Raw genomic sequence first — 61,743 nt, 5'->3', positions numbered from 1 at the left:
GTGTAGAGTACCAAAGTGTGATGTCATAACCATTCATTGCCAAGGAAACTGGTTCTAAACAACCTCACCTTGCCCTTTTTGTGAACATCATTTTTGCAAAACATGCTTGCACCTGGTTCCAACACATGTTGTAACAAGACTGTGACATCATTACTTCGGTACTCTCTATCTCCCTCTCTCTCTCTCTCTCTCTCTCTCTCTCTCTCTCTCTCTCTCTCTCTCTCTCTCTATATATATATATATATATATATATATATATATATATATATAATATATTAACACAAACACATGCACATATTATATATATATATATATATAATGTATATATATTTAGTGTAAGCAAATGAAACATTCAGGGAAATACAATTTGGGCAATGCGTATTTTCATTCATTTAATACAAAACACTGTACAAAATATATACAGTGAGGCATTCAAACATATACAAAGCCAGATCATCTCACAACAGAAGGGAAGGAATTGTAAGATGATAGCTCATGCATGAACAGTAACCACAGGATGGGTAGGGCAGCTGGGAGGCTGGGTCTCTAAATCTCCCTTCCACAATCCACGCACCTTTGGCTATTAAAAGGTGAAGGAAAAAAAACAAACAAACAGCTGGCAAATTCAGGCAGCATTGCCCCTTCATATCACCATGAGCCCTAACCCCTCCCTCCTTTCCCCCACCAAGGTAAAGGAATCCAAATAAGTCACATCAGATATTCATGATTACAACATGGGTTCATGTTCTCTCATTCCCATTCTCATATGCATACCAATGTAACAAATACAGTAAAAGAATTTCACAGGCCTTGGAATGTTATACAAGTCCCAGATATCAGGCATATTCTGTCTTACGCTTACTTCATTTGAAAGTCATATTTGGCCGACATTCTCATACATGAAAAAAGAACATGAACATGCATTTGAAAACATCTCTCATGAGGATCTGCTGGTGAATTTTGTTTGTTTGTTTTACCTTGATTTTTCCGTAACAACACCCATCACCTCCCTGTTTCCTGTCTTTGTAAAGAAAATGTGCCATAAAAGTGAGGACAACCAAAGAAAATATGGAAGAGACAGGTGGAGAAGAGCTTGGATAGGTTGGCTTGAGAAAGGAGGAAGCCTCAAATCGGGAGAGATTGAGAGATGGTGTGAGACTGGTTGCTAACAGACATGAGGTAAATCCGGCCATCCCGCATTATGAGGGACAGACCTGAATCAAAAATTGATAACCATGACGCACATTACATTTTGAGTTAAAAAAACAAACTAACAAAAAAACAAAAATCCAATGTACTTTATCATCACATTTAGTCACAATTTCCAATACACATGAAGTGCCCTCAGTGAATTACACAAAACAGCTCATAAGAAGGCAGAGATCATAGTCGTCCTATACTATGGATGTGGCCACTCATCTTCAGAAAAGTCACAAAACATACAACATGACTGCCAGACTCGATCTGACTGCCGGCAGCCATTCTACAGAGAATCCAACCCTAAGCATCTCTTAACCCGTTATGAGGACGAGTCCCGAGTATACTCGGGCAGGGGTTTATGAGAAATGTGTGTTGTAGCAAAATCAGCCCATCCTCAATGGATTTAACATAAGAGCTAGCAAAAAGGAGATTCTGATCATGTGCACATTCCTCATGTGCACAAAGCATGACTTCCCTTGAGGCCGGGGTCTGGAAGGCCCGGATAGCTCTGGGGTTATAGATACTCTATTTTGCTATCTGAGCCTTATATTTGAACATATATGACATAACTTATTGGTGGGAGAAAGATAAATTTTATGCGGGAGACACACAGTTTGAGTAGGAGAATTCAAACTCAAGCAGAAGAGCGGGAAATTTTGAGAAGATGGTCGCAGAGTAGGAGACCTCCCGCCAAAGTCTAGGGATTTGGAGTCTTTAATTCCATTTCTAGCTGGTCTTACAGAACGTTGAACATGTTGGCAGGACCGCAACCACAGTCAAACTTCCACACATTTATGCCCCATATTCATCAGATCACAGTCTGACTGCTTCAAATCAGAATACTTCCTGTAGGGCAATTTTTTTTTTCTCTCTCTCTCTTTACAGAAAGAGATTCAATATAAAAATATTACCACAAAGTTTGACTTCTGTCTTCACACAAAACAAAGGCAGAAAAGCTGCCATATTATAGCCACTGTAACTTGATGACAGTTGTTGCTCAATCAACTGGCAGCTCAGTCAAGAAGTTCTTTCCTCTTCTGTTAAATCTCTAGTAACAGCCAAATAGACAGGAGAATTATTCAAAATGGGGTCAGCAGAAATTCAGCGAGAATGCCCGGTAGCCAAAGTTTGTGTAGACATCAATGGCTGACCCAGCCCCTGATGCACACAGCACCTGCAGGTAATGAAAGAGAGAGAGAGAGAGAGAGAGAGAAAGAAGAAATTCCCTCAATGTACAGGCTGAATTTTTACATCGGGAAAGATTATTGAGTTTGTAAGCAAGAGATGTTTAGCACACTTGTATCAAGCAATTAACATGACATTACATATAAATGTGTTAGTCTGTGAGAATTTCCCTGCAGTTTGTCATGTACATACGATGATGCAAGCATGCCTAGTGTTTTGTTGTTATTGTTTTCATGTTACATCACTGATTTTCTCAGGAAATCATTATTGACACACCCAGAGTGTTTGTTTTTTTTTAAACCAAGAAAGAAAACAATACTTAAATTACAAACACATAATATAATTTTGAATGCAACATACAAAGTATAATAGTACCATACTTTACATGCAGTACCAGGTATTTGTCAGAGATTTAATTTTCCGAGGTTTTAGCAAGTCAACTGATATTTGCGAAATTATGAACTTCCGCAAATATTGCCTCCCATAACACAAATGTGTTGTACATCACCTCCTATGTGTGGGGATTGCCAGTGCTTCTCCTGACAGGGACGATTTAAACATTAAAAAAAAAGAAAGTGAAAAGAATTTGCCAAACAGGAGGTGAATACAGTGTATCCTATGTTCGATCTTCACCCTTATCAATTATCTGCTAGCTCACCTTATTTGACTCTGACTCTGTATTGATCACAACACTGTACACATCTACAGTAGTCGAGGGTGTGATCAGCTTGGGGTCGCCATTCACGTGCCAGTGGTAGATGCTGGGTGACGTACCTGCAGATATAACCTGCAAAAGAATTTAAAGCACATCAAATGTGAAGGTATGGAAGACAATATGTTTCACTATTACAGGGAGATCTCTTTATAACAAGGTTGCCAGGACTGCACATTTTACCTCGTTATGACTATCACCTCGCTACAAATATTCCAAAAGGATACCTTGGGGTCAAAAAAGATCATACTCTAATGGTCATATGCATGAAAAGATAGCCTTGAAAGTATGCATATCTAATAAAAGGGCCTTATAATTGGTAACTATGGCAAGTTTACTTTTAATCAAGAGCAATGTGAAGCTCTCAAGGTCAGGGAAACTTTCCTCTCTGCGTTGCACAATGACTTTGGCTCATGTCATTTCACCAGCATGATGAGGAAAGAAATCATAAAGGCAGTCTGATGAAAAGACTAGCCCACTCACCGCATCGTCATGGTAGCAGACGACATGGGGCTGGCACTGTGGGGCATCGAAGACTGCCGTCGGGCACAGGGACCTCATGTGCCACAGACTCAGTGATGGGCCTCCACCACAGATCTGGAGAACAGTGTAAGAGACAGAGGTGTGAACACACCCTACATGTATATCTTCTCACAGTGAAGTTTGTGACATCATCATCATTACAACTACTGCTGTTAGTTGTTGTATACTGCTTCAGTTTTTACTGAGGTTGCTGTTACTACTACAGGGTTTTATTTTGCTTTTATTTAGAAAAAAGTTTTATTCAAATAAGAACATTCAGGTACAAATGAAATTCAATACACATAATACATAATATGAAATACACATGTGAGTAACAACTAGAAACAACCTAAATAATACAAATTTGATTCCAGTTGTAATGAGACACAAAATCTGTGGTTTTTGCAGACAAGAATTCATTTATCTTGTGTGCTTACTTATAATACAATTGCCCTATTGCTCTAAAATTGGTTTATTAATGTTGATACTGCAGTTGTTTTAACTCTTCATGCTGTGGGTGGCACTCTTACACTGTAGACATCTTTCTGTGACCACCCTCTCCATCATCACTGAGATTAGTATCTAGATTACATCTGCCAACTGAAGGAGCACTGGTCTAATTCTTTCATAAAACTGCATCTCCAAACTGTGTAAGGATGGTTCAAAACACTCTACAGCATCACTTTCTTTCAAGGCTATCATAACATTTGGCATCTTCTTTTCACCTTGGCAAAACGCGTTGCATTTTCTCACACAAATTATGTTATTTGTTTTATAGGCTGCTGTCCACTTATGACAATAACCCCCATTTTTGTCTGCAATTCAGGAAATTTCTGATTATGACCACCCGCAATGCTTTCATAGATGAGGACCACAATGCATGTCCTATTATGAGGTCATCTACAATATATTTGTTGGTGCATCTGAATTCACGTGCCTGAAATCTGGTAAAAATCTACAGGAGAACTTGCTGCATCAGTAGCTACACATAATATACAAGGAGTAGTACATGTAGGACGTTTCCTGACGGTGTAAGCGTGACTTACCAACCAGTCATCTGCTGGATCCACAGCCACACAGCTGATCCACTTGTCCCGGGGATTAGTCACACATTCCTTGTTCGACAGATGTAAACAAACATCAAGATTAGGACACATACAGTGAATCATTCTAAAGCATTACAAATAAATCCTAAGGACATCACAAAGATGATACTATGAATTCAAGTCGAACAATCATAATAAAGTGAAAAACCATGCCAAGGTACGGATGAAATAAAATGAGGACATAAGAAAAACTTTACAAGAGGAACGATTTTGACATGATTCATTGACCAAGAGACCAAAAAGATAACGACTGACCGTTACTCACCTCATGTTTGTTGGGTTCCAGGATGGCAACAGGTTCTCCCGCTAGTCTCGTATCTTTAATAGAAAATAAATTTTGGGATACTAAAAGCAACTAAGAGAAACAAAGCACAGGACATTATACAAAATACTACAGAAACTCTTGAAAATGCATTGAACTTACATTTCCTTCTGCAGCTACAAACACATTTGATAGTCTTATTAAGCATGTGACACAATTGCATACATAATGAAAGGAAAATGATATGATGATCTGATTATACATATCTCAGATTAAAGGAGAAATGTTGGTTTGCGATTTGCAAAGTCCTACATGTCCCTCTCCTCAAGAGGCAAAACATAAGGATGTGATTTCTTGCTACAACATGTACTTGTTGGCAGCTGTGGCTAACATTCTACCTACAACCAAGGAGGTTCAAGAGATGGATTACAACTGACTATAATTATTCAATCAGCTGTCAGTTTTCTATGGATGGACAAAAGAATTCCACAGGTGCATTTGTGCCTTTGATGTTCGATGCTTGAAGCCGCTATCTTTCTGAGCAATCTGAAGATTCATTTTTGACGCTAACATAATATCGGGTATATGCTGTTCGTTTATACATCAAATGCAATGAAATTTCACCTAATGATAAAGCATATAAAACAAAAGTCAATTCCATTCGAAAATATGTGCAAAAGTGTAAATCTGAGCTGTATTTTGTGAAAGTGTTTGAAATTTTACCCTCATGGAAAGCCGGTTTTATCACTTTTCTCCTTATTTCCGCCAAATGAAACTAATATGGTATCATCTTCAAGTATAGTTCTTTATAAATTTATATGTCAGATTAGTGTACAGACACGTACAGTCGAGTAATTTTGATATCTATTTCAGCAATATTTGAGCAATTTCTATTTGCGCACCCCCGTGCCTTTACCATTGTCTACCGCCCATCGTTTGTAAGTAGGAATAGCAAAAAGTAATTACCATCACAAAGATATATCTTCCTTGGAAACTGGCTGGTGATTAAGTAATGAGACACGAGTCAATTGTCTTCGCATCTGAGCGGCAGATCCAGTTTGACACATACTTCAAATATTTTTGAATAGCGGCTTCGAGCATGGGATCAAAGCGAATAAGACTGTTGTGACTCCATTTCTCGAACCTCCTTGCTACAACGGAGGAACATGTAATTTAAAAACCAAGTAAATTTTCAAGGCTGGGAAGAGGATCTGATATGACCTTTTAAAACCAGCTGGGATAAGCAATAAATATACTGCTAAAAATTAAGTTTAAAACACACACACACACACACACATACACACACTCACACACACACACACACACCAGGCACAGTTTGATGCCGTATGTTGCTACTCACCCCAAATTCTCACTGTACCATCTTCTGAGCCTGTGGCTACCTGCGCCGAGGTGTTGAAGAGAGCCACTGCATGGATGTAGTCTGTGTGTTCTCTGTAGGAATGCTGCCACATAGGGAGAAAACAAAAAATGTCATTGAAAAAAAGAAACAAAACAAATCAGGGACCCTCTGCAGGACTGTATAATTGCATTCTAAGCTCGACTGACCCAGGAAGTGAAAAAGTAACCAGTGGCATAGTATCTACATCTGATGATCAGGTACAGTTATTCTCTCACGTTTATGTAGCTCAGCAATTCCCCATAACCTATTTATGTACCATCGTACTACACAATATCACTGAAATTCATATGGGCGCCAGGTATTATGCAACTATCAAGTGCTAAAACCAAAGTAGTCAGTGATCCTTTTGGAATGTCAGAGTGCTATCTGTGTAAACTTTCAGTCACACCATCACACGAACACACGACTCAGGAGAACCTATAGTCTTGAATAACATGCAGACTTGTGCTGAAGCTTTTAGAATGAGCATCTTCCATTGCACTCTAGCTTCTGCAATAGTTTCTTACAGGACATCATACAATCTGTAAAAGTGATCAGTGAACATAGCACACAACATCTTGACTGATATTGGACATCATTGTCCTTACTGATGATCCACAAAAACAAGACAAAAGACAGAGGTGATTTTGCAAATGGCTGCTGTGGTTAGGTTGCTTTTTGTTACCTCGGAGTACTTAGCACCATGGCACTTTCGACCCACGCTTACATAATATCAAAATGATGATGCAAGCTTTATACAGTACATGTATGTCCAAAAAAAAAATTACAACCAGATTTCCAAATTGATAACTTTCAATATGATTAAACTGTCTGAATGCTATTGCAGGGTCCAAAAATATAACATCTTACCTACACTTTGCAGAAAACCCCATTCACTTTGGTTAAGTGGTCACGGAGAAATGTGGATTGTTGTAAAGCATGTCATGGGACTGTTTCTTCCAAGTTTAGCACTCAGATGCTCTTGGAACTGCATATCAATGTGTGAACACAATGGACAGAACTTGGAGGGAAGGGATTCCTGATGACATGCTCTACAAAGATCCTCATTTCTCTTTGACCACTGAAGCGAATTTGATGACATTTTCAGTAAGATGTGGGTAATACGTTATTGTTTCATACCCTAAAATTGTATTTGGAGTGATTCACTATTCTTAAAGGGGATGGCTAATAACTGATCAGTGGGAATCAGTGGGAATGCTGGAGGACGATTGTTCCAATCCTTGTGGGATTCATTTAGGAGTACATTATATTTCTATTGTTGTGTGAAAATTATTTGCTTCAGAATGGTCTCATATTCAAGTAATGTGCAGTTTAATGTTTCCAGGCTAGCGTGCCTGATCAGTGACGGGGCAATAATTTGCACATTACTTGAATATGAGACCGTTCTGAAGCAAATAAATTTCACACAATAGTAGATATATGATGTACTCTTAAATGAATCCCACAAAGATTAGAACAATCATCCCTCAGCATTCCTACTGATTCCCACTGATTCCCACTGATCGGTTACTAGCCATCCCCTTTAAAGTTATCGTTGCGGAGGGTACCGTTTTTTTTTTTGTTTTTTTTTGTTTTTTTTTTGTTTTGTTTTGTTTTTTGTTTTTTTTGGGGGGGGACATACGGTATAAACTCACCTTACAAGTTCCAGACTCCAGGTCCCACACATGGAGTTCACTGTCCCCTCCTCCAGAAAACAGAGTGTTGTCCTGTATGAGAAACATTGACAGATGATTGCATTCTAATTCAGTTTCTATATATCTATACCTCCAAGGAGATGATGTTTTTATCAGTGTTGCTTTGTTTGTTTGTCTGTGTGCAAAATAACTCAAAAAGTTGTGAATGGAATTGGATGAGACTTGCAGGAAAAGTTGATAATGATACAAGGAACAGATGATTTAATTTTGGTAGTGATCCGGGAAATTGTATGAAATTTTGAAGGAGTTTTGATCTTTCAGCAACTACGGTCAATGAACTTGGGAGTTCAAGCTGCACGTATTTGAGGTTTGCATACGTGCACTATTCAAAAGCCATGTTCTGCTCAGGCAAGGTGCCACACAGCTGGAAGCTGATGATGTGAATAAAAGGTTTCTATATTGGGAAACTGGGTTATTTTCAGCGTGCGTGTATGGGTGGGAATAAGCTGCTTGTTGGAGGTCTGCGCTCTCTGAGGGCTTTTCTAGTCATTCATACTTTTTTTTTGTTCAGCATTGTTTATCATGTCAATTAAGAATATAACATGCAATGCCTTGGCTGTTTGCTGAAATAAGCAGGAGAAACAAGGCACAGACAAAATTCATGTGTTTTTATGTGTATATGCAAATATATATCCATATCATCATTCCTCATTAAGTACCTAGTATTTCTCAACTACAATCTCCATATAGTTTACAACAGAAACCTGCATACACAAACATATTTTATACTTGATACAATAGTTACATCTCATACAACTGAGACACTTAAAAGTTTATATTATTGAACAGGTACAGCATGAAGGGCAGTCAAGAAAGCCATCAACCATGTGGCTAGTGGAAATGACCTACACGTACAGAGAATGGTCCACCTTTGGACATCATTCACAGACACCAACACACACACACAAAGACAAAAAGACCAATCTCTCACCCGTTTATGATATGCCAGGCCATTGGTTTCCACTGCCCCAAAGTCTGCTGAGTGGGGGACAGACAAAGACCATGCCACCCGAGGTGCCTGAAATAGAAAATAATTAGAATATATACTGTTATAATGATGTCACTTTGAAAGTCAATTACTGTATCAAGTCACTGTAACTTCCTCAATTCTAACACAATACACAATCTTCAATACAAACTGTATCTGCAATGCACCCTTTATCTAGGCAGTTGTTACATATTACCAGATGTTAAATATTCTAGAACAAGGAAAAGTAGAAATTACGCGGTGCGTAAAATATGTCCCCGCCGGAAGTAGCATTTAGTAGCAAAATGTACAATATCGGTAAAAAATCAAGGTCAAAGGTCAAGAAGTCAAAGGTCAAAATTCTGTGTAGAAGTTTTGAAGCCCTCACCTAGTGCCATCACAAAAAGCAAACGGAATCGAAATCGGGTTAGAAATGGCAAAGGAGTAGCATTTTGTAGCCAATGTACAATGTAGGTCAAAAATCAAGGTCAAAGGTCAAAGAAGTCAAAGGTCAAAATTCTGTGTAGAAGTTTTGAAGCCCTCACCTAGTGCCATCACAAAAAGCAAACGGAATCGAAATCGGGTTAGAAATGGCGAAGGAGTAGCATTTTGTAGCCAATGTACAATATAGGTCAAAAATCAAGGTCAAAGGTCAAAGAAGTCAAAGGTCAAAATTCTGTGTAGAAGTTTTGAAGCCCTCACCTAGTGCCATCACATAAAGAAAATGGAATCGAAATCGGGTTAGAAATGGCAAAGGAGTAGCATTTTGTAGCCAATGTACAATATAGGTAAAAAATCAAGGTCAAAGGTCAAAGAAGTCAAGGGTCAAAATTCTGTGTAGAAGTTTTGAAGCCCTCACCTACAGACTGTAGTGCCATCACATAAAGCAAACGGAAATGAAATTGGGTTAGAAATGGCAAAGGAGTAGCATTTTGTAGCAAAATGTACAATGCAGGTCAAAAATCAAGGTCAAAGGTCAAAGAAGTCAAAGGTCAAAATTCTGTGTAGAAGTTTTGAAGCCCTCACCTAGTGCCATCACATAAAGCAAACGGAATCGAAATCAGGTAACAAATGGCGAAGGAGTAGCATTTTGTAGCCAATGTACAATATAGGTCAAAAATCAAGGTCAAAGGTCAAAGAAGTCAAAGGTCAAAATTCTGTGTAGAAGTTTTGAAGCCCTCACCTAGTGCCATCACATAAAGCAAACGGAATCGAAATCGGGTTAGAAATGGCGAAGGAGTAGCATTTTGAAGCAAAATGTACAATATAGGTCAAAGGTCAAGGTCAAAGGTCACAACTGAAATTCTGTGTAGAAGTTTCAAAGCTCCCATGTAGTGCTATCATATAAAGCAAACAGAATCAAAATTGGCTCATAAATGACAGAGAAGTAGCAAATTGAACATTTTGATCACACACGGACGCACAGACAGACGGACGGACAGACAGACAGACGGACGGACACACGGACACACACACGTACGGAGCCCGTTTCATAGTCCCCTGCTCGAACTCGTTCGGCGGGGACAATAAATAATTGGCTGAGCACCAGAAGAATAACACACACCAATGATTCTTTGTGAGTCATGTTTAAAGATTTTCAACTTTGCAGCATCAGTGTTCATCTGATGCTAAACATTTCAACAATCTGAAAGCAAAAGAAATACTCTACTTATTTTAGCACAAAACGCCCAATCATTTAAGATGTCTTCTCCCTCAGAACAGGTCATGCTAGCAGCCATCTTATAAACTTTGAAAGTGATTGAGTATGAAAACTGTCTGCATTGACTTTCATTTCCAACCTTCAGAAAGTGTTACACAGAATAAATGTCTCAATGCGCTTCAGAACAGGGTTTTTGGACTCTTTTCTATTACAACATCAACCCAGTAATCCACCTTCAAAAAAGTGTATTTACGCTCTTTTAATACTCACGTAATTAAACTATCAAAGAAATCTGAATTCTCACCTTTTGTTGGATGTCTTTCCACTTCCAAGCCTTAATGTCACCACTACCTCCACTATAAACAAAGGAAGAGCAAAAATAATCATAAACAAAGAAATTTATACTCTTGTAGAAGGGTGTTACTGAAAAATGTCTAACCCTAAAACTGCTCATATCCCATGCTCACAGCTTATTCTATAAATGTTCCGGCATTTACAATATTAGTTTGGATGACTGTGATAGAACCCAAAGAGCTTAGAAAGGATTTTAAGTACTAGGCTCATGAAACCAAGAACTGTTGGACTGACAATAAATGTATTACTATCTACTGTACAACTCTGCCACACATCAATAGATTTCAAAAATATTTCTTGACTTTGGAAGTTCACATAACTTCAGCACGATGAATTCTTCAAGTGCTACTAGTGACAGAATTTTTTGATATCATTACCTTACATCTTTACAGTCTTGAAATGATCAACTGTAATTTGTAAATAGCAACAATACAAACATTGGTATTTGTGCGTTGGATAATGACTACTGTTTTGTTACCAGTATATTTCTACCTTCAAACTATGCTGTATACAAAGTCAAATTGAGTTAAACAAAATAAAAATTACAAAGTACTAAACACATCAAGGAAATCATGGTGTCTTCATTTGCATCTATCTTCTGAAATAACAGTCCATTTTCTTTGATGTACTGAAAAGAGTGAATCACATTAAGCTTGATATTAGAAGAAAAAAGAAATCAAAATAAATTGCATGGGTCTTAGTAAAAACAAACAAAGAACAACAAACAAACAAACAAACAAACAAACAAAATAACAAATACTGGCCAATAGTAACATAAGGTACTCTGTCAAACATGATTCTTACCATATCAGGAAGTTCTCTGTTGCTAACAATGCAAAGATGGCACCATCATAGGCTGCAAGATACAACAAAAGTCAATGAGTTTGTACTTCTGTGAAACTACAATGTAGTGATACAAACATGGCTAACACGATTATGCATGACATGGTGAAATTCATGATCTCATACAAACATACTCCATGCATAAATTTACTCACAGATGCTCAGGTAAGTTCGCATGAGAAAATTCAGACAAAGACATTGTTCTGATGATGCTGACCACAAATTAAAGAAATTAGTAAGATTTCATACTCATCATGACTGACTTTACCTTTGAATGTGAAAATCGGTTTCCTGCAGTCCTCTGTAGCATCTGATGCAAGAGCTGCATTCAAGCTGTGAGTAATGACACCAATTAAAATAAGTATGGGACATAGTTATAAAAATAACAATAATATATCAAATATGTAGAGTGCAAAAGCTCAGTGCATACATTTTTCCCAGCTGCAAAAGCTCCTGATGAGCTTAACAATAATGAACAGTTAAATTTTGACATAGTGCACTGGGAAAGTAAATTGGATAGAATCTACATTCAGAAAGAGGTGGCATTTTTATCACCATCACGAGTGTACTTTTACCTCACCTAAATATTACTGTGAAAATAACTTTTTCAGACAGGAGTTTTCATGCATTTTGTGCTCTGCGAAACTGGGGCAAAATAAGAACACATACAAGTATTTTGGGGAAATACCAAAATACAATAACAAAAAGGTTGGAATTTTTGTCTTTCTTAGACTAAACATGCATAACAAAAAAATATACTGCATTATACAGTTAGTTTCACATTCTGTTTCTACTACTTACACAATACAGTTCTTATCTAAGTGAATTTACAGATGATTGGAAAAGTACAAGTACAGCAACTGGTGAGCAGTTTCAATTCTGGGTTTTAGACAATTACACAGCATTGCATTTGGTGCTCAGCTGAGAAAACATAGATACACTTGAAACTATTAAAGTCTGTATACAAGCATGAGTACATGTTATCATATAAAATTGTGATGATTTATATAAGGATATGTCATAGAGAGTGTGTGTTTACATTGTATGTATGTACTCTCTGCTCAATTCTGGTATGTGCAATTCCATCTGTCAATCAGTAAAGTGTTCCTGTCTTATCAGGACCTTCATCTATGAAAGCTTGCATCCAGATGGGATTCAACCCTCGCATCAGATCAATATAAATGCACTCCGCGCCTTTATCTGCCTTCTCTTTGAATACCTGAAGACTGCAATGGTTCCATAGTTATTGCCAGCCAGGAGATATTTCCCATCAGGAGAGATGCACTGTGCAAAGACAGACATGTGAAGCTGCTTCCTCTGCTCAATGATTTGCTCCTAAAAAATAGTTCAGAGAAGAAAAAATGACAAAAAGCAGACAAAGTGTTAAAATTCTATTGAAAACATAAAGATACACAGATGATCTAGCCCCGCACCTCTCAACCAGTGGGCAGCGAAGCACTTGAAGGTGGGCTTACGACGTTGGCCAAAAATTAAATAAAAAAGATTGATATTTAGGTGATCTATCTCGGCCTCAATAAAATTTTAGGAGCCAAAGTGAGCCTTGGGTTAAAAAGAAAAGAATATTGAGAAGCGCGGATCTAAAGAGTTGAGGATCGGTATTTCAAAACCCCGAGGTTGGAAAATTTGGCTCATCCTGGTTATTTTTTTATGCCAATGCCTGATCTTTATTTAATCACATTTCTGCACACTTTGCAAACCATTTGGGGTGTCCTCATTTTCAAGCAGTGCATAGGAATCAAATAGGGTCTAGTCTTGTGTAGTTCATTTCATCAACTGTACTACACAGGGATATTTAGACATATCATACCATTTGGCCTTACCGGTACTTTGGGACATTTCTATTTCAGAGACATTTTTTTCTGCTATGAACACAAAACAATAACTATAATGTTCTCTCTTCAAGTTAAAGGCTTAGATTATCAAATTAGATCCAGATACCAGGGGCCAAGCAAAGGGAAAGATAGCATTTAACAAACTTTTCCGGGTGGCGGTGCAATGATCATTGTAACACTGCCTGCCCACAGGCACAGACAATACAAGAGTTTAATATAAATGTTCCATTTACACTTCTGTGGCATTTATGTCACACTATCATGTTTATTGAAGCACTGACAATGAGTTATCTCTACTTGGTAAATAAAAGCGTATAATACCATATGGGTACTGTAAAAAGTGGATATTTGCAACTAAATTTTTCGCGCTCAGCCGGGTAAGAAGGGTTTTGCGTGCTTTTAATTCCATGGAATGAAGACATCAACTACTGGAACATATGGCAAGCAAAAATATTTGTGTGCTTTTAATTTCGCGCTAGTTTCTGGTTGCGTGAAATGTGCAAAAATTTCAACACCACAAAAATTTCCACTTTTTCAGAAAAATCTGTCTATCCGGAGGAGTCTTTCCTAATTTTTTTTACTTTTACAGCTCTCCTCCACATAGGAGGGGATTCTGTGAAGCCAGATGTAGTCTCCGTGGAACATAATCCCCGACGACAAGATATAGAGTCTAGACAGATCTTTCGGTCAAGCCCCAGCATGCAGCAATGCGTGATCGTGGTGTGGCCGGCTAATCATGATGGACATGATTCCTCAGAGTCAGATGGGTTCTAGAGGTTGCTGGTGGAACCTTTCTGGCTCTGTGCACGAGCTCCCTCTCTCTCTCTCTCTCTCTCTAGTAGTATAAATGTTAGAATGACAGAGACTCCAACTCTCCTGCTTTCGATGGAAGATCTCCCACCGAAAGCCCATTTTTGCAAAATCTCCCATTCTCCCGCCCGGCCCCTGGCTCTGTGTCTCCCCTTGAAATGATTTCTTTACTTAGTGTCATAGTATGTTGAAAAATAAACCTTAGATAACACGAGAGAGCATCTAGAACCCTAGAGCTTCCAGGGCCCTTACGTAGGCTTAAGGTTAAAGCAGGTCCTGCTGGACCCCGGCCGCAAGGAACATGTTCTAATTAATTTTAGCACTTCGTGCACACAATTTGCTCAAGTTGGAGCTGGAGAGTCTCCCGTTTGCACTTGCAAGGGGTTTCAGCTCAGGCGGGAGAATCTCCAGATCTCAGAAGGTGCTTGGGGTTGGAGTCTCTGGAATGATTAGCTATTGCCTATTAGAAGGCATATGGCGCATATAGCAGCATGCAGCATGTGTGAATGGCCATAGCCTATGCTATGGCTATGCTATGGGCATGGCCATAGACGACATTGTGACTACGCGGCTTGAAAGAATAACACAACATAACAGGTATGGGACTATGATTAGTAACAAGTATGAACCAACTGTTGGCTGCACTGTGGCCATGTGATATTTACCTTATCCTGCTTCATCTACCTTCTAATGTACAACAAACTTAAAAACGGTAATCCCTGCTATCTTAACGATATACAATTCGTACCTCATACGATGAATTTGCCATTTTCGTCTGATAATTACTTTGCTCACGTGTAGACGCGCCGCGCTGAACTTGAATGTGATCGATTATCAAGCGCCAATCCATCTCATCGATTACACGAGAGAAGGGGTGTGTGTTGGCCGCAGCAAGCCGGGCGTTGATTTTTACGTCAGAAATCTGAAAAAAGGGGTATGTACAAAGAAAGAAAACGTTAAATACTGCGTAATATTCATTGTGTCCTAGCTCAGTTTTGTGTGCGTGTGTGTAGTGCAAATAATAAAAGAGAATGTGCCTTCTATAATTCTATTCCACTGGTGGGTGAGCCGATATTGTGGTCCCATGTATTATTAAATTTGTCATTGTTTGTCAAGTGTCGATATTCGTACTGCATGCTGCTTGCGCTAGACAGAAAGATCCGTCTGTCCGGAGGACTCTTTTATATTTTGCCATTAACGCTGTCCTGAGGGGATCCGTGAAGCCAGACGCAGTCTCCGCGGAACATTCCCCGACGGACAGATACAGACCGATCTTTCGGTCAATGCTTGCGCTTGCTTGCTAGGCTGAATTATTAAACTGCGAGCAGCCCAGAACGCGAAGCTTTTGGGCTAAATATACCCGCAGTTCCACTGGCACTGCTCACAACAAACAACACAACACAACACTGGTAACAACGGGCTGACCCTATGTCAGAGAGAGGAGCTCAGCACCCTCCACCCCCCTAGCTGTCTGTTTTCTTTGTTCTGTCCTCACCCTTTTCGCTATTCTTCTATCATCCCTTCTCTTCCACGATGTCTCTGCCTACTAGGCTTAACCTCATAACTGAACACCTAGGGCAAGGCCGATAAGACAACTAGAGGCGCCTGCCCCCGGGAAAGGCCAAGACATCACCGGCGTCGGCGGGCGGGTCCTCTAGTCTACCTGCTTTGCCGACGGGAACGGCGTATCCCTGCATTTCTCGGTGCAGGAGTAGGCAAGTGACATCATTTCCAAAACCCTGTCCCCTTTCCTTCCTATGTAAATATATCACTTGTAAATATCAAAAATAAATGTGATTAATTTTTTGTAAATAATTAGAAGTAGTGTAGGTTTTTATGGTTGAATTTAAGGGTATATTTGAATAATTATATTTTTTTGAGCAAATTGCCCACCCGGCAGAGAGCTCCAGAAATCTAAAAGAACAGCAACAACACTGCTCACAGTTCCACATCCACAGCCAGCCTGAACGAAAAGCATTCGGGCTGAGCTGTGTAGGAAGGATCCTGGTGGAGTAAACTTGCAAATCTATCATAGTGAGAATGTTGTGTGTCGGTGTTTTGATTAAAATTAAGCTGTCAAAATTGAATTATTGGCATAGAACCAATCAATGATCTACTCGTGAAATAGACCCCAGCTGCCTGAGTTTATTATTTATACGGCTGCTTTCTTGCTATATTTACTCTTGTACGGATTCAGCCCCACTCAGCATGCAGTCATAGCTAGTCCACAACACTGTGTAGTGTGTGGCGTTCAACTTTACATAATGTCGCTGGGGCGACAAGACCTCGTATCTACAAAATGTCAAATGTTCAGGAGAGCCAAAAAACATGGCGGCCAAAGCACTGTAGCGAATGGGATAGCCTTTCCTTGGACATCCCGTGGTGGCTTCATTTTTTGGGTAAGACGCTTAGGATTTGAACAGGACATCACTTAACCGATTATTTGACCATTGATCAAAAAAAGACATTTTCACCAAAATTGCAGATACAAGGTCTTGTCACCCCAGCGACGATAAGGTAAGCACAGCATTGGGGCTTTCTTTCACAGTAGTATACTACTTGTGAATGCGGCCCCACTAAAAGGTGTTTAGGCCTACATTACCCTTGATACAGCAGTGGGGCTGATTTCTGCAGAATAGCATCTTTTGTTGTACTCCTTTCTTTCCTTTTTTTTTTGTTCTCTTCTTTCTTCCTTTTTTAGTATTCTTAGAAAGACTTCCCAATTTCCCTTCAGCTTGACTAATTTAACTGTAGGTTTATACAACCCTTACCTAACCCTACTTCTACTTCTACTTCTACGTGGATACTCAGCAACGTCCAAAACTGGATATATTATGCTGAGGTGAAACCCTAACCCGAAAACTTACCTAACCAAATGCATGGATGCACGCGCACTGCAGTGGGGCCTATTGTGCAATTTAATTTGTACAGTCTACAGATGATGAGTGAAATTTTGTTCAGGGCTTCAAGCCCAATGCGATGAGTCTAGCAGTCTCTAACTGTCCAAATTTATGTACACCGCCATGAAATTTCTCCACTTCAACTGCGTGAAATAAGTGATTTGGACCCTTTGTGCATATGCTAGCCATCATTGCCTATATAAGCATCAAAGACATAACCTTTGGGTGCACTATACACTCAGGGCATTCCCATAGTGGAGACGGTGGATAGCCCTGGGTTTAGAGTGGTTGTTGCTTTCACTATCTTGATATTCTAGCGAAGGTCCTTGATATGTCCATAAGTAGAACCACCACATTAACATCACCAATGGTAAACTTAAAAGTGTAAAATGTCTGAAAGGTATGAAAAAATTCATCAATAAACATTTACTGACTTCATTTAGAAGTTGATATTTCATTTTCAATTACTTAAGATGCTTTTTGACTCACAGACATAGTCTGGAATGGTTCTTATTTATTTGAGGCAACAGGAAATGATCAGAGAGACTGTCCCCAAATTTTGTTTCATACCAGTCTCTTTGCTTTCCTGTAAGTGTAATTAAAATCTCTCACTCGCTCTATATTTCTTTCTTCACCACTTTTTGCACAGGAGGCCAGCAACCAGCATGGCGTCCCTGTTTGACCAATATGAGCAGGCCACGGCCCGGGAGTCATCCAGCGTACGACAGCCTGTGCTGAGAGAGACTTCAGCTGCTCCGGTAAGACTAAAAAAAAAGTCAAAGAACTGAAAACATGGCAATATGAATGGGAGAAGTTGTAAAACAATGTTTGTGGTATCATTCTCAATAGTCACCACCAGCTGGTATACTTGTATATGAAATTTTCTGCTCCATTTGTATATCTGTGGTGTATGCAATAATTGGATACTTTAAGTGATTGCTTTAAGATACATGTATGTTCAAGACTTACAAAACAGATCTTTTTTCATCAAAAGACAGTGATGCATTCTCCCTCTCCTCTTCTCCTTCCTCCTTTGTGTAATCTTCCCCCCCCCCCCTTCTCCTTTGATTTTTGTGCGATCCTTAAATCTGTGCAATCTATCGGCACTAAGTGTATTCACTATTAAATTTGAGTGTTTGCTTCTGTGCTACTTTCTTCAGGTATCCTCTGGATATGTGACAGCTACGATGGAGGAAGATGTGAGGATATTTACCAAAAATAGAATAAATTTCACGTAAGTATCGAAATAATGTGTAGAGTTGGTTTTTGTTAGAGCTCATCTTGCCTTCACCTGATTAATAATGAACCTTTAAAAAAAGGTTATTCTTGGTTTGGTGCAATGAAAGTGCCATGGTTAGTTGTAAAGACATTTACAGGATGTGAAAAGTAGGGCAACTGTACTTTATTCAATGTTTTCTGCACAGTAACATTTTAGAAAGCATTAAATGATGACATCTTTCTACAATATTTGTGTAAAGCATGAGTATGCAATAATCATTACAATAACCATTGCTTTACTGTATGATCTTTGATACATTGTGTTTACTCTCAGCATATTAGAATGCACGCATGTAAGATACAAAATGAAGCCTTAATTCCTATCTAGTATTAAGTCATAACATGTGTAAGTGAATGTTAAAGACAGTATTGTGGCTGGTGTGTTTGATGAGGTCACTGTGAACACTGCAAACTTGCCATATAAAAGTTGCCTGTCTTTTCTCCTGCTTGCATCACAGGCCACCCAAGCCAATCACTCACATGGCAGTGAACAACAACATCCTCATCATAGCCATGAGAGACAACCAGCTTCTCAGGATCGACAGAGAACATCCAGACCAGCCCGATGGTGAGTGATGTTGTCCCCAAATTGATGTAACACTGTTACACATGAAATAAGCTCATATTCATGAAGGCTGTTTGAATTTTACACTGTGATTTTAGTCTACAAAGATGGCAAAATATTGAGTCATTAGGGTAGATTGACACCATTGTTGCCAGTTTACAGGATTACAGATAAGAATACACATTTGGGAGTAAGATGTGATGGTCATATAAGAATGAAGCAGGAGGGGGCTATTTCACTTTGCAAGCATTATTTGCACTGATATGCTTACATTGGTCACACAATGAATCATGACTTTAATACTCGAAAAATTGTGAGAGTAATATTTTATATGTGACCCTGCACCTCAAAACAAACAAAAAGTCGCCAGACATAAATTTTTAGTTAAGACCATATTCTGAAAGAGCAGACTTTAAGCTTGAAAATGATGTATTAATCAAATCAAATGGACTCTCCTAACCTATCTAAATATTGGAAAGAAAGCACAAACTCAGGAAAAGTGTGAACGGAGAAAAGAGGCTCTGAAGTACAGTGTCTATTCAAGCGCTTAATCTTTACCAAACCATGCTGGCTGTGCGATGAATGGAACAAAAAACTGGAAGTAAACCACCAGAGTAACAACAATGAAGGGATTATCAGATTAAACTGAAATTAAGCATGCCTCATTAACACATTCTGTCCATAATTAATGCCAACTTTCAAAGCAATAGCACTATCCTTTCAAAAGTTATTAGAGTTGAAAGTGAAGAGTGTGGACAAGATTTTTCAGAAATGAAAAAGGGATTGTAAAGACACACCTAATCACACTATTCTACCAAAAATGTTCGTGATAAACTGCTAAAGAAACACACTTTCCTGCCCGTTTTATGATACCAAATTTTAGCATAATGTAAAAGAAGACCCGCTCTTTCAGAAAATATGAAAAAGTCAAGTTCGGCTAGGTCGACCCATTTCACTTATTTTTAGTCCTCATGCAAAATCAGTGTGTGCGACTTTATGTTCGTTTTGAGGTGCACGGTCACAACCTGTTGACGTATGTAAAAAAAAAAAATCAAAGAAACATAATAACTACCTTTGAAATAAACTCATATAATTACCATTTTTGGTCCTTTTCAAGGGTTAAATCCAGGTTTTGTCATTTTGTTAACCTACGTGTTTATAGAGTAGGAAATTTTTGTGTGGATGTCCCTTGATTTTTGCAATTGAACTTTCCAGAGAGAGGATACAGAGTAAAATGCTGAGTGACATTATAGCCTACACATGAATTTCCCTGATAAAATTGCAATTTCTTTGAGCATATGACCATATCTATGATAGAAGATGTGTGGTTTTTCTAAGTAGATCACCACATATATAATAGCATTCAACTCATGTCTTATATCTCATTTTTTTTTAATATCCACCTTTTCAACGGAGTTGAAGCAAATGTAAGAAACTCATCATCTATGCTTAAATTGATTATTTTAATTTGTCTGTAGTAGTGTGAAACCATAGCACATGGAGCAGGAGACAGAAACATATGCTTCACTTTGTCAAAGAAGATAGAATAAGAAGTAGAAACCTTTCTGGTTTGCCATTTGGTGCCCACAGAGGTGAAAGTAGGAGAGGACCGGATCCATCGCCTCTTCCTGGACCCCACGGGGCGTCACCTCCTGATCAGCACTGAGGGCCAGGAGGTCCTCTCCCTCTCCAGGAACAGTAGGAAGTGCAGGAATCTCACAAAGTGCAAGGTAAAGCTTGCCATTTACCATGGTGGAACAGGTAGCTGCCTCATGTAGAAATGACCTGTAAATCGTAATGTTCTTGTATGTAGTTTAAAAGTGTTTTGCTGCAGTAATGTAAGTGAGTATAATTCATGGAAATATGAGAACACCTGCCAGAAGCACACATTCCTTGTTCATGCCTGTTAAGTGGTACAAATCATTTTACTTATTCAAATGATAAATGATTCTTCAAGGTTGGCATTGTTACTTACAAAGAGCACAAACTTTTCAAGAATCATCGATCCAAATTCCAAATTTGACCAACATTGGGAGAGTAGTACCTTGACCATGCTCTAGATGCTTAATGGTTCGGAAAGGACAAAATAAAGTGCTTGGTTTTTACTTATCTTTATTACCTCCACCAAGGAGATTATGTTTTTATCAGTGTTGGTTTGTTTGTCTATGTGCAAAATAACTCAAAATTGTTGTGAACAGATTTGGATGAAACTTGCAGAAAAACTTGATAATGGCACAAGGAACATATTAAATTATTGTAGTGATTTGAGAATCTTTATAAATTTTGGAAAGATTTTTCTATCTTTTGGCAAATAGGGTCAATGAACTTGGGAGTTCAAGCTGCGCGCACTTGAGGTATGCATACGCGCACTAAAGCATGTGCTCTGCTCGAGGCGCCTCACAGCATGCAGGAAGCTGATGAGGTAAACAAAGGCTTCTTTATCACTGGAAAATTGGGCGATTTTCAGCATGCGTGTTTGGGTGGAAATGAACTGCTTGGCGGAGGTCTGCACTCTCCGAGTGCTTTTCTTGTTCAATATTTTATTCAGTTTTTTCTGCGTTTTTTTTTTTTTTTTCATTTTTTATAACTGTATAATGTAACAAACTATAAAGATCTGTTGAAGCATTAGTGAATGTGTCTCATTTTCTTTAAATTCTGTTCCTTCAATTTGCGAGTTTCTGTTTCTGAGATGCTTTCTCTAACTGAATAATGTGCTTGATTGCTGGTTCTTTTTTAAATAGTCCAAATCTGATACCTGATACAAGTTCTAATTTGACCTACACTCTGTACCATGCAGATAGCATTGGGATTATTTTATGTCATGCATTTATTGTACAGGAGGGATGCACAAGAAGGTTTTTATTTCTTACCAAATTTAAAAGGAGACGAAAAAACGGTTAGTCTTTTTTGGTGTGTTTCTCTGTAAAGGGTCACCTCATTGATTCTGTGGGATGGAATAAGTCCAATACCAATGAGTCATCAACGTCAGAGATTCTACTGGGAACAAGTCAAGGTAAGGAGCCCTTCTGGGCAGATGACATCAACAGCAGGATTATTCTGACTGTGTTTCACAAAAGGACCCTGATTATATTGGAATTAAGAACAAACAAAAACAAATGAAGGGTTTCATTGATATGGAAAATTTGATACTGCAGATAGTCATGAAGGACAGAAAAGTGTTGTGTCTGTGTGTGCCTTTTTCTTACAATGGACTGTTCTTTCAAGGGTAAGCACAAGATAGTATGGGTGCAATATGGTAATTGAAAAGTTAAAACACTGCACCTGGGCCCTGTTTTATGAAGAGTTAAAATTGATTGTATAGTTGATTTCAACTGTAAGTCTATGTCGGCCTGTGTGGTAAGGAAATTTAAAATCAATTTTATCTTTTGATAAAACAGGGCCCTGGACAGTTGGAGCCGACAGCCTTTTTCTCAGCATGAAAATTTCACAAATTGGCACTGGCATTCAATAAATATATAGTGTTGACATGGACTTTTGTGTGCATTTTAACTTCACAAATCTTGGCTCCGAAATTTGTTAAAATTTCAAGCACGCAAAAATTTTGTGGTTTTACAGTATTTCTGACTCTCCTCTGTGTTCATGTCCAACAGGTCTCATCTATGAAGCAGAGATTCAGGCTGGGGAAGATAGTCGATTCTTCCACCAGAGTTTGGATCAATACTTCAAACAAGTGAGTGGAAAAAAAAAAGTGGATGTCACTTAAGGGATGGTGTAGTTTTGTTTGAGAAGTGGATTCAGGTTTTAACTTTTTACAAGATAATTAAAAACAATTTATATGAAACATGAAAGAGCATACAATTCTAAGAGGAATTTAAAGTTTGTTTGATGAAAATTGGTTTTGAAATGGCTGAGATATCAAGAAACAAAGTATAAAACAAAGCTGTCCCAAAGAAAGGTGGAAACCACCTTTTATTAGGACCTCTTAGTTTGTGTGTATCTAAGACATTTCAAAACTGATTTTTCATCAAGTAAACTTCAATTCCTCTTAGAACAGTATGCTCTTTACAAGTTCATATGAGAAGTTTCCAATTATCTCAGAAAAAGTCAAAACCTGAATTTCCATCTCAACCAAAACTATAGCATCCATTTAGACTGTTGTCTTTAAAGGACAACTTCACCTTCATATACATGTGGATTGAGTGAAGGCAACAATGTTAGTAGAACACATCAGTGAAAGTTTGGTGAAAATCCGATAATCCGTTCAAAAGTTATGAATTTTAAGATATCTGTGCAATCACTGCTGGAGGAGAAGACTACTACAGTGTATGATGCCACATGCATACAACGATATAAGGAAAATAAAAAGAGAATTTCACAAAAGTTAGACTTTTTTTCTTCGACTTGTTACTGACTTATGTTAGGGGTAATATTATTTCCCCTGACTTCTGAAAGAGAGAAGTCGAGTGTTAGTTTATTATGTGAGAAAAGTGAGAATATCTTGAATTTTCTTTATACTTTCTTTGTATAGTTGTATTCATATGACATCACAAGCTATAGTAGTCTTCTCATCCAGCCGTGACTGAGCAGATACTTCAAAAATTCATAACTTTTGAATTGATTGTCCGATTTTCCTCAAACTCTCATTGATGTGTTCTACTAATATTGCTGCATTCACTCAACCCACATGTCTATGAAGGAGAACTTGTCCTTTAATTTCTGAAAGATTTACTACAGTGTATGTGGCATACCTGTTTTCCATCAGCATTAAGTTCCATTTTGTTACGATGATTTTCTTTTTTTTTATGATATTGATTTCTGTCAGTGTACAAAGCTTGACATGACAACAGTCTGTAGAGGAGAAGATTGCTTATCATTTGGTATTTGGATAGTCATTACAAACAAACAAGAAACAGCTACATGATAATGTTATCGGCACTTAATTATATGCACGTCTGGGGATACCACTGGAAGTACAATAACCTTTACAAGGTGGCGCCATCTTTCGTCGGCCAAATGGCAGGATCTTTGATGGTGTCATATTACACCTGTATGGAACCAATTCTTATCGTGTGAATGTCCTATATTCTGGGTTAACTGCCCAATGGTATATCATCCTTGAAGGTCTTCAACCTAGGGAAGGAGGGCACCGTGCCTGTGACCGCCATCGAGGTGGAGCGGATCCCTGCATCCAAACAGAACGAGGGGGCTAGAATCTTTGTCATGGCAACCACTCCTGGGTAGGTTGGGTGATGTTGCATGCTTCTTACTGATGTTGCATGCTTCTTGCTTAATTGTTCAATGTACTTCTAAATTGCCATTGATGTGATGTGAGTCTTCATTGCTCATTTCATCTGCCAGAGTGATCCTTTTCAATCTGTACATGCACTAAATATCCTAGCATGGCATAACTTTGATTTCTGCGTGAGTATCTGTCCCTTCTGTACATCAAATGTGCTTCTCATGGGTGAAATATCCCTGGGAATATTGTGTAGGAACAGGTTTACTATATTGTAGCATAAGATGAGAGCTCATATGTAGAGCTGCAAAGTCTGCCTGATTCTGCAGGAGGCTTCCTGAAAACTTGTATATCTTCTCATGTCCTGAGATGAGGATATAAAAATCTCTGTGATTTGGAAAATACTTTTTCCCACTGAGGTGCTTGTAGAAACACACAAGTATCTTTCTGATTGCTCAGTGAAATCTCATCATAGTTTGATGTGTGAATGTTGGCAGCCATTGGGTGTGCATGATAATGATAACATCAAATCCTGGTGTCCACGTAGCAGTTACTCCATCAGTCCTACCCCTATCTGAGACAAATTTAAAGATGAATTCGTTTGCTGTGTGCTGTCATACCTGATACTCTCAGTTTCAGCTCTAATTGTCAGACAAATTGGTTGGAAAATTCTGAGAATTTGCTACAGCTAGCTAAGGTTAGCACAGGGGAACTTCCTCATACATATATTTCAACCCTAATGAATGAATAAGTGGTTGAATAAATATATACTGTAAGTACTCTGTGCATTCTTGTGGGATCTAAAAAGGAAGCATCCACTGAGTTGCAAGAAGTCACATGACTGTTTCCATTTTATGTTTGATTCCCTTCAGTCGCCTCTATCAGTTTATTGGCACAGTGCCAGCTCAGGCGGAAAGTCCCATCTTTCTGAATGTGTTCCAGAAGTATGAAGAGATCACACGTGAGTATAACTCCTGAACCCCATGTATTTTAATGTAGGTGTTTAATTCCATACATCAGATATACATGTGTGTAAATGCTGGTTAGATAGAGAATGTTGTGTCTCGGGTGACATATATCATTGCATGAAACCTGCAGAACAAAAGTCAAAACATTACCATTTTCATCTTGTGGAACAAGGTTGTAAGCTATGGCAATAGTGAGGAACATAAACTGAACACCATTTATTAGCTGTCAGTATCAGCTATCATCAGCTGTGGTATTGTGACCGTGTAATAGTCAGAAGACTCCTGATTCTTATCACAGTTATATCGCAAGTACACAAGTCAGAGAATTATTTTGATCTACTCCCAAAAATGTATATCTTAAACTGAATGGTCCGAATTCATAAAGGTGGTTTAAATCTAAACCATGGTTTATGCAAATGTCTTCTGCGTAAATACAATTGACAGATTGCATAAGCCAACAGACGTCCAGTAAGAAACGTGTGTTGATACTTGCATATCAAAGGTGCACTTTTTTCATGCTTAGTTTAGCCCTTTGTCTAAATTTGTACCATGGTCTAAGTTTTAACTACCTTTGTGAATTCGAGCCAATGATTGCTATTAACCCCGAATCAGGTACATAAAGAAATATCATTTCTATCTTCCATATGATATTTCTTGTTGAACATTGAAATTTCTGGTAGGTATCAATGAAGTGCTGCATGTGATATTTATGTGTCCTTTTCTTACAGCGAGCTTCTTGGAACTCCCTGGCAACTTTGGCTACAGCAAACTGGAGCAGTACTGCCAGAAATCTCGAGGATTGCCAGCAACATTTGCTTGGATGACAGGTTAACCCTTTTTCTTCTCACTTTCTGCATGTTATCATGTTGCACAGTCATGTCAGACTCACGTTATGTCCCCACCTCACTACGAGACTATTCTACTACAACCATTCCCCCCCCCCCCAAAAAAAAAAAGGAATGGTAGTTTGTTGCTTGATCTTATTGTGAGCCCTTCTGAAGCATCTAGGATCGCCGCCATCTCCCTTGTGTCCACAAATTCTGCAACGATGGGCAGAATTATCGCAGATCCCCATGGTTGGCTCTTAGTAAGTTAGAGGTATTACTTATATGTAACTGTATTTATTTTTTTAAGGGATTGTGTAAGAATGATGTTCATTCTTCAGCGTGCATGGCAGATGGCATGTAGGAAGTTGTTGGGGTGTTTTTTCTATGCTGCCTCAAACAGATTATATACCATGCCAATCTGCAGTTCTCAATTGCATCAAGTCATTTGTTTGTTTGTCAATTTGTTGATTGGTTGGTTAGTTAGTTGGTTGTCAAATGCTAAATGCATGTGCATGAATACCTGACGGGTTCTTTACAACTGCTTTTTTAGTCTAGTTAACTTTCTTACTTTGTTTATGTAATTTTTTAAAGCCCCTTTCAAAATCTTTTTGTATTTCATAATGTAGGGGAATATTTCTCCATTTACAAGTGGCAAATATTTTCAAATTATCCTGTTGATGGCTCCTTGCTCCGTCTGCCCACAATATCATTTCTAAAATTGCCGCACTCTGTCAAATCTCTCCTGCTCTCTCGTTGCGTCCACAGGACCAGGCGTGTACTTTGGTGGCTTCGACTTCAGCGGGCAGTCTCGGGACAATCTGACCAAGGACAGTCGGCTACTGCCATACCCGGTCAGGGACCAGGAACCCTTCATGAGGCCAATCGCCATCATTCTCACCGAGTTCCACGTCTTGCTCCTCTTCCAAGACAGGTCAGAGTTCATCTCTCAGACTGTTAAAAAATTTCAGTTCTTCTCAAGGCCTGTGATGATGTTCATGAACACACCTCATGATCTTATAAAGAGAAACAGAACAGGTTTTTGTACTGAATGAAGGTGTTTGTGGCGTGATGGCTGCAATTAATGCTTCTGTCGTGTTTCGATATTCAACCGAATAGCAATGTTCATGCTATGTTTTAACACAACCGTCTATTACTAATTTGAGATGTCAACGGAGCTCACAATCTCTGGTAACTGAAAGTATGTGATGCATTGTGCAGTTTTATAGCTCATTTATGCCTTCTACTTGAAATATGAATCAACTTTTCCAAATAAACAATGCTGTCTTGTCATCTCAATTCCAAAGGGTGAAGATTCTATGTGTCTTGAACGAACAACTCATTGACGAAGATGTCTTTCAACCGGTAAGTTGGTTTTGTGTTTGTGCTCTTCTGTAATTTGAAGTCTTCTAACTGCATTTTTGTTGTGTTTTTTTATATTTTTTTTTTACTCAGAATAGTCTTGCATGATCCACAAGGATTATTACCTACTTTTTTCGTTTTACATGCCAAGGTTTTAGAATGTGTGTAAGATAATGTATGTCAGAAGTAGTTATGATGGTAAGCTTAGGTTGAAAGTTATTACATAGTACTTTTTTCGTTCACATACCAAGTTGATAATACAAGAATGTGTGTAAGATATGTCAAAAGTGGTTATGATGGTAATAAAGCTAAGGTTGAAAGTTAAATATTTCATTTCACATATCACTGTGAGTATATCGTATATGTTTAAGTGATGCCCTCAGAGTTAGATGGTGGAATTACTGTGTCAGTGAGTTTGAGGAATATTATTCCCACAACTGTAAAGGTATGACTGAGAACATATTGTTATGTGTGTAACAGAAATTCAGCATTGTGATACACTGTATGCCACTTTAGTAGTCATTACTGATCTCCTAAGTCTTTTACTTTGGTATATTTGGGGCTTGTTTTATCATCTCTTTTACATGTTTGTCTTTGCAGAGGTTTGGTCGGCTGATTGGCATGTGTCGAGACAGAATGAAGGGTACAATATGGACCTACACTGACCAGTCTGTCTTCATGTACAAAGTGGTGAAAGAAGCAAGGTGTGTATCAAAAATCTTTTTCATCCGTAGCAGGCAAAACTGAGTGTTGTCGTAACGATTTACATACCGTTATGTATTGGAATAACATTCTCTTTCCATGCCATCAAATATTCATGGAAAGATGCTTCTAGAAATGGTACTCCATGTCTAAGATGATTTTATACTGTGATACCTTTTACTGTGATACCTTTCCATCAAATGTAACCGAGCTATTGACTGCGTGGGGAAGGAGACCCCTTGGTCAGAGTGATTCACATGTAGCTAATTTTCTCCATAACCAGGCAGCCCATCCAGGCATGCCTTAGCCTGAGACTATTTGCATTATATACGATACAATTAATTATTATGAAATGTAATGAAGGTAATGTGTCTCCTTCAATTGTATTTCTCCAGATGTTGCCAAATATCAATGAATGTAGTGATGATGATAACAATAGTAATGAAAGTGATGATGTTGATGATGTTGAGAATAAATGATAGTATAATAACGATTATTGTGGTAATTTTTCAACTATAAGGCTGTGTGCTACCTGAGAAAATAATACTGATAAACATTTTCATCTTAACCATTAATCTTATGGATGCTGATAACAGTAATAGTGTTTATTATGACAGTGATTGTCACAGTTATAAAAAGGATGATAATAGGGACATTTAGATGTGCTGAAAGCTGTGAAGTACCACAATGCTACAACTAGCTTAGCTATGTTTACAGAAGTAGTAATACTATTGCAGTACTATCTTTGTTAATTGTACAAGTCTCTACTACTACCACCACTTACGTCATTAAAAGTTAATGTCTGTGTGAAACTCCCCTTCATTGTTTTGTTCACTGGAAGCTGCTGCCTTCAGAAACAAACCAAAAAGCAAACAATGGTTAATACCAAAAAACGATTTCAACAAACACAGCCATCAAGTCAACCAGCTCTAATCTTGTTCATTGTTCCCCTGTAGAGATGTGTGGAGGATCTATCTGGACAAAGGAGACTTTGATCGAGCCAAAGAGTTTGTACAGGACAACCCCGCCCACCTGGACCAAGTCATGAGCAGACAGGCTGAGCACTTCTTTGACAACAGAAAGTGAGCTCCTCTTTCTCCTTCATTGAGATCTGATTGAGGATTAATTTTGCCCATCAAATATTATCATTGCTCATCCAAGCAATCAGAATCTCTGCCAGTGCATTGTGAAGGGCCACGCGATGCATTTGCAATGGTCTCTGCAAAAATTTTTTCTGTTCACATTACTCATGTGCTATTTGAAGTGAGTTCACTTGAAAAATGTTTTGACTTGCATTGAGTATTCAGAGATTCAATTGGCAAATGATTATTGGTTGAGGATATGATCACAATTTATTGTATTTCCATTTTTGTACAATTTTTCTTCTTTTTTAAAAAACTTTTTAGGGTAATTTATGTCTGTGCCAACTTCAAACTCCTTTGGAGAGACTCCGACTTTGACTCAATAAGCTGCAGTATTGATACCTAATAATACTTAAGTTTACGAATATGCTTCAAAATCTTTGCCATATATTGAATGAAAATGGCGCTCTGAATCGTACCTGTATATGGAAGAGTTTGGAAGGGTTTTGCTCTGCACAGTGTATCCATTTTTCTCAAAGGTATGAGAAGAGCGCCATCTACTATGCCATGACGGAGAAGTCCTTTGAGGAGATCTCGCTCAAGTTCATCGAGGCAAAACAGACAGATGCCCTCAAGGTCTTCCTCATGAAAAAGTTGGGTGCGCTGAAGACTGAGGTGTGTGTTCAAGTTGGTCGTTCCTTGCATCATTTCTGAACAGTATTTGTTCCCCCAAGTCGCTTTTGTATGTAACTGGTGCAAATTAAAGAAGAAACCTGTGCAACACACCTTTTTACACAATTTTTTTTTCACAGAATGTTTGTGAAGGGACAGATGTTATGTTAACATTTAAGTCCATCCCTTAGTGGGCAGGACCATGTAAATATGTGCTGAAGTAATATTATATTATTCATTTTGATATAAAATATTGCTCCTCTTGTAGAAAATTACAAATATTGTAGAAACTTTCACTTCTCTAGAACTTGATTGAATCTTAGTCAGAAAAAGAAAGCAGGATTGTGCCCCTTTTTGTAAATATGTATGAAAATTAAAGAGGTTGAGCTGCATGTTTCATCCATACTTGTGATGTCTTATAGACAGATGCTGAGTTTTAATATAAATCATATCTCTGCACGGTAGGAAACGCTCATTCCCTTGATTTCTGTGCTCCGTTTCTTCATTTCTAGGACAAGACACAGCTGACGATGCTGGTGATGTGGCTGATAGAACTGAACCTGAACCAGTTGGGGGCACTAAGGGGTAAAGGGGAGAATCAGGAGAGATTCCGAGAACAGCAGGACGAGTTCCAGAGATTCTTGGCAACCACCAGAGTTATGGTAAGCTGGGCTTAAAGGTGAAGGCTAGTAACTGATCAGTGGGAATCAGTGGAAATGCTGGGAGATGATTGTTCCAATCCTTATGGGATTCATTCAAGAGTTCATTGTATATCTATTGTTGTGTGAAAATGATTTGCTTCAGAATGGTCTCATATTCAAGTAATGTGCAGTTTAATGCTTCCAGGTTAGCGTCCCTGGTCAGTGACGGGGCATTAATCTGCACATTACTTGAATATGAGACCGTTCTGAAGCAAATCATTTTCACACAACAATAGATATACAATGAACTCTTGAATGAATCCCATAAGGATTGGAACAATCATCTCCCAGCATTTCCACTGATTCCCACTGATCAGTTACTAGCCTTCCCCTTTAAGCTCTCCATCTCAATCTCAGATTAAATTGGGTTTGGGGCATTTTGATTTTCTTTTGTCAGGTGGTAGTGTTGGTTGCAATGGTGGTGGTAGTTGTGGTATTGGTTGTGCTGGGCTGTGCTTTTGGTAGTGATGATTTTGGTAGTGATGGTAGTGTTGATAGTGGTTGTGATGATGGTGGTCGAAGTGATGGTGGTGGTAGTGGTTGATAACTGTTGTGATGATTGCGGTTGAAGTGGTGGCGATGGTGGTTGCAGGTTATGGTGATGTAGTTTAAGTGGTGGTGATGGTGGTGCAGGTTGTGGTAGTGTTGATAGTGGTTATGGTGATGGTGGTGGGAGTGATATTGGTGTTGGCATTGGTGGTGGTGGTGATGGCAGTGGTCTATTAACTCTTTCTTACATGGTACATTATTAAGTAAGTGATGTTTACATTTGTTATCCTTATTGATTTTTTACATGTGTGTAGATATCATATATTAGAATCTGCACAGATATGATGCCGAAAAGAAGCAAGTGCTTCTCTGCTTCTCTCCGTATGACAAACATATGGTAGTTTTGACTCATTACCCACGCCGATGAAAATCGGCAGGGGGTTATGTAAAGGGTTCCGTATGTTTGTTTGTTTGTTTGTTTGTTTGTTTGTTTGTTTGTTTGTTTGTTTGTTTGTTTGTTTGTTTGTTTGTTTGTTTGTTTGTATGTTTGTTTGTTTGTTTGTTTGTTTGTTTGTTTGTTTGTTTGTGTACAAGATAACAAGAGAACGGGTAAACGGATTTGCACGAAATGTTCAGGGAATGTTTGGATAATGACAGGAAAGAATCGATTAGATTTTGGTGATAATCGGTTGACCCTTGCAAATTCTGTGTGACCTTGAAGTTTTGACCCCATGGTATAGTGACCATTCCGAAAATTTCCCGTTTCTCACTTTGCGATTTTCCGCTACCATACGAAAACATAAACTCCCCAACGATCCGACTTCGCTGCTCAAATGTTCGTAAGAATTCCGAAATTTACGTTTAGGCCTATTTGAGAGACTATGTCCTTCTAGATTTATGAAAGTTCGTTCTCCGTCATCACAAACTGGCCCGTATTTTGATGATTTTTCAAATTAACATTGATTGTTTTTTTCGTTGGAGGAGCATTTTGCTCGGTCGCAGTCACACTGCACGATATGCGTGCTCAATGTCAATGCGTGTGCAAGGCCGCTGAAAATGCATCACGCTCTACACTGTTGGTGCAAAATTGCAAGGGGGACGTTGCGGCGCTCGTTGGTGGCCGAATACTGGTGCAGTAGACATTTGCATTCAACCCTTGCATTGAATAATTCCCGTAGACACTAATCATAGGGGTAATTGCCTAGGGGGTACGTAAATTTTGTTTTTCTTTTTTGCTTTTGTGGATACCATCAAAGATCGTACACTCGTACGACCTTTGATATCATCACACTCCCGGCTTGCTATAATCAAAATATCCCGCAAGAAAACGGCGTATTTCTCGATTTTTAGCGCTTTTTCCGCGACCCGTCGCGTAGACAATACTCTTAAAACTGGACTTAATTCGCGCTCGCTTGGAAAAGTTCCGATTCTGCACTTTTGACGGTGGAATTTGGGATTTTCGATGGATTTTTGGAGGAGACTTAAGGACTTTCCTGTACGTGAATGAGTGTTAATACCGTATGTGTAATGATGTGATTTGTGTGTGATGTGACTGTAGAACCAAAGATCGTACACTTCAGTGTACGATCTTTGGTAGAACTCACTGGCTGGTGATAAAGCACACTGGCAATTAAGTGGCCGAATTCTGGTAGATGACCGAATGCACATTATGTTTACCCCGACTTTGTACTTAGGCGTGGGTCTGCCGCCTTTGACAGCCCCTCTCTAGTTTTAGCTGTATTCGTTTCTTGATCCTCTTTTCCATTGTACAGGAATGTCTGAACAGCAATGTGAACACAGTGTACGATCTGATTGCTAGCCATGGCGATGTGGAGAACATGGTCTACTTTGCCATGCTCATGCAAGGTTTGTGAATGCCATTACGACCTCTGCAGTTTTGAAGTCACATTGATCTTTCGCAGGAGCACATAACTATCGTAATCTACAATCTTCCCCTATTGGAATATCAGAATAGTTCTGACTGGTGTCACGCTGCAAGTAACTTAAAAAGTGGAAGTGCAATGCATTCTTTTTCTCCTTTTTTTTGTGTCTTTTGTCATGATATGCATGTATTCAACATCTAAGGTAGGTATGTAAGGGAAGTAGTTATAGAGCACATTACTGCTTTCAGCTAATACATGATTTCTTGCTTGTTACTGCGAGGGGATGGGTTGATGATATAGCATGGATAATGTAAAATTACCGCAAAGGCAAACTGCAACCAGTCAATATCTAAAAGTCATTGGCAACTTGAACTTGTACATCAATAGATGTAAAGCCTTTAAAGTGAACATCACAAGTTAATATCAAGATAACTGATTAGTTGCACCAATTATGTAAAAGAGAATAGCTTTTTAATAATTTAAGAAAAATCATTATCCATCAATACTCTTCATATCATGTATCATTTACTTAAAAATGTCTTATTCTTCTCTCCCTCTCTGGAGCAGACTTTGAAAGGGTCATCCGACACCACATACAGAACGAGGACTACATCGCCGCGCTAGACGTGCTGCGAAAGCCCAGCGACAGCCGGGGGCTCTTCTACAAGTTCTCGCCGGTGCTGATGCAGCACATCCCCCACGAGTTGGTGTCGGCCTGGATCGAGCAGGGCAAGCGGCTGGAGGCCAAGAGACTCATCCCCTCCCTGGTGCAGTGTGACAGTGGGCCCTCTGAGCAGCAGGTGAGGGGAGGGAGGGGGAAACCCCCACAGCAGGTGTCTGTCTGCCTACGTAGCAACCTAGGCTCCCTGGTATCGCTAGGAAGCTCCCAGAAGAATTGATCAGTTCAGTTCAGTTTATTTCATTTTACCACAGCTCCCTCTTCAGCCCATGGCTGTTCTTCAGGTGATCCCTGCCAGATAAAAACGCATACGTCATTATAAATTATATAATAACAAATAGAAATACAAACAAACCCGAAAATACAATACTTTGGTTAAAATACAGAGAATATCCCAAACGTTTACCCTCCCCCATCTCCGCGGCCATTCATAACAAAATACTGAATATTCACATATCATTTATCTGTATTCCTCAAATATGTTTCATGAATTAACACCATTTCAGTCTAACACCTAAACACTCATCTTAAATCCAGCAAATGACTTATTTTTTAAATATACAGGAAGCTGATTCCATCGTCTGATACCCCTATTAGATAAACTCCGTTTCTTAAAATTTTCATGAGGTCTTGATAATTCTAAGTTCTTACATAAATTTCTCAAACCATGATAAGATTCTTTAGATTCAAAATATTTCATAAATACTAAATTATTGCTTCACTTCCTGGCAATAGAATATGGGAGTTTTCCTGCTCTGGGAATTAGTGTTCCTTGTTGTGGTCCATGTAAGGCACAATTATCTATCTCCATGGTACCTCTTTTGAACTTTCCTGATTTTTGAAACATGGATGTTGGCAACCCCAGCACCTACTCGTTCGTGTGCCTCATTCATGTCTACTCACCTATGGAGGAGTGTCACTTTCACTATAGCTAGCTCACAGTGGTGTTGCCATGTTCATGTTGTGTCGCTATTGTCAGACAGTCACTGCATAAATGCATATGAATCCTGGCTGATTGTCAGCAGCTATTCTCTATCTTAAATCTTCGCCTGAATCTCGCATTGGAGAATTGGCATGTTGGCACTGGTTGAAAGTTAATTGGTACTTGAAGGGTTGATGACCCCAGCCAAAAGGGCACAGGTGTGAATCACTTGAAATTGTTTCTGTCATTATGTAATAAAGGTTGTGCTCAAATATTGATTGGGGGGGGGGGGGGGGAGAAATGAACAAATTAACATTCAGTTGATTGAATTAGTTCATTGCTTACAGTATTATATATTTTTACCTTGGTGAGATTTGCATTCTTGTCATTACCATAACACTTGCCGTTGCAGCAAGATATGCTATCATTGCAACTTCTGTATGAAATGGGGCCACTGATGTGAGAATAACCCCTCCCTCCCCCCCCCCCCCCCCAAGATCAAAGAGCTCCCATGATTCTCTCATTACCATGACAACGTGTCTCGCTGCATCTCCAACCAACAGGTGAATGAGGCCATCCGGTATCTGGAGTTCTGCATCGGCAAACTTGGTAACAAGGAGCAGGCTATTCACAACTACCTTCTCTCACTCTACTGTCAGCATCAGCCGTCCAACCTCATGGGGTATTTGGCGAGGCAGGGAGAGGTATACCGTGCCTTCTGTTTCTCCAGATCTCTCTATCTCTATAATCTTTCCTATTTAATCTGGCATCTTATGATGATACTACTGCAGGTGTAAAGATGTGTTAACATGTGCAGACCAGTATTTTTGGAGGTGTCAGAGTTTGTAAAAAATACTCTTATTTGCAAAAATTTAAACAAGTGAAGTCCACTAAAATTAACCCAGCTCCAATGATGTGCACTTTTGTTTTGGATTTCTGCTTTTTACAGAATAATGGCTGTATGCATCTCTTTTACAGCTTTGTGCTTGTTTGTACCCGACTATGATGCAATGGATAAACTTGCGTGCAAAGTCAGCTACGAGTTTGACAAGAAATTGCTAAGTGTGACATGATTGTATTGATTAGCTGTCCTGAAGATGATACTGTAAAAGTGGAAACATCTGCTGTGTGGCAATTTTTGCGCATTTAGCGCAACATGAAACAAGCATGAAAATAAAAGCACACAAATTTTGTGGCTTGTTATGTATAATACTATTTTATATTTTGATTCCACAGAATTAAAAACATGTGAAATACATCTTACCCAGTGGAGGGGGAAATATTACTCGCACAAATTTCCACTGGTACAGTAATACACACTTCACACTCCCACCCTGTTTCTTGAAGCAATTTTGGTAGGGTGCATTGTAAAACTTTTCCAATTAAAATGTTTACTCACATTACCGTGCTTGTTACAGATTGCTGACAACGTGAACTACGACCTGAAATATGCACTCAGGCTGTGCGCAGAGCGCAATCACTTCAAAGCTTGTGTACACATCTACACCACCATGGGGTTATATGAGGAAGCTGTCGATCTCGCAATAAAGGTAATTTGAGATTTGTCGCATGTGTAGATAAATGCTATGAAGGATATTAGAATAGGCACAGGTGTGTAGTGTGAATATAGGTAGATACATTCGTAACCAATATGGTTTTCACTGGGAATCGTGCCATTTAATACTGGTTGAATCTTCACTGCTGTTTAAAGAAAATGCATGAGACTGACTTAAAAAAAGAGACATTTCCTTGTTGGGAGTTAACTCTTTATGTGCCAGGGTGGAAGCCCCCTATGTACCACATTATTCTGTGACTGCAATGCAGGCATGCTTTGGGAAAAATTTCTATTTTTTGTCTCCATACAACTTTGTATTGATTTTTGTTTTGCTAGCAATGCAATTAGCGAAGTTGTAGAGAAAATTCCAAATGTTGTTTTGATGTAAATTTTGTGAAAAATATATGGCTATTTCTTTTATTTCACATGACCAGTAGCTACAAGTATGTTATTGTCCAGGCATGACTTTTGCATACAAAGCTGTGACAGAAACTTACAATTTACATGTGAGAGGAGTAGGTTGCCAGTGAAGCTTTCGTTGTGCTATTTTGGCATTTGGCGATTTAACAGTCAGTTTGGGCAGGTTTGTGCATTTGAGCAAAATGTGCGAACTTGGCACACCATCAGCTGAGTCGGGCGTGCAAACATGGCACATAAAGAGTTAATTCACGACTACCCTAAATCTAAATACTAACTAGCTGGCATACTCACATGCAATGAATGTCATGTTTAAAGCTGAATGCGAATTTTTGAATTATGTTTACAGTGAGTGTAGGAGTGGCTTGTCCTCAGTTGAGTAATATCTCATCGAAATTCAACAATTATGTGTCAATCAAAGAATGTACATACTGTTGCAAGAATGCTAAACGTGTTTGCCACACTGAATAAAGCACGCCAAAAATGCTGCCTAATGAATTCTAGAAATTCTAGATATGAAAGAGAAGTTGCTAAATGTTTTACAGGACATCATTACAAAGTGGGAACAACTTGTCTTCTGAGAATTTAAAGTTGCACTTACATGTATGCACACTATGATGAGGTAAATTACATGATGTGATGTCATAGGAGGAAGTGGCACTAATAGTACTGCAATATTAATGACATGATTGCAACCTCTGTGCTTGCAGGAGGCATGCCCCATTCCATGAGTGCAAAGACAGAATGTGCAAAGTGCGGAACAGCTCAGATGACACAACATGCTGTACAAATAATGACATGCATTTTGTGTGCCGTGTCTTGTATTGGTATTTCCCAGTGTCAGATGTAGATAACAGGGGGAGTGTTTGATTCTAAAGCACACTTGTGAAAAAAAGCAGAGAATAACAAAAACAGCAAGGAGATGCTCTCATTGATGTAGTTGTCAAGGGAGAATGGTTGAATTTATGATTTAGTATTCAGATTCGCTGGAAAACCGATATGGAGTATTCTCACTTGTCATAGAATTCAATGTGAAAGCAATATTTTGTCTTTGAAGAAGAATCTGCTTTGAGCCAAGTGCCTTGGTAGGACAGATTTCTAGACATGTCTGACTTTGATGTAATGGGCATGTCCAGTATGTGCAACGGGTGCAAGAATGCATACTTACAAGAAGCATGGTACCACACGTGATGTGATTTATTCTGTGGAGGTATGTAAATGCATGTAGAAACTGTAATGTCGTCAGAGACACACAACTTGAAAAGGCAGCACAAAGGTGCTAACGCTCAGCGGTCGACGCCGATTTCTTCCCTCGCCCCGCCTCCCGCAGGTGGATGTCGAGCTAGCTAAGCAGAGCGCCGAGAAGCCAGATGATGACGAAGTGCTGCGGCGCAAGCTGTGGCTTCGCATCGCCAAGCATGTCGTCTCCGAGCAGAACGACATCAAGAAGGCCATGGCCGTCCTTCAGGAGTGCCCCCTCCTCAAGATCGAGGACATCCTTCCGTTCTTCCCAGACTTCGTCACGATCGACCATTTCAAGGTGAGGCCACTTGCTGTCTTCTCAAAAGGGTGGTGAGTTAGCTCAGTCGGTAGCGTGTCTGCCTCATGATCCTGAGGACCCCGGTTCAATTCCCCAGTCCCACTGGGCAATGTTGTGTGTTATCATACCGTCTCCTCTAGTAAGAGGCAAAAAGCACTTTGTCCCTCGGATAGGACACAAAAAGGAGGTCCTGTGTGTAGGAGAGCCACAACTCATGCACGTAATAGATCCCACTTCATTTATTCATCGCAAAGAGCAGGGTGTTTAACCCGGTGAAGTGGTCCTGCCTTACATCCAACTGGACCCCATGGAAAACCAGCTATTGCAGCTGAATATTGGCTATCTAGCCATCTTCTCAGAAGGAAATGAAACAAATAAACAAACATTTAAAGTGGTTTTTGGTTTTTAGATTTATCTTCGTCATAGGTTTTAATAGCCATGTAGCATTTGTGCTCGCATGTATGGGCACTGTGGTATACGGGATTAGACTCTCGACTTTTAAATGGATTCCCAAGTCCGAGTCCTACCTAGTGCGTCTTGGTCAAGATGTTTTTACACACAATGTCCCTCTCAACCCAGGATGCGAAACTGGATACTTGGCTGTAGATCCTGTCCGCTATAATGCTGTTGATCAATGATCATTGTATACTAATACATTAAAAAGTAACAGAAAAAAAAGGAAGAATGCAACATCCAGCTTCTTTTAAAGTCTGCATTTTGAGAACCAGGTGGCCTGTTCAAAACAGCCACGTCTATCAACATTTTTCCCCATAGAATTCTATAGGTGCCTGTGTACACTTAGCCATTAGATTATTTGCAATATTCTGTTACGATTAAGAAAGCTTGTTCAAAAGAAGCTACATATATCAATTTTTTTTTAATCCTTTCCTTGAATTCTTAGGTGGCCATGCACACCTTGCCTAACTTGTTACAGTAGTGTATTGGGATTTGGTTGATTACCTCCAAAACATTGCATACTGTAAATTAGGTCAAAGTACTCAAGTGAAACAATTTGACAATCCCACACACAATCATGGTGCTACAGTAGGGACCAGGAGGGTCACATTATCTCTAGTCATTGATAGATGACTAGAGATATAGATAAAAGTGCAGTAAGGGTTGAAGGTCACACACACAGCACAAGACATCAGTATTTATTAGGCTTATCCTACTCATGTTTGGAAATTTCCTTCTTTGATATGTGATCTATCTTGTTTTCATGACAGTAATGCCATAATTCTTTCTGACATGTATTTGATCTTTTTTTTCTGTCATGAATCTAATGCTTAATGTGTGAGAGTTTGCTAAACATTTCCAGTCACGTTTTCCAACATATGCCATAAGTTTGTTAAAAAAAAAAAAAAAAATGCTGAATGGGAGACTGTTGTTCCTTATGCCAACTATTGTTGAGCTCCTTTATGATTGGACTGTTGGCCTTTTCCGTGGGGCATGAGCACAAAGTTAAAACTGTGAGTGTAGTGTTCAGTCTATTTTTTCCTTCTCTTTTTTTTTTCTTACATTTACATGTTTGCTTTGGTGTAGGCTAGACATGCACTAGACATACAATGCATTGTTCCAGTAAATGAGTGTTTTACATTCCAGTGGGTTTAAACACAAAGAAGAGAAGCGTCTTCAATAATTGAAGCCACACACCAATTAAAGGGTGTTATGCACTGTGTATCTGCCCCCTTCAAGGGCCTCATTCATGAGAAAGATTAGTATTCAAACTTCCTCTTACTCAACAAAGTGCAGAAAATTAAGATTGTAACTGGGGGGGGGGGGGGGAATTAAGCATTCATATGAGTCCACTGCGACATTGCAGCATATAAAAACAAGGGAATTAGCCGATGGCACAGCTGTAAAATCCCAACATTCAGTTTAAAAGTTCACAACATTCTGTTCTAATGTTCTTGATACATGGCTCCAAACATTGAAATGTGTTATATTTGCCTTTGATTGTCTGCCCCTCCCTCTTCCCCCACCCCTCCATAGGCACAGTGAGCTTTTATCTCCCCCACCCCCTCCCAACATGCAATCCTGAAGCCCACCATCCCTGCTGTCTTAGCTGCTAATCTTCTTAAGGGCAGTCATTTTGAATATTAAATCTTCCTCTTTGGATGTTTGTGAGAGGGTTACCCTTCAAACCTCAATATCACCTTAAATGAGAATGGTGTTAGCCCAAATTCACATGGCACTATGAAGTCAATACCAGAGCCAGAAAACCAGAATCCTATCCCCACCCCCATCCCCTCCCTTCCTTGGATTCATGTCACAGATGTGTCCTTGTCTTGTTTCAATGAATAGCTGTTTTTTATGTTCGTATGACATGATCACGTCTTGTGTACATGACACCCATTATCTTAAACGATTGACACTTAATTTTGCTTTGTCTTCACAGTTCACATTCTGCTTGATTGACAATGAATAAAATATTATTTTCCTGACCTCCTCCACACATCCCTGCGTCATATATACAAAGAATCACCTTGTGCTATTGTATGCTATTCATGTTCGTTGTGTTTGCTTCCCACACACTTCAGTGTAAATTGTTCATGTGAGTTGTGCTTTTAGGACTGCGCTTCTCAACGTCTTCTAACCCAAGGCCCATTTTGGCTCCTGCAAAGTTTTGGGAGGCCCAGTTACATGAGTACAGTGTAGACTGAATCCAAGTCTTTTTTATTTTTATTTTGGGAAGACATTGCAGTCCACTTGCAAGAGTTTCATGGCCCACTGGTTGAAAAGCATTGCTTTGGGAAATCCACTTGTTTTGTCAGTGGCTTCTGCATATACAACAGTTTTTTATCTTTTTATTTTGATATTTGCTCATCATTGTTAGTGTTTCTTAAAGTGGGTTTCAACAGATTAAAAAATCCCTTTCTTTAAAGCCCTTGGCTGTTCAGGTCTAAAAGTCTGTTTTCATAGTAGAGTGTTCAAAAGTATCCAAGTTGCTGAATAGACCAGTTTGCATTTAGGCTTTGGTTCAAATTGACTCCAAGTTTTAAACCATAGAGACAAAACAGTTGTATAGCTAGATATCACCGCTTGTGTAATCCAGCTGGCTTTTATGTTAACAAGCTCCCTTGACTGTTAAGAATGTTCTTCACTGCAATGCAAAGTAACCGTTCAGTTGCTTGCTTTCCAGGACGTTGCACATTACAACTCTGTGTCTCATTGAATTATTTTTTGGCTTCACCACAAGGTGTTGCCGGAGGCATTATGTTTTTGCTGTGGCAGATCCAGGCGGGGGTGCACCGGGCACGCACCCCTTTTATTTTTTGTTAAAACAAAAGAAATAATAAGAAAAATTGGGGTGGGGTGCATGCACCCCCCCCCCCCTTAATTTTCTGGATCTGCCCCTGTTTTAGGTTGTCCATCCTTACGTCTGTAATCCATTTTTTGGACAGTAAAAGATACAAAATGTTGGAGGAAGCTGTGCTTATCAACTTTTGGGTGCATATGCTCAAGGTCAAAGTTCAAATGTCGAGGTAAAAAAAAATCACAAGATTTCACTGACTTTCCCATATTTCTACAATGTCAGAAGGTATTTTCTTGAAACTTAATGTATACTTGTATTACCAGGTGAAGATTCACTATAGAAAGTTTTGGGCCATGGAGTCAAAAGGTCAAATGAAAATGCTAAGATTTAAATTTTTCCCTCCATATTTCTGAAAAGGCATAGGTTATCTTCATGAAAGTTAGGACATATGCATATACTGCCTATCAAAGATCTTCTAGCGGAGTTTGGGGTTATTGGGTCAAAGATCAAATGTCAGGTGAAATTGCTAAAATTCTGTTGTTTAATGCTGAAATTACACTTTTTCTCCATACCTTTGAAATTACTCAGTGCTTACACTTACTTAAACTGGGTATATACCTGTACATGCATACTACGCATGATTCTGTAAGGAATGGGCTGTGGGGTCAAAGGTTATCAAAGTGATAATGTTAAAATGTCACTATTTTTTCTCATGTTTTGAAAATAGCACAAAGTATTGCAGTTATATTCATACATTACCAATTATTGGTTATTTTAAAGAACATGTGAGCCATGGGGTCAAAAGTCAAGTGAAATTGCTCAAATTCCCAAATTCTTGGTCTTTGAAACAATTTAGCCATCAAAATCAAATCTGGTTCAATGAATGTATGTAAACACTCATCATATTTGAGGTTGTGTCACCACAAGCTTTCATACATGTCATTTCAGTGTTACCAATCATGGGAAATGCTCGTCTCACACTGTCAAGATGTACAACTTTTTTAACCTATGGGAGATTGATGCGACATGGCAGAGGCATACCAGTTGCCATAGCGACATGTCTGATTTTCATTTGACCTATACAGTATCTGGTTATGCCCAGAATGTAACTTTGAAATGGCTTATTTACAGCTAATAGTGAAATTCATGGAGGATTGTGTTTTCCTCTCAGACTGGGATATTTTAGTTTTTCATTTGTGTGAGATTTTGTGCTGATTCAGTGAATTTTAGCAGTGCCATCTGTGTACAAATAGTGAAATGTCATGAGTGCGATGGTACAAGATTTTGCACAAGGTGAAAGATAGAGGCACTCTATTGAACGAGGCGAAATGAGTTGAGTAGTGGATCTCATATACAACATCTCGGATTTCAACAGGTATGGTCCACACAGATCATTGAATTTAGCACAGAAATGGCAACCATTTTCCTTGAAAGGCGACTGAGTAACACAGTCATAGTCAGCCGTGTAGACATATATGCGAAATCGATGGGTGGAAGAATTTTACAAAAGTGAGTGAGAAAATATGCACTTGTAAGTGCACTTGTAATTGTTGAGTGCGCATGGCGATTGTTTGTTTATTGTGACATCAGAACCATGCAATGGCATGAATAATTCGGGTCACTTGTGAATTTAACATGGGAGTCAATAGAAATTGATTGCACCAGCCATGCAATGTCCATTTATGCTTGCAAAAGAATTGCACGACTGACAGAAACAGCATGTGATGGTACTTTTATCTGTATGTCACACGGTGGGCAATCAACCAGGCGGATGGCTACATTCTTTTTAGGTGTTATATAAATATCATGTAAGATGTGTAGGGAGATTTAGAGGTGCAAATGTAATACTGCCAAGATGATTTTAATACACCTGCAGCACAATTTCCCCAGGACATGATTAAACAAAATAATAACCATCTCCTTGTAGTAACAGCTCTTCAACCAGTTGAAGACAAGTCCCGAGTATACTCTGGCAAGTGCCTATGGGAAATGCATGTTGTAACGAAATTAGCCCATTCTCAATGGGTTAAAGGTCTCCCAACCTTAGTGCCTGTCATATCTTTATACAGACAATATAACTCTATACACTCTTCCCACTTTTCCATGTGTTATGTGTGTGTGTGTGTGCATGTTCATGTGTGTGTGTGTGTGTGTGTGTGTGTGTGTGTGTGTGTGTGTGTGTGCAGGCAGGGGTGGGTTCTACGTGTGTAGAGGGGTTTCACATGCAGGAGACAGGGTTGAGGGATTGGTGGTTAGGGTAGATGAAGGGGCATGGATAGTTCAGTTGGTAGATACAGCAAGTACACATGTGTGTTAAATGTTTCTGTTTTGCATGAGAAAATCAGATATAAGTAGGTTAGGGTTATAAGTCAGAAAAAATACAGAATTTGTTTGATCATTTGAAATATGATTTATGGGATTTTAGTTTATTGCAGGCTATGGTGTCATGCTGTCTCGTCATGTGTGTATTTTGTGCAATTAATCAGATGATAATGAGTTTGGTCAAGATGATCAAAGTAATATCTTATTGCAAGACTTAGGTCTAGTTTTGTATTGTGTGACTGTTGCATACATATTTCTAGGTTTTTGTTGAAGTCTCTTTGAATTAATCTGCATAACATCACTGTTTGTTTCTTTGTTTTCATTTTATTGTGAGTACAAGCAATGATGACATAAAACAAAAATTGAATAAGGAATATCATTTTTAAAAAGTGTGTCTGTGTGTATGTCCTATCCACAGGATGCTATTTGCAGCTCCCTTGCAGACTACAACCAGCACATTGAGGCCCTGAAGGCGGACATGGAGGATGCGTCAGAGAGCGCCAAAGCCCTGCGTGCCGATATCCAGGAAACCAGAAACAAGTAAGCCGCCAACCTTGACCTTTTCCATTCACCCATTTTATTTTTCTCTGTTTTTTTGTTGGTGGAACTGATTAGCATTGGAAGACCTTGGGCTGGTAGCTGATGGATGGGGAGATAATTTTTTTTAAAATGGAAGCGACGGTCTTCTGTTATGCGGTGGAGCAGAATGAACCTTTATGATGTGGATGATCGGATGAATGGATTAATGATTTGTCAACATTCCACATCTAATGTAAGGCAAGTACTCTCGAGTACAACTGCAGAACACACCATTTGCACCTTTCTGTCTGTCTCTCATCATAAAATGATGAAGGATGTGTTGAATTGGATACTGTATATAGTTGTGATGTTTGTCAAAACTGCTCAGGGAAGCAGAGTGGGGTTGAAAGATGGTACCAGTATTACCTCATCGCTGGGATGACAAGACTGTGTATCCCAAATTTTGGTGTAAATCACTCCTTTTATTAAAAGTGATTATGAGAAGATAAGTAGAGTGATGTTCTGTCCAAATCCTTGCTGTCTTACCCCCTCCCCCCCTCCAAAAAAAAAAAAAAATGAAGCCACCATGGCATGTCAAAGGAAAGGTGTTCCCATTTGTTACAGTGCTTAGCTGCCATATTATTTCTTCACTCTCCTGAAATATGACATTTTAGAGAAAAGAGGTTTTGCAATACATTGGTTTATAAATAGATCAGTCATGTAAGAAGATGCACGGAATTTACAATTGTATGACCAATGATTAGTTCCAAGCCATGCCCATTTCTCAGTCACAATGTGATTTCATCCATCAAAATCTTCCTGGGGTAAAAGCTAGAGAAAGACTTGATGGACCTGGTAAGAAGTCATGAAATCTGCACCAAATAAGAAAAGGAGACTTACACAATTTGCCAAATTGAGAGAAAAAAATGTCAACTTCCAGAATATGTTACTTATATAGACATATTTGATAATTCTTCAACAGGAATAGTGGTATATGAGCAAAATAGGGCTCAAGCCAAATATTTTGTATTTGACCCCATTCAAGATGCAGCACCAAAGCACAGAATTGTCATTTCTGGGGGTCGATGTTATGAAAGAGAGTTTGGTTTGGTTTGGTTTGGTTTGGTTTGGTTTGGTTTGGTTTGGTTTGGTTTGGTTTGGTTTGGTTTGGTTTGGTTTGGTTTGATTTGATTTGATTTGTGTACTGCATTTCTTTACAAGTATATCAATGCTCAGCATTTTCATTAGCATCGTACAAATATGGCATTACAGCGTGATATGACTATTTTCAACAATTTTCCTTTAGCTGTATTTCTGTCATTCGCAATCTTCCGACAGACAAATCAAGTGTGAATATTCACATTTTCAATTCATGGAATATCACCCCCTCACCTTCTGCTCACCCCCCGTCTTAAACACACAGGTACGGCATAGTCAGTGGACAGCAGAAGTGTGCTTCCTGCAATTTCCCATTACTCACGCGGTCTTTCTACCTCTTTCCCTGTGAGCACATGTTCCATGCCGACTGTCTCATCACTGAGGTAAAATGCTGATCTTAAAGGGGAACTCCAGTCCATAATGTCATAACTTCCTTACTTTTCATCTGCTTTCAGTCAAATTTTTACAATTGAACTCGTAAGATTTTACTCTTTTTTATCAGACTGCTGTATACGCCATATATTTTGCAAGTCTAAATTTTCGCGAATCGGGAATTCCCGACGATTTCGCGAGTGGTTAAATTCGCGATTGTGGAGTCTTGTACTGAATGGAGAAATGTACATGCGTATGTCACATCCACATCGGCATCAGACTCAATATTTCGCGTGTCTTTAATTTCGCGAATAGCGCCCGACTTGCTAAATTCGCGAAATAAAAGCCTCGCGTAATATTCGGCGTATACAGTAACTTATGCTTGGACTAAATTTCCCCCTTTAAATCTTGCCTGTAATGACTGTTTCATGTGCATATACTGTACTTATACTATACTTGTACTATACTATGCAAAAACATATACATATACATAGACATATGCATATGGATATACTTGAACTTCAGTATTGTTATCAACAAGTAGGTTGTAACTTGTATTGTAACTTGTCTCTGTGCAAACAACAAAAGAGAAACATGTCTGGAATTCAGAGTTGGATTTCTCTTTGTGTTCAGAAACAATCGGTTGTTATTAAAAAAGCAACAGCCAGAGCTAGACAAAAGACCCCGTCGGCACAGATTTGCTCTAAACTTGGTGGGTGTTGACACACATTGTTGCTTCACTGGAGTCCTACAGTTGCATAGAAAAGATACCCTCCTTTGTCAGAATGTGGCTGTAAATGTTTGCACTTGGGAGACAGGTCTGGTTTGGTTAATTTCTGTGGTACATAATAATCTCCGTGACATTTGAACGGATCTCCCCCCCCCCCCCCCATACCAATCTGCATTGCAGTTCAACCCTAATGTAACCAGGTCAGGCTATTTAGGTAGATGATAGAGCTGGAGAGGGCCTCCCAGGCCCCCTCCCCCTTCAGATCTCGGCCGTCAACTGCACAATCACGACAAATGTTGACACACACATGGCCTGTGAAGTAGTCTACAAAAATATGAAGTTGATTGTTAATGCTAAATTATGTTATTTATGCATAAAACCAGACTATGTGCTCTAAATCACTAAATAAAGCTCCAAACAGGCACATTTTTGTATAGATATTCTTTCTAGTGTCCTTCGCAAATGTAAGGGAAAAAAAATGCGTCTTCAAAAAAAAATCTTATGTATTTTATTGTTTTTCAGAATTTCTTATGTATTTCTATGTTTTTTTACTTTTTGTTTTTCATTATTTTTTGATGAAATTTGTCTGCAACATTATTGCAAGCAAGAAAATATGTTATTGATTGATTTTAATCTATAAACCCAAAAAATAATCATGCTTTCATGAAATTTGACTGTGAGCACGATTTGCGTTGAAATAGTACGTGAATTCACATTTTTGAGCATTTTTCAGTCCGACATGCATGTACATATTTATGTGTAACTTCGGAACTGCGTGCTCAGGGGTTGCAAATTTGGTGTCAAAAGATGTGGGAGACTTGAAAGAAACCCCCCACCCCCACCCCACCCCCCTGGCCTTGTTAGGGTCAATAAAGGGGTATAAAGGAAATCAATTGTGTTATTTGATGGTCTGTATGTTTACCACCAATTGCAAAGCCTTGTGGACTGGCCTACTTCCGGGGCTCATATCCCACCGTTGGAGCCAGCATATGTGCATGTGTTACTTCTTTGAAAGGCATGTGACAATGATAATCTGGTGCATTACTATAATAGTGGAGATGGGGGGTAATAGATGTTTCACTCTGTATATGGTACCAAATATGATGATAGGTTCATGTATGGCATCGGTAGCACGGCACTGTAACTAATATGACAAGAAGCTAAGGAACTCAAAGCACCAAGACTTTTTCATTGACTGAGCCACAATGCCACATAACTGAAATAGGTTGTGCATTTGTTTTTTGTTTTGTTTTTGTTTTTGTTCTTTGTTTAATAATGATAATAATTGTCAGTTCTTAGAACGCATAATACCATAAGATTACAAAATTAATGAAAACAAAATCAATCACATATTTCTCTATTCAAACATGTGATCAACAATTATCAAAAAGGTGAGTTTTTAACACAGATTTGAATTTATCAAAATCTGTAATGCATCTAACACTGAGAGGGAGATTATTTCTGGTCAAATGGTGGAGATAATTACGTAGGGCAACTGTGTTGGTCACATGAAGTAACTGTAATATTTCTGTCCAAATGATTGGCAGCTCTGATGAACAGGGATGACAGCCTTAAAGCAAAAACCTGGATTTAGGCCCTGGTAGTATCAAAGTTCAGGCCCTTTCTTGTACAAAGTAGATTCATTTTATAGATGTATTTCAGGCACTCTTTTTCATTCTAACTGGCATTCCTGTGATAAAGCTCACAAGCATCTTTTTCCATAGGTCCAAGGAATGATCAAGGCTGCCTTACAATTATGTACACAGATACAAGAAATTCTGTACTCACTGAACGCTGGAATAAGCTGTTAAATGCATGGAATATAGTCATTTGATTCGCCCTTTCCCAAACCTAGATGGCTAAGTTTGGTACACTGAAGGTTATACAGTCCAACCTCTCCTATCCGGACATGTTGGGACCGGCGCTAATCCGGATAAGGGATTTGGCTGTATATGGGAGACTCAATGTTTAATACACGCAGCTGCCAAAGAATGATCGCCTGTACCGTGTCCTGATGTAATTTTTGAAAAGTTTTCTGTCCATGTTCTGACAGTGATTTGGGGGTAGTGAATGTCTGAATGCATGTTATTTAGATGGAAGTTAGATATAAAATGTATGTTAATTATGTTGAGAATAATATGTAATGTAATTCATGTCAGTTTGTGTAGGGATTTTGTTTTGGTTTGAAATCCCCTTTTCCCCATAATTATTACATTAAAAAAAAAAAAGAAATCACGCCAAGTTCGCATCCAGATAATAGAGAGATCCGGATAAAGGGCGGCCGGATAGGAGATGTTTGACTGTATCTTCACCCTCTTTGTTGCAAGCTGATGCATTGTATGGTTTGTTTTTGTGTTTGGTTACAGTATTTGCTCTTTGTCATAGTGCCAAAGGGTGACCCAGTCAGAAGTACTATGAATTGTACACAGGCAAAGAACTATGGAGAACTAGGCGTATCAGGGCGGCAATTACCCCCCCCCCCCCCCCCCCCCCGGCTAAATACTGGTTAGTGGTAAAGTTAGAGTAAAGATTAGGGTTAGGGTTAGGTTTACGGTTAGGAGTTAGGGTTAGGGTTAGGATTAGGTTCAGGATTAGGATTAGGGCCAGGGGAAGGGTCTGGGGTAATTGCCCTAGACCCGAACCAGGAGATAGTATCTAGTAGATTCGACTGGTATAAAAAGGGATAACATGGAATATTTTGAAGTCTTGAACAATGGACCCTGATCTCTCTCTCTCCTCACTAGGTCCAGCCTCATTTGATTCCGGCAAAGAGGATACGAATGAGTGAGATCCAATCTCAGCTCAGTGCCCTACAGTCACAGCGCCCTCAGACTTCAACAGCCTCTGCCGAGGGCACCACAAAAAGGGAGGAGATGGACCGGCTGCGCAACGAGCTAGATGACATCGTTGCAGCAGAGTGCGTCTACTGCGGCGACATCATGATAGGGTGAGTTCACCCTGCAATGGGCTCAGCGGTAGAAGGACGCAATGACAGCGTTCTTGGTTTGTCTTGAAAAAGGTTTTTTGGTCTTAGGCTGCATATATTTGACTTGAGAGAGAGAATTACATTCCAAAACACCTTTCGAACAGCATTTATGAATGTGGTTTCAAACGAGATTCTCAGGGTACTGCATTTATTTAGCAATCATATAATCATGACACTAAAGTCGTCACTGCGCAGCTACTTTGCACCGTTTGTCCCTGGAAGTAGAGGTCAACCGATGCACACACTTTTGTAACTGACAGCGTTTACAGCATACTGGAAGTTGACCGTGGCAGCTCAGAGAAACGCGTTTCGAAATGGCATTGCATTTATCTACCCACAGAAGGCAGTCCTGGTCTCAAACACGTTTCAAATCGCCCTTTGAATGTCGTTTCAAATTGGTGTTTCTAAACATGTTTGAAAACATAGTTGCAGTTATCTATCGCCCAAAAATGCCTCAAACACGCGTTTAGGATCGTAATTATGCCTCAGAAAATTTTTAGATAAACGCACCCTTAATGAGCTCTTGAACTGATGCAGAAGGTGGACAAATCTACAGCCTTCATTGAATCGTGCCACACTTTAACTCTGCCTTTCGGACCAGTCGGGAGTGTACCTTGTAGATTTCTGTGCCCAAATGAGTGAATTCTTGCATCGAGTTTGCATTTTAATAGCAACTGATTGACGAATTGCCCTTCATCGACATAAATAAGCACTGATTATTCAGTGTTCAGTACAGTGGACTCCCGTTATAACTAAGTCCTCAGGACCAGCAGTTTTCTTTCGTTATATCAAAATTTCGTTACAGCCGAATTGATAAACAATACCAAACATAGAGCTGATAATGTTGTGGCCTGAATTTTTACTTCATTGTAACCGGAATTTCGTTATAACCGTGTTTGTTATAACGGGAATGCACTGTAGTAGCCATGACAAAAAAATAAAAATCACAGGCATACATGCTTAGGTTGGTGACATGATACTGAATAATCCGTGCTTGTTTACATAGATGGAAGGGCAATTTTTCAATCAGTAGCAATATATTTTTGTGTGTTTGCTTATTTGTTTGTTTGGTAGAGTGAGACTAATGCTGGCCCATTAGTTGGAAATGGTTATGTTTGGCCCCAATACGCATTTTAGTTCCCAACCATGTCATTTTCCTTTTGCGTGAATAGAGTTCTTGCTGCACCCCTACCCACCTCCAAGATTATTATTATTTTTTTTTTTTTTAAGGAAAGAAATCTTGGCTATGGGCCTGGGTGCATTTGTTAAGCTTATATAAAGTCTGTTTGGGGAGGCAAGGGGAATTTTATGATTACACTGCATATTATGTTTCCATTTAAAAACTGCCAAAGATAAATTTGTCGTTTTTTTCTTTTTGAAAACAAACAAACAAACAAACAGATACAATCAATGCAATAGATCATCTTCTTGGTACAAAGTTCTTCATTTTGTTCCTTTGTTTTGATTAGGAATTTTAACATTTTTTTTTGTGAGGAGCAAAAATTTGATAATGAAGGTACTAAAGCAAAGAAGGTTCACTTAGACCTTCTCTTTTATCTACATCCCATAGAAAGATAGACAAACAGATAAGTTATTTTATGTATGAATATATATAATCATATACTTTTTATAGTAATTATAAGTATAATATATTTGATTGATAGGATAATAGATAAAATGATCATTTGTTTATTTGTATCACTCAGTCATTATTTGTTTCCCTGTTTTTCCCCCTTTTTTTTCCCTCCAGATCCATTGATAAGCCCTTCATTGATAGGGATCAGTATGAAGCAGTTATGAAGAGCTGGGAGTAGATCTAGAAACTGATTTGGAAATTGAAGAAAGCTTGTTACAGCAGCAACACCAAAAGGGACCAGAGGGAAGAACTGAAATCTAAGGAAGACGTGGAACTGATAGTAAAGGTCTGAACACCATGCATCAATGGTGGTGGCATAAAGGAAAGAATTCAAAACAACAGCTTGGATTTCTCTGCGCTGAGTGTGCCTCGTATGCTAACTACATGTTGTGACAAAGGGTCCTCCACTTGAATGATGCAGAAGAATGCCCCTTGCTTGGCAGGCCATGTGTGTGTTCATTGCTTTGTTCAACTTGCAGAATGGCAAGAGCTTAAAGCATGACATTAATTTCAAGTTGCAGAATGTATCTGTCATTCCAACGCATTCAGAGTGGATTCATATGATTAAAAATTGCTTGAAAGCACACTTTGATGTTACACTATATCATACACAATTGATCAAGGCACAATTATGTCATAGATGAGAGATTTTCATGTGGGAGATTTCAATGTCATACAGCCGCCTCTGTAATCAGCTGTGTGAAGAAATACAGTGTGAATCGACGTTTCGAGAATGACCTTGAACAAGAAATGTGTGTAAAGAAAAGCTCCCAGGGTGTAGAACAATGACACGGTAAAACTTCAGAAATCGAGCAAAACATCATGGTAAAATGATTTAATGAGAGATTATGATGCTAGTGACGTGCATGAGAGCAGTCTCACAATTGTTGTTATGTAGCTCTGTAAGTCACTAAATTGAGATGTAAGTGACAGCATTCGTGCAAAATTTCCAGAATCTCTATTTTTCCTTTCAGAGAAGAAAGGGGGAAAAACTAAGACATGAAAGAGAATTATCAAGCCAGAATGAACACATGATGTTAACCCTTACTATAGGTTCATCAATTGGCAAGCAAGCCAGAGCGTGTTCTTTACTGATTGGCAAAGTATCTGGAAACTGATTGTTAATGAGTAGAAATTAACAAATCCCCCCTGATCCATGTCGTGTCACCTTGGCATTTTTTGTTGGACTTTGGACATTGGACTTTGTTATACCTGAGTGGGCTGACAATAACACAACTACGCTTGGATGAATTCCCGAATTCTGCTGATGAAAGACCTGAGCATGTGAAAGCTATGTGCCTGGGCACGGAAGGGTTAAACGTGATAAAAGTACAGTACAGGCAGCTCTGATTCATATTCTCTTTGAGTTCTGTTCCAGCTGTATACTGTAAAACATGATATATTCGCGGCATGAATTTTTTGCGAATTGGAGGCGACGGCATTTTTGCGGCATGAAATTTTCGCGAACTGCCACTGGCATTCAGTGCCTATTGTGCAGACAAGAACTTTCGCGTGCATTTTAATTTCGCGAATCTTGGCGCTCGCGAAATTCGCGAAATTAAAATGCACGCGAAAATTCCTCGTTTTACAGTAACTGACACCTAGCTAAAGATGAGCAACACCAGAACAAAGTAAAGAACAAGTTTTCAGAGAGAGAGAATAGATGGAAGCTTCAAACAAACTTCTGTGCTCTCAGCAGAGTACTTGGCATAAGGATGGCTGCCACAAATGCGTATGTACAATATTTTCGTAACTTAATTTGCTGTTGCATAGAAGTATATTTACACTATGGACTCTTGTACATGTACTTCCCTGAATATTGCCATATAATATGGGCTTTTCAGTACACGTATTTCACTGGGTATTTATGTGCATGTATGTATTTGTTTTGTTTTTGTCTCCAGTTCCTGTTTTCGGTATCACAATATCTGTGCAATGTCTTTGTCATTGTTTTTTTTTTTTAATGACAACTAAGGAGTACAACTATCAAATATGAATAATTCTTCAATGCACATAAAAATGAGAACATTTTGCCTTTAAAGGGATCATATAGTTTTGGTTGAGACCTAATTTCAGGTTTCTTTTTTTTTTGTGAGATAATGAGAAACTTCTTATGAAACATGAAAGAGCATGCAATTCTATGAGGAATTCAACGTTTATTTAATGAAAATTGGCTTTGAAATGGCTGACATATCCAAAAAAGAGCGATTCTAATAGTGTAGGACCCACACTTTATTATGATCGCTTTGTTTTACTTTGTTTTTGGATGTTTCAGTCATTCCAAACCTGATTTTCATCAAATAAACTTTGAATTCCTCTTAAAATGGTATGCTCTGTACTATATCGTAAGTGTTTTCGTGGTATCTCGCAAAAAGTTAAAAGCCAGATTCTCATCTCCACCAATACTGTACCATCCCTTTAAGCACAATGGCAGCATGCAGAGAGAGGGAGAGGGAGGTACCTGTAGTCAAAGGAAGTTGGGTCAGTCCTGTATTTTTTGTTAGATATTCTAGATTTTTTTTTTTCTGATTGTGCACAACATAAAGCTATGGGAACTACTTTTGGTCATTAATCTTGTGATTTTGTTCAAATGTTATGATGCCAGTAGAGCACAGGATGGCATACTCTCATTCTTCATAAATGAAATGTTTTTTCCTTCTATTGCTGCAATATAGAATATATGTTTGTATACATGTATTTGTAACCAAGCAGGATGCCTCTATTTTCACTTTACAACTGCAGTAGTACATCGAAGATTCTCAGAAAAATAGAAAACCTGTGTATGACTGTTATATGTGCTGTCAGGAAATGAATTCATTATGAGCTCCCTTAGGGAGACATCATACAATGTATTGTATATCTAATGATAAAGTTTGATTTGTTTAAGATTTATTATGGTCTGATTTTATGTCAGTATTGTCTGGGGCAAATTATCTTGTAATAGGGTCCCATTTTTTCTCTCTCTTTTCTTTTCTTTTTCTTTTTAAAACAACAACTGCCAGGAAATTAAATTGAATCATTAAGTGTCCCTCAACTCTGGTTTTGTCTTATAATCCTAGATTACTGTATAAACCTCATTGTATTTTTTTTTTTTTTTTGCTTGTTTTTTATTTTCATGAATTTCAGGAGTTAAGTGTTATTCGCAAATTTTACAATATGCAAAAATATCAACTCTGATCACGACATGAATGCGACATACACATTCATTTATCTGTGTATTACTGTACTCCATGATCACGAATTTAATCACTCGTAAAATTGTCGGGAAGTGCCAATTAGAGAAAAATTTGACTCGCTTGTTATGATATGGGGTATACATTGTTTCTTATCTCGGAACTTTTCATGAGAAATTTGTGCTTCTAATAGTAGAATTCAATCAATCATACTATCAGTTATTCTGTGGGCATAAAAAAAAAACACCACTCTTTCCTGCTCAGAAACACTACAAGAAAGAAAACAGATTTCTGACTTTGAATGACCCATTCTACTACATCTGCTACATGAACCTGTATGTTCTCTTAGTGGAGGTAGAATTTTGGGAGCCACATTCCTATTTCTGAATTTTGGTGACATTGTTGGATCTTGGATGAACCAACCACCATTTCAGCGAGTTTTGTCACCGGAAGAACAAGAATAGATCAGAGATCATAAAGGCTGTACATATTTTATCTTGCCACCGCATACCTTTGATTTGTAATAAAGAGATGAGTTATGATAATTTCTATATGTGTTCATGAAGTGAATTAATCTGTCAGATGTACAATATTAATTTTTACTAGTATTATAGACATGTATTACACACACACACACACACACACACACACACACACATGCACACACGCACGGACGCACACACACATATATTAAGTCCTGCAGCTCCACCTAGATTGCTTTACGCCAGCACCACTCTCAAAATAGAAAGATATTGTATATATGTGAGTAATTCACTCCAAGCAATTCACCCCTTGAAAAGATTTCTGAACATTTGACCTGATATATTCACTCTTATTCTTTCTTACTACTTACTGTATAAGGTGTTATTTTCGCGTTCAGATATTTTCGCGAATGCGTAGGTCACATTTTCGCGAGATGTTGTTTTCGCAGATTGACACTGACGCTGTCACTAATGCATTATTAACCTAGCGCATGGCAACGGCGTAGCCAGGATTTCATCTTAGGGGGGGGGGGGCGGTTAGTGTGCGAGGGAGCGAAGCGACCGAGCCCGAGCGAGCGGAGCGAGCGAGGGGGGAGGGTGTGGGAGGGGGGTGTCCCCCCTCCCACGGTAAGAACTTTTTGCATTTTGATGTTGTAAATGGTGCAATTTGATGCATGTTTTTGCGCGTTTTATTGACGTGAAACAGTCCCCGCTTGTTTATGGTAGCAGTTTATTTTGATGTAGATTATTATTGAACAATTTGCCTATAAAAGGGTATGATTTAGATACACTTCTTGTATTAATTCTTTTCACTGAATTTCATGACGTGACTGAACCCTAGCGAGCGGAGCGAGCGAGGGGGGGGGGAGGGTGTGGGAGGGGGGTGTCCCCCCTCCCACGATAAGAACTTTTGCATTTTGATGTTGCAAATGGTGCAATTTGATGCATGTTTTTGCGCGTTTTATTGACGTGAAACAGTCCCACTTGTTTATGGTAGCAGTTTATTTTGATGTAGATTATTATTGAACAATTTGCCTATAAAAGGGTATAATTTAGATACACTTCTTGTATTAATTCTTTTCACTGAATATCATGAACGCGACTGAACCCGAGCGAGCGGAGCGAGCGAGGGGGTAGGGGAGGGTGTGGGAGGGGGGTGTCCCCCCTCCCACGGTAAGAACTTTTTGCATTTTGATGTTGCAAATGGTGCAATTTGATGCATGTTTTTGCGCGTTTTATCGACGTGAAACAGTCCCACTTGTTTAAGGTATATAGCAGTAAATTTTAGTGTAGATTATTATTGAACAATTTGCCTATAAAATGGTATAATTTGAATACACTTCTTGTATTAATTCTTTTCATTGAATATCATGAACGCGACTGAACCCTAGCGATCGGAGCGAGCGAGGGGGGAGGGGAGGGTGTGGGAGGGGGGTTTCCCCCCTCCCACGGTAAGAATTTTTTGCATTTTGATTTTCCAATGGTGCAATTTGATGCATGTTTTTGCGCGTTTTATCGACGAGAAACAGTACCACTTGTTTAAGGTATATAGCAGTAAATTTTAGTGTAGATTATTATTGAACAATTTGCCTATAAAATGGTATAATTTGAATACACTTCTTGTATTAATTCTTTTCATTGAATATCATGAACGCGACTGAACCCTAGCGAGCGGAGCGAGCGAGGGGGGAGGGGAGGGTGTGGGAGGGGGGTTTCCCCCCTCCCACGGTAAGAACTTTTTGCATTTTGATTTTCCAATGGTGCAATTTGATGCATGTTTTTGCGCGTTTTATCGACGAGAAACAGTCCCACTTGTTTAAGGTATATAGCAGTATATTTTAGTGTAGATTATTATTGAACAATTTGGCTATAAAATGATATAATTTAAATACACTTCTTGTATTAATTCTTTTCACTGAATATCATAAACGCGACTGAACCCGAGCGAGCGGAGCGAGCGAGGGGGGAGGGGAGGGTGTGGGAGGGGGGTGTCCCCCCTCCCACGATAAGAACTTTTTGCATTTTGATATTGCAAATGGTGCAATTTGATGCATGTTTTTGCGCGTTTTATCGACGTGAAACAGTCCCACTTGTTTAAGGTATATAGCAGTATATTTTAGTGTAGATTATTATTGAACAATATGCCTATAAAATGGTATAATTTAAATACACTAGTCTTCTTGTATTATTTCTTACACTGAATATCATGAACGCTGTCTGTTCAGCAATCAAACAGAAAAAGCATGCACACGAGGGTGTAGATAGGGGCATATCCCCTGTCACACGAAGGTGATTTTGCGTTTTCAGACCTGAAATTCAGCGATCTGGTGCAAATTTTTGGTGCAATACTTTTTCATCGAAGTGTTAAAATCACGGAATTTAGCTCTTATTCCGAATGTGCACCATCTGTTATGGGTGTATGTATAAAGTCTAGTGAGGTAGAGCTTAGGGGAAGGGGGATTCCCCCTCCCGCTCGTGGAGCTTTTGCGTTTTTAGAATTGAAATAAAGCGATCTGGGTATAGCCACAGTCTACTTCTATGCATGTCGGGGGGGGGGGGGGGGGGCGAGCAGGGAGAAGGCGTGGCGAGTGTTATCTCCACCCTTCCCTTCCGATGGAGCTTTTGCCTTTTTAAGGTTGAAATTGAGATATCTCGTATACGCATATTTGATGGAATCAACATTTGGGAAATCACCAAAAAAAAAACAAAAAACAAAAACAAACACTGATGGGGGGGGGCTGAGGGAGGAAAGGGTCGATTAAAAGGGGAAATTCCCCTTATACATGAGGGAACCTTGAGTTTTCGGAATATAAGAGATGTTGTGCACTCAGAATTATTCATAATTTTTTGTAAATCTAAAAAAAGTACTTAGCTAGGGAAAGAGGCACAGAGAGGGAGGGTTTGGGAGGGGGATACCCCCTCCCAAGCACGAGAGATTTTGCATATTTTGAATTGAAATTCAACGATCTGGTGCACACTTTGAGTGAAATATTAAAAAAAAAAATCTTATTTGATGAAAGGTTGCAAAGGAGACCCGCTTCATGTGCATGCATACAGTATACACGCATTTTTTTTTCCGCCTCCCACATCCCCGGTCCAAATCTTAGGGGGGGGGGGGGGCGACCGCCCCCATCGCCCCCCCCCCCCCCCGGCTACGCCAGTGGCGCATGGTGACACTTTTGCGTGTTGCTAAATTCGTGATCAAACCGTGATTTGCGAAATTCGCGAAAATTAAACCCTCGCGAAAATAACAGCTTACATAGTACTCCTCTCTCTGTCCCCTTTTCTCTCATCTCCACTAGTGCAACATCAATTGCCAGCTCACTGCTGCCCCTCACCTGTCACTATTTGTCTTCCTTACACTCTCCTTCCTCAACTTTCCCCTTTCGAGGCGGCTCTTCTAATTAAGCAGCAGTCCCTGCAAGGACTACATACACATGGTGTTCCTTGCAAACCTCTCTTCCTCAAACAACCTGAATCTTAACAACATAGAAAGTAGGACAGAATTTGTGGGGAGAAAAAAACACAGAATGAACATGATTTCTACAGGAAAACGAAGTAGTTTCTATGTTTTCTCAGTTGAATGATTCTCCATGCCCTCCTTTGCACCTTTCTCTCTCTACTACCCCCCCCCCTTCCCTTTCTTCTCTCACCATTCTTTCTTACCATTCACACAAGTGGCTATGACATGTGCCAAAGCAAGCAACCACCTGGTACATGTTCTTGAAAAAAAATAAATAAATAAAAAAAATATATATATATAGACACATATATACATATACATATACATACATATATATATACATATATATATATATATATATATATATATATATATATACATATATATATACACATATGTATATATATATATACATACATATATACACACACACACACACACACATATATATATATATATATATATATATATATATATATATATATATACATATATATACATACATATACACTTAGCAAAAAAAGAGAAAGTAAACACATTTTCAAGTTCATATTTCTCGTAGCAAATTTGGCTAAATATTAAAGTTTTATATAGCATGTTAAAGGTAATTTAATTGGCTATTAACCTGTTCGGTCAATATAAAAGGCAAACTTTTCGCATGAGTGAACACATTCGTTTTTCTCTTCCAAAGCACATTTAATGTAAAATTGCAAAGATGGACAAGTTGTCATTCATGCGTTTGTGCTCTTCCAAGTAACAATGACAACAAAAGACAATTCATACATTTTATTTGCTGTTGTTGCGCTCAAATTGAGCAGTCAAAAATAGATATTCACACACACACAAACTGAGACAAGAGAGAAAATAACTTCGAGTTATTCTGCCAGCTACTGCACACAGGCGGAATGTCAATCCAGGGATTACAAGAAAATTTGCAGGACAGCCTGAATTAACAAACAGTCATCCTATCCTTCATCAGTGTTCATTCACACTCGGAAAACAAAAAGAGCGAAAGACTTGAAATTAAGGCACAAAGTCCCAGACATTGGACAATAATACATAACAAATGACGCTCATATTGCTTCCACTACAAAACTCTTCTAGATAACAACACTAGTATACCATTCATCACCCGTAGAGATACATGTATACACTATTAAAGAACACCTCTTCAGATTATATCTCTATATATGTCTACTTCTTGCAAGAAGCAGACGTCATGATCCAAGCCTTGATGAAACTTCAAGCATTTTGCACTCTCTGCTGCTGATGTTTGCACTTTACTAATAAGTGACTCTAAACCAGTTATCTAATCAACAATTAATGACCAGCTACATGATCAACGTATAAATACAATGAAATTAACAAATATGTTTGCGATATAAATATAATCGGACTCAAAGAAAGGAGAAGCTCATTGCGTGACTTCTCATGACGTCAACATACTAATCATCAGGCAGGTCATATACATACTTTGGATTCACACTGCTGACCACATTTCACCTTGTGTATTATAACCATCGTTTGAAGGCAGCACACAATGGAATTATAAAATCCGGGACATTGTCGTAATTACGCTCACGTTCACATGAACTGCAAAACAAGCTTTATTAGTCACTGACCCCTCTACGACCCCACGCATCAGTTGCAAATCACGCCACACTGCCTAAAACTCGGAATCAATTCATTATCGTCTCTTGTGTACAGTACACGGTGGCTTTTAACGATGAAAGACAAACGGCAATCCTTATCAAGATTATAACAAACAAACAAGCAAACAAGCAAGTAAACAAACAGACAAACAACAATCTTCAAACGTATTTCCTGGAAAAACACACATCAACATTATCATGCCACTATTTAATCTACAGTTTTCAACGAAGTGCAAGTAGACCTACAGTGTCATCTTGTCATCACAACACGTAAATTTAATTTGAGCACAGGAAAGTGTGGCACCCCTTATGAGGATCCCTGGACCTGTGTGATAATGCTATATATGAGATCTTGAGAAAGGCCTGGTATTTCTTTCAGACGTATGCATACATCGTTATAATGACCTTATTGTGGCAACTGCTGATACAAAATAGACCTTTCGTCATTAAACCTTTCAGCAAAAACCACACTGTATTTCAATTTCCCATTCACATTGCATGTAAGCAGGTGAACAGTAATAACAGACTTCACAGTGTATCATTCAAATCACACGTCAAACATCTGAGTAGGGCCTACAAGTAACGTGCACGTGTCATTGTATGCTTTCCCATGAGCAGCTGAACCATTATTAGTGCCAAAAAAGACAAAAATAACACAAAAAATCAACCCGGCTCATATATGGCGAAAAAATAAGAGGGTAAAAGCTCTTCTATTTTTCATGTTTCAAGTCTTCTATAGCAAATCAGTTCGATGTTGCGAAACAAAGGCGTCTTTGGAAAGCAATCGTACGAAACTGGAGAGGCCTACCCTGCAGTATAAAATAGATAAAACAAAATAAATAAAATAGATAATCCACAAGCATCATTGACCGCTTTCAACCTCATTCAAACTGGACTGTTATCGATCGTAAAGAAGAAAACTTCATTATTGTTCAATTTGACTTTCGACAATAAACCCAAAAGAAAACAACTGTAAAAGAAAAACTAAACTTGGAGAAAAAAAACTTAATTCGCAAATTCGAAGTCATGACATCATTTCCTCTTGAAGTCTACCACAGATTTGTTCACAACTCTGCAATCACATTTCCTTTCTTCGCAATGAGCGTGATAAAAGTGAGAATGGTTATTTCGCAACAAATTATTTTTTCTTCAAATTCATGAAAGAAAAAACTTTTTTTTTTGGTGGTGGTGGTGGCAGCAATGCTTATCCTTTAAGATGAAACAGTTTCACTGCACCAACCACTAAAGTCACCTAGAACGCTGGAGTACAGTTTCCCTTCAAACTTGACTTTACGAATACATACGTCATTTCTAAAGATATTTTTTTCTACATTTAGTAACATGAATAGGTACGAATAAAAGATCAGGATCGTTGATTGTATGAAATAAGGGAGAAATGGAATCCAACCCCCTCATATCAGACGATGTAGAATGGGACAATAAACAACGTCGACAACATTAAATGAACGATTACAATAGCTCGGTGCGGGAGATGCGCTTCGTATTGCAGTATTGCGGTGATACACGCCAGCCCGCTGACAATGACTGAGCCTGGCGAGACCTATACCTCGTAGAGAGACATAAACTGATTTACAAAACTCATCGACGCGCGTCGATGTAATGTGGTTCACAGGTACAAAAGCATCCCATTATTGCACGTAAGGATAAAA

At 38.9% G+C, this 61,743-nt stretch overlaps 2 protein-coding genes across 2 annotated transcripts; one reads left to right on the top strand and one right to left on the bottom strand.

The window, feature by feature from the left end:
• Positions 1-2,290: 2,290 nt before the first annotated feature.
• Positions 2,291-15,419, bottom strand: LOC139711974 (THO complex subunit 6 homolog). The gene is made up of 13 exons (XM_071623819.1): positions 15,337-15,419; positions 13,145-13,260; positions 12,194-12,258; positions 11,887-11,938; positions 11,033-11,084; positions 9,033-9,119; positions 8,042-8,113; positions 6,348-6,450; positions 4,991-5,043; positions 4,666-4,734; positions 3,581-3,694; positions 3,044-3,172; positions 2,291-2,374 (listed from the first exon to the last, which is right to left on the bottom strand). Exons 1-13 carry the CDS (start codon positions 15,355-15,357, stop codon positions 2,291-2,293), a joined length of 1,017 nt encoding a protein of 338 aa, XP_071479920.1. The 5' UTR covers positions 15,358-15,419.
• Positions 15,420-15,467: 48 nt separating this feature from the next.
• On the top strand, positions 15,468-53,342 carry LOC139711975 (vacuolar protein sorting-associated protein 18 homolog). Its single transcript, XM_071623820.1, has 25 exons — positions 15,468-15,522; positions 18,138-18,246; positions 18,649-18,722; positions 19,225-19,334; positions 20,922-21,061; positions 22,260-22,344; positions 22,943-23,022; positions 24,414-24,529; positions 25,401-25,489; positions 26,225-26,323; positions 27,089-27,254; positions 27,628-27,685; positions 28,283-28,386; positions 29,341-29,466; positions 30,006-30,141; positions 30,651-30,800; positions 33,101-33,194; positions 33,779-34,011; positions 35,376-35,516; positions 36,231-36,362; positions 38,115-38,324; positions 44,321-44,442; positions 45,845-45,962; positions 49,426-49,628; positions 51,418-53,342. Exons 2-25 carry the CDS (start codon positions 18,154-18,156, stop codon positions 51,479-51,481), a joined length of 2,943 nt encoding a protein of 980 aa, XP_071479921.1. The 5' UTR covers positions 15,468-15,522; positions 18,138-18,153; the 3' UTR covers positions 51,482-53,342.
• Positions 53,343-61,743: the final 8,401 nt, after the last annotated feature.

This window comes from Diadema antillarum, unplaced genomic scaffold (assembly GCF_040938485.1).
Source record: "Diadema antillarum isolate AM-2024a unplaced genomic scaffold, OU_Dant_1.0 seq00001741_RagTag, whole genome shotgun sequence".
Classification (NCBI taxonomy): Eukaryota; Metazoa; Echinodermata; class Echinoidea; order Diadematoida; family Diadematidae; genus Diadema; species Diadema antillarum.
Note: the sequence above shows the minus strand (reverse complement) of the source record. Positions and strands in the feature narration are given on the sequence as shown.

Bases quoted from the DNA above. Each gene is read 5' to 3' on its own strand.
- LOC139711974 (XM_071623819.1), bottom strand. From the start codon at position 15,357: ATGGCAAATTCATCGTATGAG. The intron at 12,259-13,144 runs GTATTCAAAGAG...CATTACTCACAG, and splicing joins GGAACCATTGCAGTCTTCAG to CTTGAATGCAGCTCTTGCAT. The intron at 4,735-4,990 runs GTGAGTAACGGT...CTGTCGAACAAG, and splicing joins TGGAACCCAACAAACATGAG to GAATGTGTGACTAATCCCCG.
- LOC139711975 (XM_071623820.1), top strand. From the start codon at position 18,154: ATGGCGTCCCTGTTTGACCAATATGAGCAGGCCACGGCCCGGGAGTCA. The intron at 25,490-26,224 runs GTGAGTATAACT...CTTTTCTTACAG, and splicing joins GAAGTATGAAGAGATCACAC to CGAGCTTCTTGGAACTCCCT. The intron at 30,142-30,650 runs GTGTGTGTTCAA...CTTCATTTCTAG, and splicing joins TGGGTGCGCTGAAGACTGAG to GACAAGACACAGCTGACGAT.